The sequence below is a fragment of the Oratosquilla oratoria genome, chromosome 12 (genome assembly GCF_046742065.1).
Source record: "Oratosquilla oratoria isolate Oo_2021 chromosome 12, ASM4674206v1, whole genome shotgun sequence".
NCBI classification, from domain to species: Eukaryota; Metazoa; Arthropoda; class Malacostraca; order Stomatopoda; family Squillidae; genus Oratosquilla; species Oratosquilla oratoria.
This window is the reverse complement of record NC_134788.1, coordinates 52,271,054-52,343,142: the sequence shown is the minus strand read 5'-3', so window position 1 is coordinate 52,343,142 and position 72,089 is coordinate 52,271,054. Positions and strand designations below refer to the sequence as shown.

At 37.7% G+C, this 72,089-nt stretch overlaps 2 protein-coding genes across 2 annotated transcripts; both read right to left on the bottom strand.

Moving 5' to 3' along the window:
- Positions 1-13,116: 13,116 nt before the first annotated feature.
- LOC143031751 (uncharacterized) lies at positions 13,117-29,266 on the bottom strand. The gene is made up of 2 exons (XM_076195986.1): positions 29,135-29,266; positions 13,117-15,062 (listed from the first exon to the last, which is right to left on the bottom strand). Exon 2 carries the CDS (start codon positions 14,867-14,869, stop codon positions 13,118-13,120), a length of 1,752 nt encoding a protein of 583 aa, XP_076052101.1. The 5' UTR covers positions 14,870-15,062; positions 29,135-29,266; the 3' UTR covers position 13,117.
- A 9,405-nt stretch (positions 29,267-38,671) lies between these two features.
- Positions 38,672-57,526, bottom strand: LOC143031750 (uncharacterized). The gene is made up of 2 exons (XM_076195985.1): positions 57,426-57,526; positions 38,672-43,051 (listed from the first exon to the last, which is right to left on the bottom strand). The coding sequence occupies exon 2, from the start codon at positions 42,849-42,851 to the stop codon at positions 41,193-41,195; it is 1,659 nt and encodes a 552-aa protein (XP_076052100.1). The 5' UTR covers positions 42,852-43,051; positions 57,426-57,526; the 3' UTR covers positions 38,672-41,192.
- Between the last annotated feature and the right edge of the window lie 14,563 nt (positions 57,527-72,089).

Genomic DNA, 72,089 nt, shown 5'->3' with positions numbered 1-72,089 from the left:
CTTTGGTTCAAAATGTCGATCCGGATATTGGAACTTGTCGTTCACTGGCTTTCAATTGCACTAAGCTTTGCTTGGTCAGCTAATATTAATGGAAGTAGTTCTGAAAACAGTGGCCGTGTGTGGCTAAGGCATATGCTAGGTGACAACAAGTACTTCACCGTTCTCAAAGTTTCAGCATTATTAGGAATGCGAACAAGGAGCTCTCACTAAAAAATGGTGGCATCTCTGTTGAACACTGTCGCCAAAAATATGCCAAATTATGCCAAAATTACTTCCTGAATGCAGAAATAATCACTACTCTATTAGTCTTCATGAATGCAAAAATAATAACTACCAGTCTTCTCATTAGTAGCCCAAAAATAGCCCAATTGACTTCAAAAGTAGCCCAAAATGTCGCAAGTCGCAAAACTTAAATCCAAGTCGCGCCAAGCTTTCAAAAATAGCCCAATTTACGACTTGTAACGCCATCTGGCAACCGTGACTGAACATACATATGCGCATTACTTTTTATATGATTTGATCAATTTAGTTTTGTAAATACAGTCACTATCCGAGTTACGACGTATGCGAGTTATGACCACCCATACTTACGACCACGTCTAGCAGATGCCTATTATGAGTGGATGATACTGTTATGCAAGGGAGGGATGGAGGATGGGAGTGCTTATGTGTGAATGATATTTTGACACAGCCTGAAGGGATTTTTTTTTTTTTTTTCTTTTTTTTTTTTGTATGTGGGAACGGAAAGGGAGGATCACCAATTAAGTGAAGCAGTCTTGCTGTGGATATACTGTGTCTTACTACATTGCTTCTGACCCCCGGGGCAGTTGGCGGGATGCTGGGATGACCAATTATCCATGAAAAGCTGAGAGGGTGGTGGAGTGGAATGGAATGGGTGGGAATAGTCACGTGCCTTTGACTTAGCTACCTCCCTTACAAAGGGGGTAAAATCTCTTGGAATATAATTATATTGAACATTTCTATCTCCATTCTATATTCATACTTATATTTTATTGATAAGTATTTTATTTCTATTTCATATTCATATTGCTATTTCTAAGATGAGGCTGTGATGGCTGACGTGAAAGAGCAACTGCAGGAGACGGAGGGATGGAGCACAGAACTACAAATGATCTAAAAATGAATAAAAACAAAGTCGAAGTGATGTATGTAGGGTGCAAAAAGGACAAAATATCAGAGTAGAAGGACAGACACTTAAACAAGTTGAAATTTTCAAATGTCTAGGAGTATACTCCAATGATGGGTGACATATAGCTTGAAGAATAATGTCAAAGATCATTCCCAATATCAAGCGTTATTCAACATTTTCCAACATTAATGGAGTATACAAGGTGCAAAAGGTGAAATAACAACAACATTACAAAGAGAACAAGAAATTTTCATTGCAACAACATTGCAGTACACAATCTACAAAGGAAACATTATTGTCACATTCCACAACTGAATTATGACAAAGGTGCTTCATTGTTAAAATATTCTCCCTCAAACTAGCCACAACACAATTATTATAAAGGTGATTAATTATTATCATAACACATTTATTCATACAGATACACACATACACACACACACACACACACACACACACACACACACACACACACACACACAAAGTGGCCTATACTAACATTGACGGACTAATTTCAGGTCTGAACGAACTCAATGATTACCTGCTAGAAGAAAAACCAGACATCATAATGGGAATTGTAGAGACTATACTAAGAGGCGAAATACCATCCATCGATATTAGACAAGGGCTTTATAATAACTGAATAAAAAACAGGGACAAGAAACAGGGAGGAGGAATCATGTTCTTGGCCAAGAAAGACTTAAACGTGACAAAAATTGCGGAGGGAAAAAGTTAATGTTGAACTGATCATGATAAAAGTCGAAGGCAAGAATATGAAAAGTAGAAATTTTGTGGTGACCTATGTGCCCCCAAAAACGAACGCTTGGAAAGAGAACGAACATACGAAAATGCTAGAAGATACAAGGAAATCACTAAACGAGATACTAATGGGTAGGGGTAATCTGGTAATTATGGGGGACTTCAATTGCAAAGAAATTTGTTGGGATAACATGACAGTGCGAGGAGACGATGTATCCTCAATCGGTGTTGGAGGTTACATTAGACAGAACTTAAGGCGGGGAACACCAAACTCTATGCAACACCTTTTTCATTGATTAAACAAATTCACTTCTTCACAATTTCTTCTATATTTTACACAATGTCAATCACTTCTTCAATTATGATAAATACTTAATAACTCGAACACTATCATTTTGTTTGTGTCTATCTGTCGAGATATTAGTTCCAAGCTATCTGAATATCACTCTGTTTGTAAACCACAGTGCACTATTTTAATGTCTCGGTACGTGTCATCGGACCGACGCTCTCGGAGCTCTGCGCTTGTTTTTAAACACCGGAAACGATTGGGTCGACACTTTTCGAGTTGCCATGCTCGTATAACCTTTAGGGTTTATGTGAGCGACACCACAATCGTTTCTTAACGTTTCTATCCTGGGTTCACAAATCATCATTAAATATAATTCTTAGTATATATATATATCCAGGGGGTAGCTGTTAATATACGTCTTTTTGTGTGTTATGTCTGTGTGGTTACTGGGATGCTCGTGTGCGTTCGCACGTCTGTTGCTTGGCAGTGCCGGTCGCACGGGCACGAAGTGCTGAGTCGGTAACCGCCCAGTCAGCAAGATTGAGAGGATGCGCTTGGCGACGGACAGTCGGGCGGACAAGTGAGCGAGTGAGTGAGTGAGTGGGGTGAGTGAGTGAGTGATATTACTCATCATGTATATGGTGGCGTATACAACGACTTGTGGGGCAATGTACTTCTAGACATGACCCAATGGGGTCAGTGAAAACACCAGGTACAGAAGCAATGAAGATCCATCGAAACTAGATTTAATATTTACAACAGAACCTGAAATTGTGGACCAAATCCATTACAAGACACCAATTGGAAAGAGTGACCATATACTCATCGAAACTATACTGTAGGAAGAAATAGGCATGGAGAGAAATGAAAAGCATAGGAAAGGAAGATTGATGTACAACAAAATAGACTTTGCAAAACTAAAGACATTCTTCCGGAATGCAAACTGGGAAAAATTCTATATGGAAGAGACAACAGTAGAAGAGAAATGGAATATATTGATGGAAAATTACAATGAAGGGGTCAACAGGCATGTACCAAGACAAAAGCGAGAATGAGAGAGTACATTAAATGTTGGTTCAACAAAAGATGCAGTGAGGCAGAAGACAGAAAGGACAAAGCTTGGAAAAGGTGGAGAAAGATAAAAAAAAAAAAAAAAAACTAGCAAATGGCAAATTTATATAAACTATAGAAATGAGTATGTTAATGTGAGAAGAGAGGAGAAAAGGAACCATGAAAAGGATATTATAGATAAATGCAAAGATCAACCCAAACTATTCTATCGATATGTGAATGGTAAACTTGAAAACAAACAGGAAATGGTGAAACTACGCCAAGGAAATATAGATTACACAGAAGAATTAGAAATGGCCGAAGTCATGAAGAATCACTTTAAATCCGTCTTCACCAGAGAGAAAGTACAAAATTGGGACGAAGATAATAACAAGCAATCTCCCCACATGAGTGAGTTTATAACAACACAAAAAGAAATATCAGAACACCTATCAAAACTTGACGTCAGAAAATCCCATGGCCCGGATGGCATTGCAAATTGGATTCTAAAGGAATGCAAAGAAGAACTAACGGACAAAATACACAACATAATAAATAGCTCACTCAAAGAAGGAAAGATACCTAATGACTGGAAAAATGCTAACATTGTACCAATATATAAAGGAGGAAACAAGGAAGAACCCACCAACTATAGGCCAGTATCACTAACAAGCAATATAGCCAAAATTTGTGAGAAAATCATCAAGAATAGATGGGTAAAACATCTGGAAGACAACAACATAATAAACCCAAGACAATTTGGGTTCAGACAAGGAAGATCATGCACCACAAACTTAATATGCTTCTACTCAAGACTAATAGACATAGTGCAAGAAAGAAATGGATGGGCTGATTGTGCCTTCCTAGACTTGCAAAAAGCTTTTGACAAAGTACCACACAGAAAATTACTATAAAAAAAAAAAAAAAAAAAAAAATGGAACCCATAGGAGGAATACAAGGGGACCTACTAAAATGGATGGAGGACTTCCTGACGGATAGAAAGATGAGAGTAGTGCTCAGAGAAAAATATTCAGATTGGAAAGAGGTGATCAGTGGAGTACCGCAAGGATCTGTATTGGCACCAATAATGTTTGCTATTTATGTGAATGACATGGACGAGGATGTGAATTGTTACATGAGCTTCTTTGCAGACGACGCCAAACTGTTAAGGAAAGTAGAAACTGATAAGGACTGTGAAGCACTGCAGGAAGACCTGAATAAGTTATGGATATGGAGTAAAAAAAAAATGGGAAGTGGACTTTAATACTAAGAAGTGTGGCATAATGGAGTTTGGAAAAAGCAAAAACAGAATATCAGGAAAATATACAATTGGAGCCAAGGAAGTAAAGAAGGTAGGATCCGAAAAAGATTTGGGGGTAATTATCACAAACGACTTGTCCTATGATAAACAGATTAACAAAATTGTCGGGGAGGCTTACAACTTGCTAAGATCAATAATAGTGGTACTTGCAAACTTGAACGAAGATATGATAAAAAAAGTATTGGTTACATTGATAAGGCCTAGACTAGAGTATGCGGCGACATTGTGGTCACCCAGCACCAAAGAGAATATAAAGAAAATAGAGAGAATTCAGAGAGCAGCAACTAAAATGGCACCTACACTTGCAAAGCTATCACATGAGGAGAGATTGGTTAAACTGGAGTTACCGATGCTGGAGCAAAGAAGAGCGAGAGGTGACCTACTGACCATCTACAGAATCATGAAAGGCACAGAAATACTTGATAGAGAGGACTTACTTAACTGGGACAACAGAAACACAAGAGGACATGGGAAAAAAAAAAAAGCTACAGAAGAGAACTGAAGAAAAACAGTTTTCCACGTAGAGTATTGGAGAATTGGAACAAACTGGATAATGAAATAGTATGCGCAAAAACCATTCATGAGTTTAAAAGCAAACTAGACACTGCGAGATACAAAGGGGGGACACCATGAGCATAGCTCCCCTTCCCGCAAAATACAACTAGGTAAACACACACACACACACACACACGCACACACACACACACACACACATACTCGGTGTGTGGTGTGTGAGTGGTCTCAGACCTACCCAGAGATCTGCTAATAATGAGCTCTGAGCTCACTGCCGTAGGGTGGTATCTGGCTGTCTCGAAAAGAGGCTGCAGCAGATCCGAGGTGAATACACACACACACACACACACCGAAACAGACTGCGAATCACTTCAGAGAGACCTGAACAAGGTTTGGAAATGGAGTCAGAAGTAGGAAATAGATTTCAACATTAAGAAATGTAACATAATGGAGTTTGGAAAAAGTAAAATGATAATAATAATAGATAAAAAAAAGAATATGAAGACAATATATAATTGGAACTAAGGGAGTAAAGAAAGTGGGATCTGAAAAAGGCCTGGGAGTAATCATCTCAAACGACTTGTCCTCTGATAAACAAATAAACCAAATTGTTGGAGAATCCTATTATTTGCTAAGATCAATAAAAGTGGCGTTTACCTATCTGGACGAGGAAATTATTAAAAAGAAATATTAGTCACACTAATAAGGCCTAGACTGGAGTATCCCGCAACATTATAGTCAAAAAAGAATATAAAGAAAATTTAAAGAACCCGGAGAGTAACCACGAAAATGGCCCCAGCACATTCAAACTTGTCATATGAAGAGAGACTGACTAAATTTAAGTTGACGACTTTGGAATAAAGAAGAGAGAGAGGCGACCTCCTGACCATCCATAGAATCATGAAAGGCACGGAAATACTTGATAGAGAGGACTTACCAAATTGGGACAAAAGAAACACAAGAGGACATGGAAAGAAACTCAAAAAGGATAGTTATAGAAGAGATCAATGGAAGTTGAAAATAGTGACATGAAAAGTTGAAAATTTGTGATATATGTGCCCCCGAAAACACATTCTTGGAAAGAGAGTGACCATTCCAAAATGTTGGAAGATATAAGGCATACATTAAATGAAATACTGAAAGAAGGAAATTTAGTAATTATGGGTGACTTTAACTCTATAGATATATGTTGGGAGGAGATGACAGTGAAGGGTGGAGAGGACCTTTGGGGAAACATACTACTGGACATAACAACTGAATACACAATGACTCAGTGGGTAAAAGAGAATATTAGATATAGAAATAACGGAGAACCATCGAGTCTAGATTTAATATTTACGTCAGAGAATGAAATTGTGGATAAAATGGAATACAAGACACCAATTGGGAAGAGTGACCACATACTACTTGAGCTCGAACTAAACGAGGAAATGTATTTGGGAAGAAACAAGAAACACAGAAAAGGAAGACTGATGTATAACAAAACTGATTTTGGGAAGCTCAGAAAAATCTATTATCCCTTTTTCCAGCATCCTGGGGCCTACCTCACTCCAAAGCGATACAAGATAGTACCTCAACTTCTACTCCATCAACTTCAACCAGCTCCCACAACGACAGCCCCATTGTCACGCTCAACGTAGCCCACGCCCCAGAATCCACCAGCACCCCTTCTTCAATATACTTGGCTCCCATCCTTCTAACTCCGGTCACTGTGGAACCCTCTCCAGCTACCACAGATACACTACTAGAGCACACCCTCAACGACCAGTCCCCATCATCACACCAGCCCAAACTTCCACTGTACCTGATACCACCTTATCTCAGGATCCGGAGCCGGTACCAGTCATCGTTGAGACTACGCAAATTGCCACTGACGCTCAAGGTTCTCAGACAGTACTACTTGATCTTGGAACCACTGGCTCGGTCCCCTCGGAAGCCGAGTCCCAACGTTAAACAATTATTGACAACCCAACTATGATCGCCGACCCAGCCCTCATCCAACGAGCAGCACAGAGCACTGTCGCTCTGCCCATTTTTACTGGACGCCTCACTAAAGGCAGTAAGAACTGTAGCTCACAAGTCCTCGTTGACTACGGAGCTCAACGCACATTCGTTCACCCCTCCGTTGTAGACCAACTTGATCTCAGGCCAAAAGGAACCGTGCTTTTCCGCATCGATTCCTTTAACAAAACTGAACTACCTCAGGAGTTCGACATCGTTGAATTCAATTTACGCTTGGATGCTGAGAAACATCTCATTGAGGCGGTAGTGCACCCCTCAGTGGGTAAAGTCATCTCTATGCCCAGTTACCAACGTACAGTCCAGGTCCTCAAATCCCAAGATATACCTGTCGCCAATGAAGCACCTTCAGACCTAGCTTCTAATGTCAATATTATATTAGGTAGCGATCACCTGCCATTTGTCTTTAAACGCGTTACACTCTTTCTGGGTGTCGAACTTTTCGTCACCCCCGCTAGTTATGTAGTATGGGGCAAAATACCTCTCTGGAGTCAGGACCACACCCTCAACCTCCTATTGAAACCGTTGCACTTAACAGCACCCGTATAAGAACCTGTTCTCATTGATCCTCAGGTACACGAAGTCCTCAACCGAACCAAAGAGGTTAAACAGTTAGTATAGGACTATGATCCCCATCTCATACGCGTCAATACCATGGGCAATCCAGCAGATCTCGACTCCAAGGGTTCTAACGTTGCAGGCCTTATTGGCAAACATAACCTCGGGTTTAAGGATCCAGAATGGGTTCCCTATCCTCACCAATCAGTTCTCCCAGCTTCGAAGCTGAAGAGGATATCTTTCCCTGCCCCTTTGGTCTATAACTGTGTCACAACTTTGCGTTGTGACACACAGGCTATTACTTCTCATCTTCTTTCGTCTGTTTTCAGCCCTTTCGGTTATCAATTTCCTTCGCTCAATGGAATCGCTAACACCGCCTGCTTCCCATTTTTTTTTTTTCGTCTCTTTTCAGCCCCTTCGGCTATTACTTTCCCTCGCCCCATGGAATCGCTGGAAGTCTTAAGGCCTCTAGCAACCACTTCTTGATAATTTCCCTCCTCTTTCCTCCAGCAACGGTTGTGCAAATTTTGCAGTTAGTTACAGTGCCTTAACGAGTTTAAGTACTTCCTATTTACTCAAAGGAATTTCCTCCCCTTCTTCCAATATGTCTCTTCGTATGCTTATGATCTAAGACATCACAGATGTTACAATGTTAAGATTGAAATATCTCAACCTCTCAGTTTTACTGGTTCACCATATTGTATTTGTATTTTGCTACATACATATACCAAAGGCTTTTTCCCCCTTACACAGGGGGGGTAGCCAAAAAGAAAAAGGCATAGAAACCACTCCCACCCATTCCATCCCCTACATACTCCACTCCCCTCCACCCTCCCTCTCATCTTGGCACCTCCTGGATGACGGGTCATCCCTGCATCCTGTCCACTGCCCTGGGTCAGAAGCAGTGTCGCAAGACACAGCACATCCACAGCAAGGCCGCTTCATTAATTTGGTGACCCCCCCCGCCCCTCTCCGTCCCCTCAAGCTGTGAAGGAGAAGACGGGGAGAAATCATTTCGAGCTGCGTCAAAATGTCTCTCATACATACTTCATCCCCTACCCACTTCCCCTCATGCATCACAGCATCATCCATACACAACCCTTCTCCATTCACCCCTATCTTCTGTCCTCTCCCGTCCTTCCTCAACAGACATTCCTCTCTTTTGTAATGCCCCTTTTACCCCATCCATCCATCTCATCCTAGGACGCCCCCTCATATTCACTCCTTCCACACCTCTTTTACTAATCTTTCTTCACTCATTTTTTCATGTGTCTAAACCATCTTAACATTCTTTCATCAATCCTATCTCCCAACTCCTTTTCCACACCTGTTCTCCTCCTCAACTCCTCATTTCTCACTTTTTCTAGCCTAGTAACCCTTATCATATTTCTCAGACATTTCATCTCAAACATATTCAAACTCCTCTCTTCCTCTCTTATGTTTCATGTTTCTGCCCCGTACAGTGCTGTCGGTACAATCACTCCTTCATATAACCTCCTCTTAGCATCCATTCCAGAATGTCGTAGTCATGTTCATCACGCAGTCAAGATAGAGCGACTTCAAAACTGCCGAGTCCCTACACCGAGATGCCAACATCCGTCCACTCAACCAACACAAAATTTACATGACACCTAGAAAGACTGCACACCAAAAAAAAAAAAAAAAAAAAAAACACCTGATACGACACATCACACCAAGACCACACCGTACAGACTACTTGTCAGCTACGCCTCTCCTTCGGCCGGTGTACACGAAAAATTGTGTATAGCCGCGTGTATTTACAACGTATCATTTTACCAGCTTTGACTTATCGTGACCAGACCTGCCGCGACGTGCTGTTTTCTAAGTACCACAGACACGAGTCCGTCTGTACCCAGCGGCAAGGGTGAAGATAGAAAATTTTCAGTAGACGTGCTATGGCTGGCTGGGTTCAGTCCTCGCTGGTTATACTTTTACTTTATTTGTATACATGTTCATGTGCATATTTTATATTCACACCTCAACAATATATATATTACCTCTCCTCTCGCCACAAAATGGGTCTGCTACTCCAGAAAGTCTGTTTTGTTGGATGGCACCAGGATATGACTCACCCCTTTTATATCCAGTTGAATGTACACTAGGGATATGACTTTATTCTGATTTAAAAGCCTGTAGCGGCAAACAATGAACTTTTGCCTAAATCTTACAAAAATGCCTTTCTTTTTGTCAAATTGTGAAGAAAAAAAATCCCTCACCTAAAAAGATTTTGTATTGGGCTGAAGAATCAAAAGAAAATTCTGCTGTTTACAAAAGTATTTATTTGCAAATGAATATAACCTAAAGTAAAATTTGAAAAAAAATTAAGTTTGTGAGTTACTGTTTATGAACTTGCTGTTGAGATATTTGTCAATTCTGCAAGTGCTGTGAAGCTCTTCCATCAGTGTCACAGCTCGCTTGGCCACCATATTTGAGTGAGGTACATCAAGCATTGATCGTTCCTTTATCTAGTACATGGAAAAACATTTCAAAGCTTTAGGGCACTTCAGTTTAAATATAGCAGCATGCAGCTCACTGTGTCTTCTAAATAATGTTGATTTGAGAACCATGCCTTTGCCCATGTAGGTGCGATGAAGTCACAAGTAGCTTTCAGTTGATCTCTCCATTTTGGAAGGGGAAAAAAAAAGCAATCAATCCAAATACTGCCCATGAATTCCACCTGGCACTATGAAGGGAGGGCAGCTTCAGCCATTTCATACGAGACCATTTTCCCTCCATGTGGTAGTACTTATTATGTTTCACAGAGCTGTGTGACCATGATTTTGTCAAGAAAAAAGGAATCCATCATGTGCCATAGAACCAAGTCAAGAATATGATGTGGGCATCCAATAAACTGAGGCTGCTCTAGTCCCTTTGGTTCAAACTGTCTCTGAACTCTAAAAACAATGTCACTTTGGTGGCCTGTATTGACTGCTGTGTCAGAAATAATCATTTTGGCACTCCTCCATGCATTGTATTCATCTAACAGGGCTTGCAGTGGGATAAAGATGTCCTCAGCTGATCCACTTTCACATGTCAAAATGCCGAGGTGAAGAGTTCTTTCAGAATTCTTTACACAGACCACTTGATATTCTTTACTGTTAATTCTCTTCCCATCAAAATAATTTCCTTCAGCTGGTTCTTCACTCTTTCTGCATCCTTGATCACTTGATGCCAAATTCCGTTTGTGATGTTGTGGGGATATCTGTTCCTTTATCAGCCAAGTTTTGAAGAACATTTGATGCTCACCTTGTTGACAAGGACACGTGATAGCAACATGGCATCAGATTTTGTTCTGTGATACTTCCGTTTCTTGAGAGAAAACTCTTCTGCAACATCAGAACCAGTGCAGTTATTTTCTTCTTCACTACAGTACTTCTACTCAACTTTTGCACTTGAGTTGTTGACAGTTCTTGCTGCATTGCATTTAACCCAAGGCAGTTGACAGAATGCAGGGATGACCCATCATCCATGAGGAGATGAGATGGGATGGGTGGAGAGGGTGATGGAGGGGAGTGAAATGGGTAGGAATAGGTATGTGCCTCTTAGTTACCTCACTTATAAGAAGGAAAAATATCTTGGGATATAGATATTTATCTGATTAGTAGTATGAAATGAAGTAAAAAAAAAAATAATAATAACACTAATGACTAATTACCTTTATTTAAACTTTCTAACTCTGCAAATATCTATAGACATAATAATAAATAAAAAAAAAACACTAATTCTTAGGTTTAGTTCTAGCTTCTCTTTTTTTTCTCTCTTCTGTCTTCGGCATTCACCCACTCTTTATACAAACTAAATTGATTGAATTTCCATAAAATTGGTAGCTTTTCACTCTCATAAGTATATCCAAATGACATCCCCATAACTGGTTTCTAAGTTTGTTTCTATTTGATTCATTACACTAAAACCTCACCAACAGTCTGCACTGGATGCAAGGAAGGTTCCTCCAATATCAATTAACTTTGTCAAGTCATAGACCTGAACATTCTGAAGAGCAAATACCATTATTTGTGTAAAATTTTATATAATTTTGGATTTAACTTTTTTCTGCACAGAATATTTGAAATCATTAAACTGACTAATCAATCATTTCTGTATCAGCCAGGAAATTATTATATTCAAGACAAAGGGCATTAACATGTTCACTACCAAATGATTAATAATGTGAAATAGAAGAGATATCAAACACTGACCATTCTTGTACCTCATCCTAAACCTGTCCTGTAAACGGGCATAGCAGTTTTCATTATTTCATTCAGCTATTCACTAGCAGCTAACATTTTGTTTTTGTATCACACCATTTACTTCCTTTACCTTTCAATTAAAGTCAAGTAGAAAGTTGGGATGGGCCTTTCCAACTCCCTTTTACCTTATCATAATTTTTAAATTCTAATCTTTGCTTTGGCTTTCCTTAAGTGTTGTGCATATTTTAATCTATACCTATGCAAAGCTCTTTTAGTAGCCATTTTTTGTTCACATATTCTCTGCTTATGCTGTTATTCTTGAATAGTAGGTCTCAATAGGAAACTACTGATTTTTTTTTTTACCAAATAGAAATTGATACATAAAAAAAATAGTGTCAAGTATTCAGAGTTATCAGGCCATTAAGAGTATTTAATTTCAGGGGTTGAGATTGATAACATGCTTCTTGATTTAATTTACTTGACTGAGCAAGTATTTGTGATGAATAACCACCAAACACTGTACAAATAATCTTAAATCTACAATAAAATATTTCTTTTGAATTCATTATTATAAAATGAATTTTACTAGAACAATTCAATTTCATCGCCTTGTGTGTGTGCACATTTTTCCTTTAAGTGCTAAATGTAAAACATGTGCAGACACATATGCACAAAACTTAGAGGGGATCCTTTTCACTGCACAGGTCACACTGGAATGGCTTTTGCAACAGTGTTAGTAATCACGCTTCAAACTGGTCACATATTGGCTTATATCCTATGTGGGTCCTTACATGCCTTGTAAGAGCACTCTTTTTTCAGAAACCAGAATTGCACAGGTCACACTGAAAAGGCTTCTCTCCTGTGTGGGTCCTCATATGTTTTGTAAGAGAACGCTTTTCAGAGAAAGCAGAATCACATAGGTCACACTGAAAAGGCTTCTCGCCAGTGTGGGTCATTATATGCCTTGTAAGAGTACTCTTATGTGAGAAAGCAGAATCACACAGGTCACACTGAAAAGGCTTCTCTCCTGTGTGGGTCCTCATATGTTGTGTGAGAGAACACTTTCCTAAGAAAACAGAATCACACAGGTCACACTGGAAATGCTTTTCTCCTGTGTGGGTCCTTATATGCCTTGTAAGAGCAGTCTTATGTGAGAAACCAGAGTCACACAGGTCACACTGAAAAGGCTTCTCTCCTGTATGGGTCACCATATGCTGTGTGATAGAACCCTTTCTTGAGAAAGCAGAATCTCAAAGGTCACATTGGAAAGGCTTCTCTCCTGTGTGGGTCCCCATATGCTGTGTAAGATAACTCTTTTGTGTGAAAACAGAATCACACAGATCACACTGGAAAGGCTTCTCTCCTGTGTGGGTCCTTATATGTTTTGTGAGAGAACCCTTTTCTGAGAAAGCAGAATCACACAGGTCACATTGAAAAGGCTTTTCTCCTGTGTGGGTCCTCATATGTTGTGTGAGAGAACCCTTTTGTGAGAAAGCAGAACCACAAAGGTCACACTGGAAAGGCTTCTCTCCTGTGTGGGTCCTTATATGTTTTGTGAGATAACACTTTTGTGAAAAAGTAGAACTGCATAGGTCACACTGGAAAGGCTTCTCTCCTGTATGGGTCCTCATATGCTGTGTGAGAGAACCCTTTTGTGAGAAAGCAGAATCACAAAAATCACACTGGAAAGGCTTCTCTCCTGTGTGGGTCCTCATATGCTGTGTAAGAGAACTCTTTTGTGAGAAAGTAGAATCACATATATCACACTGGAAAGGCTTCTCTCCTGTGTGGGTCCTCATATGTTGTGTGAGATGACCCCTTTCTGAGAAAGCAGAATCACAGAGGTCACACTGGAAAGGCTTCTCTCCTGTGTGGGTCCTCATATGTTTTGTGAAAGAACCCATTAGTGAGAAAGCAGAATTGCAAAGATCACATTGGAATGGCTTTTCTCCTGTGTGGGTCCTCATATGGTTTGTGAGAGTACCCTTTACTGAGAAAGCAGAATCACAAAGGTCACATTGGAAAGGCTTCTCTCCTGTGTGGGTCCTCAAATGTTTTATAAGAGAACCATTGTCTGAGAAAGCAGAATCACACAGGTCACACTGGAAAGGCTTCTCTCCTGTATGGGTCCTCATATGCTGTGTGAGATGACACTTTCGTGAGAAAGCAGAATCACAAAGGTTACACTGGAAAGGCTTCTCTCCTGTGTGGGTCCTCATATGCTTTGTGAGAGAACCCTTGAATGAGAAAGCAGAATCACAAAAGTCACACTGGAAAGGCTTCTCTCCTGTGTGGGTCCTCATATGCTTTGTGAGAGAACTCTTTTGTGAGAAAGCAGAATCACAAAATTCACACTGGAAAGGCTTCTCTCCTGTGTGGGTCCTCATATGCTGTGTGAGAGAACCCTTTTGTGAGAAAGAAGAATCACAAAGGTCACATTGAAAATCCTTCTCTCCTGTGTGGGTCACCATATGGTGTCTAAGGGCAACCTTTCGTAAGAAAGCAGAATCACAAAGGTCACATTGGAAAGGCTTCTCTCCTGCGTGTGTCCTCATATGTTGTGCGAGATAACTCTTTTGTGAGAAAGCAGAATGACACAGGTCACATTGGAAAGGCTTCTCTCCTGTGTGGGTCCTCATATGCCATGTGAGAGAACGTTTTTTTAAAAAAGCAGAATCGCAGAGGTCACACTGGAAAGGCTTCTCTCTTGTGTGGGTCCTCATATGGTTTATGAGACCATCCTTTTGTGAGAAAGCAGAATCACATAGGTCACACTGAAAAGGCTTCTCTCCTGTGTGGATCCTCATATGTGATGTAAGATTACCCTTTCGTGAAAAAGTAGAATTGCACAGGTCACAGTGGAAAGACTTCTGTCCTGTATGGGTTCTTATATGGCTTACGAGACAATCCTTTTGTGAGAAAGCAGAATCACACTGGTCACACTGGAAAGGCTTTCTCCTGTGTTGGTCACCACATGATCTTTGAGGTGACTTTTGTGCCATTGTAGATCACCCTTTTGTGAGAAAGCAGGATCTCACTGGAAAGGCTTCTCTGTAGTGTGTGTCATTACACAATATCTAAGATGACTCATGATAAAGCTGTGCTGCAGATGTTATACTGGATCCTTACCATCGTATGACATGTATGGAATCTATGGACAGTTCTTCCAAAGAAATGGTGATAGGTACTCTCATCCTGGAAAAAAAAAAATGTAATTTTATGATTGATATCTAACTCTGAAAATCTGTAATACACTGTAATAGGAAAGTGGATGTTTCATACACAAACTAATTCATACTACAGTCCTTTTGTATGTAGACTGACCCTTTATACTTGCCACCACCAAACATAAAATAGGTAGTAACATTAACAGAGATGGTGCTATCATATATTGCATTCTACTTTTTTATTAGAAATGTGCTGAAAATCATCCAAAGTCTACATGCATACTCACCCCACTATGACCAGAATGACTCAAATCTTGTTCTTGCTTTTTCCTCGTGTCATGAGATTTGGAAGTGGGGAATGGCCGAGCTGGCAACAGCAGTCATATTTTTATATAATTCCATAACATTCCACATTATTTTATACATGCATGCCCACACCCCAAAACTCAGAATACAAATCTCTTCCTACATAGATGAGATAATTACATGCACACACCATAACACAGCCAAAGAAATACAACAAATTTACCTCGACACATTCAATACCTGTTTCACCACTCAAAATAACCCCAACCAAATCCACAGCCACACTTCTTGCTAACTGGATAGCAGAACACAAATACATAACATGCTTCTTTATCAACAACACACTCATACCACACATGCACACATGTAACCATTGCTAACCATCACCAACCACGCATGTGATCTACACTCATGCAATAGAGCACTCGCCCTGAGCAAGATTTGCATCTTGCTGACTTCACATATTTCCCTATTGCAAAGCACTAAGGCAAAAAATGTCATCACACGAAGATGCCTAATGTCACCAGAGAAACCCATTGAACCCACTTTCTTATACATACCCCAAAAGTGAGAAAATAACTTTTATTTATAAGACATAAGATATCACTAATCAATCTCTTATACCTTCGGGCCAATGCAACAATCAACGCAACTATATGCCATACTTCAAATAGCCTAACATTAATTGTTTGTTAAATACTGTAACACTTTCCTTCACTAATACATCTTAGGCTAAATATCACTTTCCCTAATACATCCTATGATGAATATAATTTCTCTAACTAATACATCCTATGATAAATACCACACTTGAAAGCTCCAGAATGGTAATTACCAAGGCTGAACAGTTCAGTACTTACAACTAATGAACTCAGGACAGCAAGCAAGGCTGTAGAGACAGGAGGGGAACGAGGTTGTACCCCGTAGGTCAGAGAGAGACAAGTGCTGTCCTTTTTATAGGTCACAAAAAGGGGTGTAGCTTCGCAAGTTGGAACTCATAGGATAGGGACAGGAGAGGGGATAAAAAAAAAGCTGGCTCTATAAGTTGGGACCTGCAAACCAGCTGGCTGAAGTATGCAATTTTCCTCACTCAGGTTCATGATAGTTCCCGCCCCCTTAGAGTCCAACGTAGAGGGAGGGAGCTGGACTGGATGTTTGTATGATATTGGGGGAGGAAAATACTCTGCTTCTCTTGACAAGGTATCAGCATGGATGTTTTCTTCTCCGTGTATATGGGCCATACAAAAGTTAAACGATTGGAGAGCTAAGGCCCAGTGGAGGATATGTTGATTGTTGAGTCAGGTTCTCTTGATAAATACCAAGGAAATGAGGTCAATGTAAACTATGGTCACAGCCATAGGAGCACTAAGATAGCACTCAAAGTAGGGGAAAAGGCTGAAAATATCACCAGGGCTTCTTTTTCTACTGTGGAGTAGGCTTGTTGGTGAGGGAGAAGCTTCGCAGAGTAGTAACAAATAGGATGAAAGGTTTTGTCATCTGCTTAAGTTTGTAGTAAAGCAGCTCCGATTCAGTCTGCAGCTGCATCCATTTGCAGTATAAAGGGACTTGAGAAGTCAGGGGTTTGAAGCACTGGCTCATTAATTAGGAATTCTTTGAGTGCTTTGAAAGATGTCTGGCATTCAGCGGCCAAGATGAACATCTCCTTTGAGCTGGCGAGAACAGTAAGAGGGGCAGCAATAGATGAGAAGTTCCTGCAGAAGTGGCGGTAATATTCTACCATTCTCAGGAAATGTTGAAAGGGTTTGTGGTTCTGGGGAACAGGAAATCTCAAGTGGCCTCCACATTGGCTTGTTTGGGTCAGCATTGTTCATTCCCCACGACATACCAAAGGTACAGTACTGTAGCATTCCTGAATGTGGATTTTGCCAAGTTGATGACGAACCCGTTCATTGCTAGGCAATCAAGGAAGGCACCTAACTTGCTCAGGTGGTTGGACCAGGTATCTGCTACAATAATGAAATCAAATATGCATGGGTGTTTGGTAGCCCAAATATGATTACATTAATGGCCCTTTGAAAGGTAGCAGGGGCATTACATAGCCCAAATGGAGAACATGGTAGCTATAAAGGTCAAATGGGGTGACAAAAGCGGATAATATTTGGGCTTTTGATGATAGCCCTTGAAGAGGATTTTAGTTAGATAGGTGGCCTTTCCTACATTATCAACTAATGTGTTGAAGAGGGGTAGCGAATAGCTATCCTTCACCATAATGTCATTGAGGCAATGGTAGTCTGTGCAGAGCCGCCACTCGCCATTTTCCTTAGGCATAAGCAGACAGGTTGAAGCCCATGGGAATGAACTGGGGATGGCTAGTCCCATCTCTAGTAGATACTGACCTCTGCTCTTAGAATCTGCAGTTTGTGAGGGGGTAATTTATATGGACTCATACAGTATTTGGAGAGGAGTTGCATGATGTCATCATGGTGTGATGGAGGGAGGTTAGAGAGTAATATCTCTGGATTTTCAAGTAAGGTGGAATTAGGAGTATTTGTTTGTGGATCTGATATGTTAAGGAGAAAATCAAGAGGGGTAACATTTGAAATTAAAGATACTGTTCTCAATAGCTCATCAGTAGGGTCCCTTCGGTGGTATAGTTTCATTAAATCTATATGAACTAATTTTGAGTCTTTACACCATCTTCTAATCTATGGAAGTGTTTTAAAGTAGAGTCAGATTGTTGAGCTTTGATGAGGTTAGAGGGTGGCATAATTTGTATAGATAAAAAATATCAGGTGCAGTTTTGTTTAAGGGAACTGATTTGGAATGAGTTACTGCACATAGGGGAAAATTTCAGGATGTATGTGATCTTCTACAATTGTAGGACTTTTGTCACAAGGGTTTTTGACTATATCTGAGGTACTACTAATGAACCTGCAAGGTCAAAACCTAAGATGAGCTCAATTCCAGTAATTGGCATTGACTTCTCTGAGGCCAACTTCATTATTTACAAGATTACATTTAAGGAATACTTTAGTTAGATTTGTGGATTGGACTGTGGACAGATCCACTATTTGGATTTCATCTCCTGTACTCTTTTCAACCAGTGTCTCTCAGAATAGTTATTGGGTAGAATAGACCTTTGGTTATAGCAATTTCACCAGAGGATTTGAAATCTTTAAAGAGATCCTCAGGAGATGTTGAAAGCTGAGTTACGATGTGTGATATGGGTTCAGGAGGACTTTGGGATTTTGTTCCACCACCTAGTTTTACCACAGTGTGAAATGTTACACTTTGGCTCAAGACATTTGGAAATGTGGTGTCCAGTATGCTTACTATACCCACACAAAACATTATTGGGTATTCCCACTAGTTTATCACCAGGAGTGCCAAGGAAACCTACTGATGACTGTACATTTTTTTTTTTTTTTTCATTGTGTACCTATTTTGTGTACTACTGCAAACTGATCAACCAGTTAGGCTGCCTCATTAAGATTTGAGACATCTTTATCACTTAAGTAAAGAATTATAAGAAATGGAATGCATCTCTTAAACTCTTCATATACCATAAGATCAATGAGTTGGTTATATGATTCTATCCCCTTGGAGGACAACCATTGCTTAAAAAGCTTTAGCTTTTCAGAAGCAAACTCAACATAAGTATCATAGCGAGATTTAACTATCTAATCTTTTGTCTGTAAGCTTCAGGAGTAATGTGATACACCTTTAACATACTTTATTTTATTAAAAGGTACAAGGAATATTCCTCAATAGTATTGAATACTCTAGCGGCTGTACCAGTTAGTTTAATTTTAATAAGCCATACCCATTCTTCTTCAGGCCATATCCTATGTTGGGCTAGTTGTTCAAATTGCCTAAAATAGTATTCGGAATCTGACTCATTGAAATTTGGTACTGTATTGATTTCAGTATGTAACTGGAATGGAACTTTGACATCTTTCATGGCTTATTAATTCTACTTTATGTATATAGTCAAGCTCTTTCTCCTCACTTTCTTGTCTCATTTCCTCTCTTTCTAATTCTATTTTCTCCCATTCTAATTTGATTTTTTCTAACTTTAGGTTAATCACAGATCTAACTTAATTTTTTGAATAGCACCAGAGGAGGGAGCAGGCTCCATTTCTTTCAATTGTGATGCAGTGGTGCTGTTCATGAATTACTTGTGGGGAAACTCCATCTTGTAAATGAAATGGGCAATTTAGGGTTTTGAATTGTTTAAAATTGATATTTCACTCCCTAGTGAATATTTACCAAATCTTGGACCTCACATATTAATGACAAAATTTCCATTCACTGCTTCGGTCAGAGTGAGAATATTAGATACGGTGGGTTTTACCCATGGTTGAAATAACCTGTATTATTTCAACGATAGTTTGAATATTTCTGGCACTCAGAAAAACCTTTCCTAAGTAGGATTTCTGCATATGGGTCTTCCTGACAGGAAATGAGATATATGTAACTCTTAGCTGTGTCTGAGATTATATATAGAAGGTCCAGAAATATTTTCAAACACGACTTGTACTGCCCTTAACCCATTAAACTCCGATGACAAGATGTCTTGTCATTTGGTCAAATAAAACAAAAAATCATAATAAAACAACAAAATGTTTGATGATCAAACAGCACCAGAAAAATATGACGTCATCAGTCCTCCTCCTCGAGGAGGACTGATGACGTCATATTTTTCTGGTGCTGTTTGATCATCAAACATTTTGTTGTTTTATTATGATTTTTTGTTTTATTTGACCAAATGACAAGACATCTTGTCATCGGAGTTTAATGGGTTAAAGGGGGTGCTTGAAGCTGAAATAGGTCAGTTACTAGTAAGTATTGAATTTTTGAATCATAGAGACTGGGGGAGCTACAGCAAGTAATTTTTTGTAGGTCACAGTTAAACAGTACTAATGAGGTAAAGTGTTTATGGCAGTCAAGGGTACTTTTTATAGTGACAATGTTATTTGCTCTTCGCCGGAATTTAATGGCTAAGGAACATCAATAGATGTCAGAAGGGTCTCTCCTCTTTTCTGTTGTTCGATACCTAACCAAGTTCGTCTTACCTAACACCAATAGTTCGCCTTACCTAATACCAATAGCTCATCTTATCTAATATCAACAGTCAAATATTTCTTTCCCATACAAAAGCACCAACTAGACTAAGTAATGCTGTGTGCATTAGCGAGAGGTATCAGAGTTGCTAGATCCATATGATTTGATTACTTGAAAAAAAATTAAGTAGAGTGACTTACCAGTCTCTGATCTATTTATTCATAATGTTCAATTTAATTAAATTGATCAAATTGAGATACCAGACAGTAGGCCCCCATATTACCTCATGTTTTGTGTTTTGAATAGAGAGATATAGGTGAGAGGATTTCAGATAATGGCCTGCTCATCACATGCCACTCTGAAACATTTTTTTTTTTTGCTAAGCTATGGGATGACAGACAAAAAAAAAAAAAAAAAGTCAATTTACTGGTTTTGGCGAGTTCTTTTTATGAATAAAAAGATCAATATAAGAGATGGATTTCTTCAGAGACTGGTAACAAACATGAGAAAATAATTTTTATTTATATGACAAAAGGTATCACTAATCAATCTCCTATACTGTACCTTTAGGCCAATGCAACAATCAACACAATACTCCATACTTCATGGGATTGGTCCATAGTGAAAATAAGAAAGTGGAATACAGAAGCCAGTGGCTTGACAGGCAATGAGTGGGCCTAGGGAGATGTGAATATAGATAAGATACAAGGGGGTTTGTAATAAGTTATGTGTAATGTTTGTAAGGTGATTAACCCATTCAACTCCGATGACAAGATGTCTTGTCATTTGGTCAAATAAAACAAAAAATCATAAAACACCAAAATGTTTGATCAAACACCAGAAAAATATGACGTCAATCCTCGCTTCGCTCGCAGCGAAGCGAGGACTGACGTCATATTTTTCTGGTGTTTGATCAAACATTTTGGTGTTTTATGATTTTTTGTTTTATTTGACCAAATGACAAGACATCTTGTCATCGGAGTTGAATGGGTTAAGGGAGATGAACTCATCACATATAGGGATGGTTCAAGAAGTGAAACCAAAAATATTTAGGTATGATAGACTATTAGTAGAGCATGAATTGGAAGTGTGCAAGTCTCTGTGTAATAACTTATTACATAATGAAAATGGGAGAGGCTTCTTAACATATTTGAGGAAGGACATACCCTACAATATTGGAGTATTGAAAGAATATTTTTCTGAATATACATGTGCTGAAATCCAAGGATATTCAGAAAAGATACTGTTGGTCTCAGTATATAGGAACCCAAGTAGCTGTGAAGAAAATAATCAACACTTGCAAAGAATGATGCAGGAAATTAGTGATCTAAATGTGAAATATAAGGTGATTGTGGGAGTTTGATATGCCTGGAATACATTAGAGAAACTATTCAATGAAACCAACACATAAAGTTGGTTTTGACTGCATAGAATAAGAGGTTTACTTTACACAGCATGTTTAGACAGGAGCAGGAAATGTTCTTGACTTAATATTTTCTAATGGTGAACTTTTAGTGAATGATATAGAGATATTTAGTCCACTGGGAAAGAGTGATCATGCATGCCTGAAATTTGAATGTCACTTGGAACCTCACATGAGGAAAAACATAGATAGTATACATTAAAAAATACTCATTCTAATAAGTTCTGAGAAAAACTGAGTAATGACTGGAAAAATTATTTACATTCTGATGAAATAGAGATGACCTAAGATAATCTAAAAAGAAATTGATGGAGCCAGTGAATGCATGTATACCCAGGAGATACTCAGAACGAGGACAAACTAGGATATACAGTACTAATGAATAGAAAATTAAGGACTGAAACAAAAAGAAAACAAAGATTGTGGGAAAGGTTGAAGAGGATGAAAACTGACAAGAGTGGCCAGGGAATATAAGGAGGTACAGGAAGAATACAGATGGGTTAATAACCAAGCAAGAAGTGCATCAAGGAAAGAAATAAAACGTAAAGAGAGAAAAGTTATGAGGAATGTTATTTTTTTATTCTTTAATATGTACAGTCCAAAACTAGAAATACATCCAGAATCCCTGCATTGTGTGTGAATGGGGGAAAAAATGAGAAAGACAGAGGGTGGCAAAGAAAAGGTAGAAGTGCTGGCTGATTTCTATAGCAGTGTTTTCATCAGAGAACCAGAAGGAAACATACCTGATACAAATAAAAGACATTCCCCGTATCTAAATGACATGAAAATAATTGAATGCTCCATTAAGAAGAAGAAGAAGAAAAAAAAAAAATATATATATATATATATATATATATATATATATATATATATATATATATATATATATATATATATATATATGAGGAATAAATCTCCTTGTACAGATGGTTTACATCCTTGGGTAATTAAGGAAGATGAAGAACAGTTGGTTGAATCATTAAAATTTTTATTCAAAATTTCACTACTCATAAGGTACCTTTGGAATGGAAAGTGGAGAACATTATTGTAATATTTAGAAATGGGGACAGGAGAGATCCCAGAAACTACAGACCAGTTAGTCTCACTAGTGCAATTTGTAAAGTAATAGACCCTATAGCAGTGGTTCCCAAACATTTTTTTGGCCGCAACCCAAATCCAGATCTGGTGAAGATGTGGCGACCCAAGCATCAAAAAGCAATTTCGAAAGTCTTCTTTTATTGAAAACACAATGAAATGAAAATACAATGGTACAAACATTTTTTTCTAACAAGGTCTCGCAACCCATTCTTGAACACTTCGCAACCCATAGCTTGGGTCGTGACCCATTGTTTGGGAATCGCTGCCCTATAGTAAGAGAGCATATAATTGAACACATGAAAAAACACAAAATGTTAAGCGTGAAACAGTTTGGATTCATATCTGGCAGGAGCAGTGTATTATAACTCATAAAAGTTCTGGATAAATGGATGGAAATACTGGATGAAGAATTTGCTGTTGATGTGACCTACTGTGATTTTATCAATGTTTTTGATTGAGTGCCTTATAGACTACTTATTTAGAAAGTAATATGTTATAACATTGGTTCTGACTATATTAGATGGATTGTGTCATTCCTGAGTAAAAGAATGAAAAGTGTAGTGATTAATGGAAAAACATCTGAATAGAAAGATATTATGAGTGGTGTGCCCCAGGATTCTGTCCTGGGACTCTCATTGTCTTTCATAAATGATCTAACAGATGCAATAGAAAATGACAGCAAGATATTTCTGTACTCTGATGATAAAAAATTATCTTGAAGAATAAAACACAAAGAGGGCTGTTTGAAATTGCATGAATATATTGAATTAATGAAGAAATTGTCAGAAAAGTGGCTGTTAAAATTTCACTCACTAAAATGTAAATACATGCATATAGTAAAACTGAAGTGGAACCTTTTATGTACACTTTGTATGATAACATAACAGAGGCATCTCTGAAAAGGACTTGGGTGTCATATTCAACTATGATATGATTTTCTTGAAGTATATGGCAGAGGAAATCAATAAAGCCAACCGACTCAGACTTATCACAATGTTCATGTAAATGGATGTACAGATGTTTATACCTCTTTTTATCATGCTTGATAGACCACTACTGGAATACACAAATCAGGTGTGGCACCCTTATAAGACATTGAAGCTTTAGAAAATGTATAACACAGAGCCACTAAATACCTTCAATAAAAGGTTTACCATATGAAGAAAGGTTACACAAGTTGAAGCTACCATCTCTTGAATATGGACACTCCCAAGGGGACATGATAGCAACTTTCAAGATTGTTAATATAATTAAAGATAAGGAATGTTGGGGAGATGTCAAGATATGGAGGAACATGGCTGGTACAAGAGGACATGATAAGAAAATTTTCAAGGAATAAGCACAATTGAACATCAAAAAATATTTGTTCTGTAACTGGTAAATGGATGGACTGGGCTAAAAAAAAATCTACAATAAACTCAGAAAATGTGAAATGTTTTGAGAAAAAGTTAAACAAAGAATGGGGAACTCATGTCCAGAAATATACCATAACTATAAAGAAAATCTAAGAAAAATTGACCCACAATAATAGTTGCCAACCAAATCAGGATAATAATGAAAGCTGGATGCACAGGCTGAATTGTTTTTTGGTCTACTTCCAGAAAACTTCTGTATCTATGAGCATGACTGCAAATGGTGGAATACGCTTGGTTGAATGGAATTATGTTTATAAATTCAAGCTAAAAAGAGGGACTTGTTAAATCAGGAGTCTACTGTAGTACAATTTGAAATACTTGATAAATTCCAGGCGAATTAGGAGAATAAATTAAATTTTCAGGAAAGTCTTCTTACTAGTGGGCACACCTGGTCAAAGTCAACTGAGGGGAGGACACAGAGGACACAAAACAGAGGCCTGACCTACCCAAGTTGGAAGTGATCTGGACATACAGACCACTGCTGCATGATGTCAGGGGTCACGTGATATGTTTATGCCCCCATACTGGAAGACAAACCACAAGCAAAAAGAGATTGTTGGAGAATTGTAGTTTATGCTGTGCTGTCATAAGCTGCTTAAACAGAGCAGGGCATGGTGAAAAGAAATCTTTCTACAGGATCCCCTGTTTTAAACAACCAGGGAGAAAAATGTAAGGAACTCAGTGTGCAGAGACATAGGGAATGGGTTGCAGCTAGGAGTGTGCCGATTAATCGGCATCGGTATCAGCAAGAATCGGCACTTTTTTTGGTGAATTGGCATTTTTTTTAGAATTGGATTCGGCATCGGCATCAGCAATATTTTGACGGTGCCGATGCCGATAATTTTAAAATAACAGCACAAGTCAGAGTAATTAGAGCAAATTATATTAATTTTTAATTTCATTTTTGTATTCCTTATATAAAATTAAACTAAAAATAATATATAAATACATACATACATACACCAAAGGCTTTTTCCCCCTTACAAGGGAGGTAGCAAAAAAACAAAGGCATAAAAACCACTCCCACCCATTTCATCCCTAATACACTCCACTCCCCTCCACCCTCTTCCCTCCCTCTTATCTTGGCATCTCCTGGATGATGGGTCATCCCTGCATCTTGTCCACTGCCCTGGGTCAGAAGCAGTGTTGCAAGACACAGCACATCCACAGCAAGGCCACTTCATTAAATCGGCGACCCCACCCCCCTCTCCATCCCCTCATGCAGAAAAGGAGATGGGGAGAAATCCCTTCAGGCTGCATCAAATTTTTCTCATACATATTCCCTCACCCCCCATCCCCCACCCATTCCATCTTATGGATCACAACATCATCCATACACAACCATTCTCCATTCACCCCTGTCTTCTATCCTCTCCTGTCCTTCCTCAACAGACATTCCCCTCTTCCCCAAAGTCCCTTATACCCCATCCATCCATCTCATCCTCGGATGCCGCCTCATGTTCTCTCCTTCCACATCTCTTTTACTATTTTCACTCATTCTCTCCATGTGTCCAAACCATCCCAATACTCTTTCATCAACCCTATCTCCCAACTCCCCTTCCACCCCCATACTCCTCCTCGCCTCCTCATTTCTCACTCTATCTAGCCTAGTAACCCCTATCATACTTCTCAGACACCTCATCTCAAACACATTCAAACTCCTTCTCTCTTCCTCATTTATGTTCCATGTTTCTTACCCCATACAGTGCTGTTGGCACAATCACGCCTTCATACAATCTCCTCTTATCATCCATTCCCAAATGCCCATTTCTTATTACACTTTTTAATCCACCAAGGTATTTACTCGTTTCTCTCAATTTACATTCTACCTCCACCTCCACTCCTCCCTTTCCTGCCTCATTCGCATCCAAGTATCTAAAACTATCCACTTCCTCCAGTCTCTCTCCCTTAATCAATACTCACTTCCAGTCTGCTGCCACTTTCACCCCTTGTACATCTCATCACCTTACTTTTACCCACATTTATCTTCAACTTCCTTCTTTCACACACTCTCCCAAATTCTGTCACTAAAATCCTCAATCCCTCTGATCCTGCTACAAGTGCAGTGTCATCTGCAAACAACAGCTGGCTTATCTCCCACTTTTCTCCATTTTCTTTAACCATCTCGCACCACCCCATCTGTGTATAAATTGAACAGCCAGGGTGACATAACACATCCCTGACAAAGTCCCACCTTTACCTCAAACCACTCACTCTCCCCATTTCTAATCCTGACAAACACTCTACTACTTTCGTAAAAACTTTTGACAGCTCCTAAAAGCTTTCCTCCTATCCCATATATCTGCAATACCTCCCACAGTGCCTTCTTGTCTACCCTGTCAAAGCCTTTTCCAAATCCATAAAACCCTAAAAAATAATCCTTACCTTTTCATACACACACACACACACACACACACACATATATATATATATATATATATATATATATATATATATATATATATATATATATATACACATACATATATATATATATATATATATATATACATTGTCCACTGCCTCTGACCCAGGGCAGTGGACAAGATGCAGGGATGACCCATCATCCAGGAGGTGCCAAGATAAGAGGGAGGGTAGAGGGTGGAGGGGAGTGGAGTGTATTTAGGGATGGAATGGGTGGGAATGTTTTTTGTGCCTTTTTCTGTTTTGGCTACCTCCCTTGTAAGGGGGAAGAAGCCTTTGGTATATGTATGCTTATGTGTATATATATGTATACATATATATATATATATATATATATATATATATATTGAAACAGCAAAGTTTATACAACAGAAATTAAGCGAGAGTAATATAGGAGTAAATTGTCTGGGCACCTATGGGCTCGGTCGATTTTGCCCGCTTTTACATGTGAAAAATGCATTTTGGCTTAATAGTTCTCTGTTATTCAAAATATACAATTTTTGTAAGAGGACTGTAGAGGCTTAAGAATTGCTAAATTAAAAACATTTGGCATCTTTATAAATAGTATCACATGTATTTTATTAGCATTTTTATTTTATTAAGGTTTGTTTTGTCTAATAAGATGTTGTTCATCAACAACATAATAAAAAGTATTATTTAGATTTTTTGTTTTATGCATTTATGTATTGTTTTTGTGATTATGTACTACTGGTTTATAGAATGAAACCACTAATTAATTATGCTTAGTGATGCTAGTTTAAAATATTTGTAAACAAGAGTTTTTGATGGAAATAAGATAATAAAAAGTAGATACATAATAAAATAGTTAAAAAGTAACCTAATTTGGCATGTATAAATCTACATAGATTATAAAGCAAGTAAAATTCATAGCTCAACTACTTTTTAATAAAACTGATATACCATAATTATATAAAGTGGAATTGGCATCAGCATTGGTATTGGCAACTAAGAGTGAATAGGACTCAGCATCGACAATTAATGGTAAATAGGAATCGGCACTGGCATCAGTAAAAAAAAAATGAAATCGGCACAACCCCTAGTTGCAGCCCTGAGAAGAGCTGGAAAGAAAGAACGGAATTGCATACAGTGGTTATCTCTGGGGAAATCTTAATATTTTAAGGGGCATTTTGCCAATTTTTATTTAACTCTCCATGATCCTGGTGACCCCAATGTATGGTAGATGCACCAGGAATGAACCCATTCAATGTGGTTGGAGTTTTGCAGGGTATTATACAATAGAAGGCATAATCCAAGATAAATTATGTAAACTTGTTTTACTTAGGGAGTATTTTTTTCTGTCTCTCACCAGTGCACAGATGGGGAGCTGCATATAAACTTCAGTCTCTCTTCATTACTAGGTTTTAGTTGGGTTAGGTCCTAGAAAATACTGTACAATGTAAATGCATACAAGGGGCCAGCAGGTCATCAAACAAGGTAGATTTTTACTTAAGGTATGCAACTACTCTAGATTACTGTAGAATTACAATTTAGAATCTGTGTTTAGGGATGCTACACATCTCTAAGACTTATATTCTTTGCAAATTCCAATTTTCTGGCAGGCATGAACTAGTATCCCTTAGGCATCTCCATTCCACCTCAAATGTATTATGGTTTGCATTTGAGGTTATTATAATTTGATATAAGTAATTTTGTATCAGAGTTTCACTAGAGAGATATTGGAAGAGCAAAAAAAGTTAAAATGTGTGCAATGGATGACAAAATAGTTACTAAATTTATCTAACTTAGGAGGGAGAGGAACTTGTTTATCAGTTCCCATGGAGAGCTATTGCCACTGTGCCTGTATTGTATTTACCTAATTCTAGGTAAATAGTGTATCCCTGGATGAAAGTAGAAGCAAAATTTCCCAAAATTTTTGTATCCAAATAGAGAAAAAAATGAATTTCTACTCGAGTAGGTTAGGTATGAGTTCGATGGTAATTATCTACTCTCATGGAATTACTCTAAACTTAAAAAAGGCATAAATCTAAACTTGTGTAATTAAATTAAACTGTCCATTTATGAAAAAAAAGTCATATTCTTTGACAAAGACTAAAAAATATTATATACAAAGCATCAAAGATTGTTGCCTATTCTGACCCGAGAATGCCATTTGGGGACCTGCAGTTTTTTGGGAATAGTACAACTCCACACGGACAATTTATAACTGGTGAATAATTGGGTTGAGATAAAGTCTCCTCCCAGTCAATGTCTGAATCACCAATTGGCCATTTGTGGCTGTTCGTACGGTAAAGTTCCACCTCTGGGAGCAAATATGCTTCTTAATATTTACAGCATTAAAATTTTAGTCTTACTCAAGACATGCCATTTTATTCTGGTTCACCTCACTTAAACAAATAATTCAATACAACAACAATAAAACTTTGTTACCTGATATTTTGAAATATATTTTTATCCTTGCGAATGGAAAACAGGAAATCATCAGCATCAGTAGATCTTTCTCGCTCATAGTTTATCCTTTATAGTGTCGTACAGTATTTTTAGGATTACGTCACTAGCAATAGTTAATTTACCACATGACCTGCGTCTAATTAGTATTTAAGTAATATTACATATGGAGAAGTATAACGGTAGATTTTTAGAAATTTGTAAATCATGATACATTAACGTAATATACTTTTTTCTTGTCGAAAATCAATAACAGAAAATTTTGCTAAAAAGAGATACACCAATCAACGAAGCCGCGACAAATGATGTTTGATGTGATGGGGAAACCAAAAAAAGTAGAGTATGATAAATTGTTCTAACCTAATCTGTATTTAATCATGTGATAACCGTAATGCTAGAGGTAATTATTAACAAGCTATATAAATCGTTAGTTCGTCCACATTTGGAATATGCTGTTTCCGTATGGTCACCGAATCTCATAAAGACATTCACAGACTGGAAAAACGTACAACGGCGAGCCCCAAAACTGATTCCAAATATAAAAAATAAATCATACGAAAATCGACTAAAACACATGAATCTGTTTCCCCTTAAAAAGCGTAGACTCAGAGGTGACTTGATACAGGTCTTTAAAATTCTAAAGGGAATTGACAACATCAAAAGTGACCAAATTTTTACATTGAATGAGAATCAGACAAGAAACAATGGTCTCAAACTGTCCGGAAATAGATTCAATTTGGAAGTAGGTAGAAACAACTTTGCCAACCGTGTAGTTAATGAATGGAATAAACTCCCTGCACAGGTAGTGCAATGTAGTTCAGTTCGAAGCTTTAAGAATCATTTAGATAAATACCTAAGTAAGATGCTGTAATGATTATAATTTATCTTATACTATTTGTTTTTGTTTTGTTATAATTTGTCTGTCTGATTTACATTTATTATTAGTTATATGTCAATTTATTATTATTTACTATTTACCTGTTTGTTTATTATTTAACTATACCTATGCATTTATTTATGTATTTTATTTGTTATTTACATTATTATAGTTTTTATTTATTATTTTACTATTAATATGATTTTTTTCGCATCCGACCTAGATATGGATCAAAAGGTCTTTTGTCGGCATGCTCCGCCTTTGTAATCCTTTGTAATCAAGGCTATGTCGTCCTATAGGGATGTTGACGGCCGGTTTTGACATCCGATCGGACTGCGGAGTGGAGAGGAGCTTCACAACTCCAAGAAAACTATGAAGCTCAGCTCAGTGAGAAACCAGAATGACAGAGGTTACACTGGAAATGTTTCTTTCCTGTGTGGGTCTTCTTATGATGTGAGAGATAAACATTTTGCAAGCAGAATCACACAAGGTACAATGGAAATGCTTCCTGTATGTATCCCCATATGCTGTGTGAGGAACTCTTTTTGGAAAAAGCAGAATCGAACAGGTCACACTGGAAAGGTTTTGCTCATATGATTTTTGAGGAAACACTTGTGTATGAAAGCTTGATCGCACAGGCCACACTGGAGTGGTTTCTCTCCAATGTGGGTCATAATATAAAATTTGATGTGATTCTTTTGTGAGAAAGCTGCCTTACACAGGTCACATTAGAAAGGGTTCTGTGTGGGTGATCATATGCTGTGTGAGAGGCTTTTTGTGAGAAAGCAGAATCACACAGGACACAATGGTAAGGCTTCTCTACTGTGTGGGTCATCACATGATTTTTTAGGTAATATTTTTGTGTAAAACTTTATTACACAGACCACAAAGTAATGGCTTTTCTCCAGTGTGGGTCCTCATATGCTTTGTGAGGGAACAATTTTGTGAGAAAGCAGAATAACACATGTCACATTAGAAAGGCTTCTCTCCTGTGTGGGTCCTCGTATACTGTGTGAGACCATTCTTTTGTGAGAGAGCAGAATCATACAGGACACACTGGAAAGGATTTTTCCTGTGTGGGTCACCACATGATCTTTAAGGTGACTTTTGTGTCATTTGAGATCACTCTTTTATGAGAAAACAAGAACCCGGACTTGGCTTCGCCAGGGGTGCTTGGCCTACGGCGTAGCTCGCTTCGCTCGCGAAGGAGTCTTCAAAATCTCCTAAAGGAGCCTTCAGTCTCCAAAAGGAGTCGTCAAAATCTCCCGACGTTGTCGTCAAATTCTCTCGCTCTTTCTCTCTCTCCTTCTCTTTCGCGTTAGGTCAATCATAAAGGCAATAAAATTTCGGAAGGTGGTCATAAAAACGCCAGGAAATGTTCAAAACTGATCAACTTTATTTTGTTATGTATATAGATTCTCTTGACAATATTTCGTAAAGATTCTCTTAGCAACATTTCGTAAAGATTCTCTTGGTAATATTTCGTAAAGATTCTCTTGTTAACATTTGGTAAAGATTCTCTTGGCAATATTTCGTAAATATTTTCTCATTAATATTTCGTAAAGATTCTTTTGTCAGAATTCCGTAATTCCGTTTTTATGTATATAGATTCTCTTGGCAATATTTCGTAAAGATTCTCTTAGCGTTATTTCGTAAAGATTCTCTTGGTAATATTTCGTAAAGATTCTCTGAGTCTGAGTCAGATGTGTCCCCGGGAGTTAGTATTTCCGGTGATGACTCATTTCCGGAGTAGGAGGTTGGAAGGTTTAGAGAGAAATATTTTTTTATGTATATAGACAGAATCACACAGGCCACACTGGAAAGGATTCTCTCCAGTGGGTCATCATATGACTTGTGGCATTTGAGATCACTCTTTTATGAGAGAACAGAATCACACAGGCCACACTGGAAAGGATTCTCTCCAGTGTGGGTCATCATGTGATATCTAAGATGACTTGTGATATAGCCATGCTGCAGATGTTGCACCAGATCCTCCTCATTTTATGAGACATGGAAATTATGGATAAATCTTTCAAGTAAATTATGATAGTTACCCTCGTCCTTGAAAAAAATGTAGTTATAAGATTGACATCCAACCCTTTGAAATTGTGTGAAATAATGTGATAGGTTTCCTAAATAGAGCCTTTGTCAGGGCCCTGTCACGTATCTCGATCATTCACGTGTTTTTCTTTGTAGTGATGATCGCAAGTTGTCGGCCAACGCGCAGTTTTCACGCCCCCCCCCCCACACTTTTTAGCGCCCAGCTGTGGACAAGTTGACACACACAGGTCAACATGGTCAGATTAGCAGCATCTTTTGTTAATCCCTTGCACTCAGGTCAAGTAGCCGTGAACGTTGAGCATCGGGGCGCATTTTGCCAAATTGTTTTGAGTATGTTTCTTTTTGTCTATGTACTTTTTTTATTTCGATGAAATGTAGCCAGCATTCCATCAACTGTTAGTTGTATCTCTCCCCACATGTTAATACGCTACGCCGTACAATTCTTTGTATTAAAAAAAAAATAATTGAATGTCTTTCGTATGGTGGTAACATTCTCAATCGCCGGCCGACTGGCTGGACATGTGTGCGCGCATGTCGATTTGCCATGTTATTATTATTTTGTAGTCCTTTTTACCTTCGTTGTGTTAGTATTAAGGTTTTTATTATTAGAAAATTATTGTGTGTTTTAAGGTTGTGTAAGTGGGTTAGGCTTCTATGCCGTTTTTCAAAATGGGATAGGGAAAAAACTTCCTGTTTGTCCTTTCAGCCTTAATGACATTCGGTGACCCCTCAGATCAATTGCCGACCCTTTAACCCATTCAACTCCGATGACAAGATGTCTTGTCATTTGGTCAAATAAAACAAAAAATCATAAAACACCAAAATGTTTGATCAACCAGAAAAATATGACGTCAGTCCTCGCTTCGCTCGCAGCGAAGCGAGGACTGACGTCATATTTTTCTGGTGTTTGATCAAACATTTTGGTGTTTTATGATTTTTTGTTTTATTTGACCAAATGACAAGACATCTTGTCATCGGAGTTGAATGGGTTAAAAGTGAGGGTCAAACCTTTCTCAGGGCTTCTTCTTTATCTCGACGAGTCAAGACCTGGCCGTTTCTGTCTCCTTGCAGAGACGTCCCCCCTCACCTAAGGTATGTAAGGCACCTAAGGTTTTAAACACGTAAGCGTTTTTTTATAGGAAGTACATCATAGGTTTGGTACGAGGTTTATGATCCCCTTTTGAGATTAGAATTTTAATCTGGTGTGTTGAGTTAGGCTTTTGCCAGATTTCTTAGTCCTGTGGTTTTTATTCCTTTTGGAGTTAGGTTTCTAGAATTGACGTGTGTAACGTAATATTAGATATTACGTCATATGTGTAATTATGTTATAGAATTGTGTTCCTTTGTATTACATAACTTTGTTCATATTTCTTGTCTATGTATGTATTGTAACAATGTTAAGCAGTAACGCCCGTCCACTATATGTAATCTTGTCTACGTGCGGAGAGAGGTGCGCACTCTTGTAGAACAAACAGACAAGCGATATCCTGAATAGTTCGGAGCGCACAGATTTGACAGTTACTAAATAAATAGATTGTTCAAGCGAGTCGAGGGTCCTAAAACTACCCATGTTGACGTGTGTTAACTTACCCTCCTCCCCCCCTTTCACTCTCTCGCACACTCACCCGGAAGTATTCCGCTTCCGGTCCAATGGTATATAAGCGGTTGAAATCGCTCACTCGTCGTCATTTTCCCACATATTGATCTCTTGATAAAAACTAGAAGGTTTAGATTCATGAGACGATTGGTGTGAAGTGATCACCCTTTTTGCCTACATTACGTGTCTGATATACATTGCATTACTTTACTTATATTTGTACTTATTACTTATTCTGATGCATGTTCCTGATCTCTTTGTACTTAGATAGTACCATATTGTATACTTATCTTGTGTTTCTTATTTGAACGATAATTTCCATATTCTTATAATCATGTAACGGTCCCATTGACCCTACTGCCCATTCTCTTTTGTGTTGATTGCCTGTAAATATTTTCCATATTAATAATTTCGTTTACTAGTTTTATCGCTAGTTTAATATTCCTTTCCTGGAATCTTCTTTGTTACCTTTACTTCTAGTCTTACGAATTATCTAGGCCCTGACCAGATAGTTCAGTCCTACAGTGGCTTCTAGAAGTGAGCTGGTTCTTAAGCACTTAGACGTTATACGTAACGTCTCTTCACATACCAGCCAGCCCGTAACACGTGTCTTCGGGCTTTTCTTTTCTTCTTTCTCGTGGGTGGCCTTTTTCTGCTCCTAGTCCCGTGGATTTTATCTATTATTATTATTATTTTTTTTTAAGTTGCGTCTTCGGGCTTTTGTTAATTCTGTATCCTCCACCTTTTTAATTTCCCATTACGTGTATCGTTTTTTTTTTTTTTTTTTTTTTTTTTTAATAGTTTGATAGGTCACATTTTTTGGGGTTTTGGAATTAGGAGTGTCAATCTGGCTTTTTCCTTTTCGTATCCGTGCGTGATCTTTTAATTACCTTTATTTTTCCCACCAGAGTTTTTTACACAAGTGTTTTTAAGGTTAAACTTGAATCCCTTTTTGTCTCACGTGAATTTTGTCTTCTGTTTTTAAGTGTATAAAAAGTAAATGACTGATGAAATGTAGAAGCTTGGGTTGTTTTGTGAATAAAAGTTTTAAACGAAACCCTCTTTTCCGAACCTGGATTGGATTGGTTAAAATAAATAAAAACTAAGTTTAAATCATAAATGTTCTCCTCCTCCTTGTCGCCATATTTGACAGTAGGCGACTTTTTCCCCCTAAACATTCTCTCCCCCAGTCTCAATCCTTGACAGCGTCTCACATGGGGGTGGGGGGGTTGGGGGGAGGTATATGCCCTGGGGTGGCAATTCTAGTCTGGACATGACGCCCACAAGGCTGACAAAATAATTATAACAATAAAAAAAAAGGTCAAAAGAGCCATGCATATTTTACCGTAATGTATGAATTTTGCGTAAGAATCAACAGAAAATTAAAATATTTCCCCCCTTATCCTTTCTGCAATAGGGACATTAAATACAAATTTCAAAATCCGTTTGATTATTCCGCAGAATAAGGGACGGTGGAGATGGAATGTGATGATGGGGGAGGGGGCTGGGCGTCACCAAGAACTTTGCCACGGGGCGGCACTTGGGCATGTAAGGGTTCTGCCCTTTGTAGATGCCATTATCTAACATAGAATAGAAACACTAACAGATATGGTGCTTTGCTTTAGCTTTTTCCACACGGGAATGGGGGAATGGCCCAGGTGGTCACAATGGTCACATTTTGATATAATTCCATAACATTCCACATTTGGGCTCACAAGACCTGAATCTAAACATGACCTACTCAGAGAAGGTTTTAATTCATCTCGCTCACCTGACTCAAATGAGTGATGCAAGTCACATCCATTGTTTAAGATACACTAGTAAGTGGTGTACCTGTGTTATTTTAGCAAAATGTAATAATTAAAAAAAATTCTAAGAAATTATAGGTACTATTCATTTTTTTCTTGCTACATTTAGTAAAATATGTTAGTCTTATAAGAAGAAACAACATGGATACACCTACTAAAAAAATTGCAACAATCATGACATTCTTAGGAAAGAGCTGCTATCAAAGATGGGAGCAGCAATAAGACAGTGTATATTGTGAAACTAGTGCTTAAACATTTTCAACCTACAGGTCATTTAGACAGGCATTATATCCGGTCATCTTTCAGGAAGCCTGTGACATCTCCCTGCCTATTAACACAAATTAATGTAAAGTTGGATCTTCAGTGAGCTTTGGTCTCATTTGGATGTTTCCCACATCACTGCTTCTCAAATGGATGCTTCCCATAGGAACATTTTATACAAGAACATAATAATAGTACAGATAGATGAATTACCATCAGCAATTGTATCCAGTACACTGGTTAGACAGTGGCTTGTGTCAAAGATTTGATTTGGCAACCATGTGTTTGTTTCACTGTAGTGAAACAATATGAATGGGTCAGAGTACCCACCATCATAATGACTAGTTTACCATTATCAGAATTTCCACTATATTTATGAAGTTGACATGATATACTTATCTAGTTGTATTTCACAGGAAGAGAGCTATGCTTGTAGTGACCTGCTTTTGTATTTTTCAGCATCCACTTTGATCTTAAATACTTGTATAGTTTTTGCACTCACTGCTTCCTCATTTAATTTGTTCCAGATATCTACCACTCTGTGTGGGAAGCCATTCTTTTTCAGGTGTCTTCTATAACTATCCTTTTTAAGTTTCTTTCCATGTCCTCTTTGTTTTTCTTTCATCCCACTTTAGTAAATCATCTCTATCAAGGACATCCATCCCTTTCATAATTCTGCACATGTATGTGAATAGATATGATATTGATATGACCAAACAGATAATCAGTGATCAATATTAACAGCGGTCAAGTAGGTGGTACGTGACACACATCTCATTCTATTCAATATCCCAGCCCCGTGCCCCTTCAATGGCAAAATAATGCTTCACACACCTAACCTCACTACTTACCACCAACCACCACTTGACTGCTATTAATATTGGTCACTGATTATTCATTTGGTCATGTCTATACAAACACATATAAACTTAATATAGAGGAAATTCTGAAAATGGTAAACCAGTCATTATAATGGTGTTTGTTCTGACCCTTTTATACTGTTCCACTACAATGTAAACACACAGTTGCCAGACCAACTCCGACATGACCTACTTTCCAACTAGTGTACCTCTTACAAGTGCTGGCAGTAGTACATACCAATAGGCCCTTCCTTCCTATAAGGGGGGGTAGCAGAATCAAAGTGTGTACACCCACACCCTTTCATTGGTCTTACATTTACTTAGTTGTGCCCCCCCCCCCCCCAATGGAAACCACATTGTTGTGATGGGGGCTTGCGTGTTCCTATAACCTTGCAAGTGAGGCTAGAGAGGGCTTCGGCCCCAGCTCTTCCTTACTTAGAAGGTGAGGCCCACCCATGCTAGCAATGTTGCCAGTGAAGGACCAGACAAAATGGTTTCCAGGGCTAGGTTGCCCATATAGGCCAACAGTGATGCTTACCACAGGGAATACCTTAAGAAGTTGTCCTGTGCTGGATGGTTGGGTGTCGGGACTAGGATGAGTTGTGGGGGGAAAGCTTAGCTCCTTAGTGAACAAACTTTCGAATCATGATGAGCCACTTTTCAAAATAAGTGGTTACCATGGGGACAAGGTGCCCCAGTGGTGAAAGTCAGTGCTCGTTCCCCTCAGTGTTCCAGTAGGCAGTTGCCCTTGGCCCCTGGAGCCAATTAAATCATAAAATATCTCTGTGGACACACTTAAAAAAAATCCTCTGGAGCCTAGTCTCAGTCTGCACGAGATGTAACGTTCCTCCAATATCCATCAACTTTGCCAAGTCACAGAACTGTTCATCCTTAAGACCACATGACCACCATTTGTGTAAAGTTTTATATAATTTTGATTTATTTTTGTGCAGAGAAAATTTGAAATAATGAAACTACAGGTAATAGTTTCTTTAGTATCAGCCAGAAAATCATGATGTTCAAGACAAAGGGCATTAACATGTTTATTGCCAAATGAGAAAATCATGTGAAATAGAGATATCGAACACTGATCATTCTTGTACCTCATCCTCAGATTCTGTCCTGTAAATGAGCATAGCAGTTTTCATTATTTCATCCCCTTAGCAGCTTGTTTTCACTTCACACCATTTCCTTCTTTAGAATTTGACAAGTCGCCTTGTTAGGTTTTCTTTTGTCTATCTTTCAGTTAAAGTCAATAGAAATAGGATGGGCCTTTCCAACAGCTCCTTTTCCTTTACCATAGTTTTTAACTTCCAATCAGTGCTTTGACTATGTTGTGCTTATCTTAACATTTCTAGTTATCCAAAGCTCTTTTAGTAGCCCTTTTTTTTGTCAGCATCTTCTTTCTCATGCCATTATTCTTTAATAGGTCTCAGTAGGAAATTCTACAGATTTTTGTCCACATAGAATTTGATACAGAGAAAAAAAAAATTGTATCAAGTATTCAGAATTATCAGGCCATTAGTATTTACTTTAAGGAGACAAAATTTATGTTTTATTACACTTGATTGAACAACTAATGATGAATAATGACCACAGTACAAATTATCTCATAACTATATGTGAAATTATGAAATTGAACACTTATATTTCAGAGGTCAATGATAGATTCTCAAAATCACATCTTTTATTTTGAATTCCTCATTCCATCATTGTTGTTCCCTTTGGTTAATAAAACTCAAAGTGCCTTTAGTTTCTTCTATTCACATTTTGTACAACCTTACAGTCACTGCCTGGAGGCTTTCTCTCACCCACACTGATGGTCCTCCAACCAGCCTGGACCATTAGCCACTTTTCAGACCATTGCTGTAATTGATCTAAATCTTCTTGAATACACATGCGTGGCTCAACACCAAACACAATCACTTATTTTTATTAATAAGATGTAAACCTCAGCCACAGCTAAGACAACGATGTAATGAACAACAAACATAATGTCAATCAAATCCAGCACCTATGTAATTAGTAATTCCAGGTCAGCAGTTTGACTTAGGTCAAACTGCTGACCTGGAATTACTAATTACATAGGTGCTGGATTTGATTGACATTATGTTTGTTGTTCATTACATCGTTGTCTTAGCTGTGGCTGAGGTTTACATCTTATTAATAAAAATAAGTGATTGTGTTTGGTGTTGAGCCACGCATGTGTATTCAAGAAGATTTAGATCAATTACAGCAATGGTCTGAAAAGTGGCTAATGAAATTTAACACAAGTAAATGCAAGGTAATGCACATAGGTAAAAATAACAGTAAGTACGATTACAAGTTATTTGGAAATTCGTTAACTAAAGTGGACAGTGAAAAAGATCTCGGCGTAATTATCAGTAACGACCTCATATCATCCAAGCAGTGTATTTCAGCCTCTGAGAAAGCAAATAAGATTCTAGGACTGATTGCACGATCTTTTGATTTCAAAAGTACATCACTCATTAACAAGCTATAAATCGTTAGTTCGTCCACATTTGGAAAATGCTGTTTCCGTATGGTCACCGAATCTCATTAAAGACATTGACAGACTGGAAAAAGTACAATGGCGAGCCACAAAACTGATTCCAAATATCAAAAATAAATCATACAAAAATCGACTAAAACATATGAATCTGTTTCCCCTAAAAAAGCGTAGACTCAAAGGTGAATTGATACAGGTCTTTAAAATTCTAAAGGGAATTGACATCAAAAGTGACAAAATTTTCACAATGAATGAGAATCAAACAAGAAACAATGGTCTCAAACTGTTCGGAAATAGATTCAATTTGGAAGTAGGTAGAAACAACTTTGCCAACCATGTAGTTAATGAATGGAATAAACTTCCTGCACAGGTAGTGCAGTGTAGTTCAGTTCGAAACTTTAAGGATCATTTAGATAAACTTAAGCAAGATGCTGTAATGATTATAATTTATTTTATATTATTTGTTTTTGTTTTGTTATCATTCGTCTCTTTGATTTTCATTTATTATTAGTTATATGTCAATTTATTACTATTTACTATTTACCTGTTTGTTTATTATTTAACTATACCTATGCATTTATGTATTTTGTTATTTACATTATTATAGTTTTTGTTTTATTATTATTATTTTTTGCATCCGACCTAGATATGGACCAAAAGGTCTCCTGTCGGCATGCTCCGCCTTTGTAAAGAATACAATGGTTATGTGGGTGATTGGTGATATCAGGCATCTGGCCTGATCATCTTTCTGGCACAAGGTTATAATAAGATAGGATTTTTTTTCCTGTGTGTGTACATGTGATGGGTGTGTGTCATGGAGATCTGTGTGTGGACATTTATGTGTATAGTCACATACATTATGAAATTATAATTCAATTTATTTAATTAAAACACTTCAATTTCATCTTGAAAACCTTGTGTGTGCACATTTATCCTTTGTGCACTAGTTGTACAGGTCTGCACACACAAGTGCAGCTCAGAGGGAACACTGTTCATTACACAGTTCACAATGGAATGGATTCTCACCAGTGTGTCACCATGTGCTGATTGAGACACCTCTTTTATATTTACCTACATCTATTATACAGGAAGGGAGCTATGCTTGTGGTGACCCATCTTTGTATCTTTCAGCATCAAGCTTTTTCTTAAAATCTTGAATAGTGTTTGCACACACAGTTTCCTATCTGGTTTATTCCAAGTATCCACCACTCTATGTGGAAAGTTATGTTTTTTTTTTCAGATCTCTTCTATAGTTATCCTTTTTGAGTTTCTTTTCATGTCCTCTTGTTTTTCTGTTGTCCCATTTTAATAAATCATCTCTATCATGATTCTATAGTCAGTAGATCTCCTCTTTCTCTTCTTTGTTCCAGAGTTGTGAGAAAGCTGAATTGTACAGGTTACACTAGAAAGACTATTCTACGTGGATCATCACGTGATATTTGAGATGATTCTTTTGTAATAAAACTGCATCACATTGATCATGCTGGAAAGGCTTCTCTCTTGTGCAAGTACTCATGTGTTGTGTGAGAATCTTTAGTGAGAAAGCAGAATTACACAGGTCTCACTGGAAAAGCTTCTCTCCTGTCTGGATCCTCATATGCTTTGTGAGGGATTTTGTTTGTTTTGTTTGTGAGGAAGCATAATCACACAGGACACACTGGAAAGGCTTCTCTCTTGTGCATATAATCATATGATCTATAAGGTGACACTTTTGTGTGAAAGTTTTATTTCCCAGACCACACTGGAAGGGCTTCTCTCCAGTGTGGGTTATCATATGGAATTTAAAGTGATTTTTTGTGAGAAAGCTGGATTGCACAAGTCACATTGGAAGGGCTTCTTTCCTGTGTGGGTCATCATATGCTGTGTGAGAATCCATTTGTGTGGGAGCAAAATCACAATTGTTACATTGGAAGGTTTCTTTCCTGTGTGGATAACATGACCTTTGAGCTCAATATTTTGTGACCAAGCTGTATTGCAGAGGCCACACTACAATAGCTTCTCTCCAGCGTGGGTCATCATATGAAATCTGAGGTGATTCTTGCATGAGCAAGCTGTATTGCACAGGTCTCACTTCAAAGGTTTCTCTCCTGTGTGGGTCCTCATATGCTGTGTGAGAGAACCTTTCTGTGAGAAAGCAGAATCACATATGTTACACTGGAAAGGCTTCTCTCCTGTGTGGGTCCTCATATGCTCTGTGAGAGAACCTTTTTGTGTGAAAGCAGAATCACATAGGTCACACTGGAAAGGCTTCTCTCCTGTGTGGGTCCTCATATGCTGTGTGAGAGAACCTTTCTGTGAGAAAGCAGAATCACATATGTCACACTCGAAAGGCTTCTCTCCTGTGTGGGTCCTCATATGCAGTGTGAGAGAACCCTTTCGTGAGAAAGCAGAATCACATAGGACACACTGGAAAGGCTTCTCTCCTGTGTGGGTCATCACATGCCGTGTGAGGAAACTTTTTTCTGAGAAAGCAGAATCACACAGGCCACACCGGAAAGGCTTCTCTCCTATGTGGGTCCTCATATGTTGTATGAGATGACACTTTTGTGAGAAAGCAGAATCACAAAGATCACACTGGACAAGCTTCTCTCCTTTGTGGGTCCTCATATGCTGTTTGAGAGAACCTTTCTGTGAGAAAGCAGAATCACATATGTCACACTGGAAAGGCTTCTCTCCTGTGTGGGTCCTCATATGCTCTGTGTGAGAACGTTTCTGTGAGAAAGCAGAATCACATATGTCACATTGGAACGGCTTCTCTCCTGTGTGGGTCCTCATATGTTGTGTGAGGGAACCTTTCTGTGAGAAAGCAGAATCACATAGGACACACTGGAAAGGCTTCTCTCCTGTGTGGGTCCTCATATGCAGTGAGAGAGAACCCTTTCGTGAGAAAGCAGAATCGCATAGGTCACACTGGAAAGGCTTCTCTCCTGTGTGGGTCCTCACATGCAGTGAGAGAGAACCCTTTTGTGAGAAAGCAGAATCACACAGGACACACTGGAAAGGCTTCTCTCCTGTGTGGGTCATCACATGCTGTGTGAGGTGACGCTTTTCTGAGAAAGCAGAATCACACAGGCCACACCGGAAAGGCTTCTCTCCTATGTGGGTCCTCATATGCCGTATGAGATGACATTTTTGTGAGAAAGCAGAATCACAAAGATCACACTGGAAAGGCTTCTCTTCTGTGTGGGTCCTCATATGCTCTGTGTGAGAACGTTTCTGTGAGAAAGCAGAATCACATATGTCACACTGGAACGGCTTCTCTCCTGTGTGGGTCCTCATATGCTGTGTGAGAGAACCTTTCTGTGGGAAAGCAGAATCACATATGTCACACTGGAAAGGCTTCTCTCCTGTGTGAATCATCATGTGACCTTTGAGCTGATTCTTTTGTGAGAAAGTTTTATTGCACAGGCCACACTGGAATGGCTTCTCTCCAGTGTGGGTCATCATATGAAATTTGAGGTGATTCTTTTGTGAGAAAGTTGCATTGCACTTGTCACATTGGAAAGGCTTTTCACCTGTGTGGGTCCTCATATGCTGTGTGAGAGAACCTTTTTGTGAGAAAGCAGAATCACACAGGTCACACTGAAAGGGCTTCTCTCTTGTATGGCTCTTCATATGATTTGTGAGACCATCCTTTTGTGAGAAAGCAGAATCACATAGGTTACCTTGGAAAGGCTTTTTCCTGTGTGGGTTACCAAATGATCTTTGAGGCGATTTTTGTGCCATTTGAGATAACCTTTAAGTGAGAAAGCTGAATCACACAGGTCACACTGGAAAGGTTTCTCTCTAGTAAGGGACATCACACGATATCTAAGATGACTCGTGATATAGCTCTGCTACATATGTTACACTGGATCCTTTTCATGGTATGACACAGGCAATCTGTGGATAGCTCTTCCAAAGAATTGGTGATAGTTACCCTTATCCTGGAAAAAAAAATGTAATCATAAGACTGACACCTCTGAAAATCTGTAATACACTGTAATAGGATAGTGGATGTTTCATAATCAAACCATTTCAAACTCAAGTCCCTTGGTACCTAAACAGACCCTTTGTACTTGCTATCACCGAACATAAAATAGATAGAAACACTAACAGATATGGTGCTATGACATATTGCATTCTATTTGATTAGAAATGTGCTGAAAATCATTCAAAATCTACATTCCCACTCACCCCACCATGATCAGGACTCAAATTTTGTTTTAGCTGTTTTCTCATGAGATTTGGAGGTAGAGAATGGCCCAGTTGGTCACAATAGTCATATTTTGATATAACTCAATAACATTACATGTTTGGGCTCATAAGAACTGAATCTAAACAGGACTTACTCTAGGAAGGTTTATTCACTTCATCTCACTCCTCTGACAAAAATAAGTTATGCAATTCATAATTTAAGATACACTGGTAAGTGGTGTACCTATGTTATTATTTAGCAAAACATAATAAACACAATTGGCCTAAGAAATTGTAGAGGTGATTTCCATATTCTTTTCTTGTCACATTTGGTAAATTACCTGTTTGTCTAATAGAAAAAATGCACTTTAATCCTAAGCCATCAAGGCCGACATGCAGAAATTGAAATGTGGTACTGTAAATCAACCAGGGGAAAAAAGTTGTTAGGATTACTAGAAGAAGCTCCAAAACCCCCGTTAATGCACGGTCTACCTAAAGTACATAAGGTAAATATCCCCATGAGGCCCATAACTTCAGGGATTGGTAGCGCTCCGCACAGACTAGCGAAATGTCTGGCAAAACCCCTTTCCAATGTCATCGGTTCCATCAGCGGGGCCCATTTAAGAAATTCTTCCGACCTGATCCAGAGACTTAAAGATCTAAATGTAAGTGATAAAAAGTTGGCAAGCTTCGATATAACAGCGTTATTCACAAATGTTTCTATTTTTGATGCCCTAGAAGCAGTGAAGAAAGTAACAACAGATATCGATGATGATATCCTTCCAGTCCCAAGATCTGATTATATAAAACTTATTTCCATGTGTGTCAAATTTGGATATTTTATGTTTAACAACATTGAATTTAAACAGATTAGAGGTCTCGCAATGGGGAGTCCATTATCTGCTGTCATGGCATGTTTATTCATTGAAGTATTAGAAATGGACAAATACATCAACATCATGGGAAGAGGTACCACTTGGTTAAGGTACGTGGATGACATAATCGTGGTGATGCCAAAAAGAACTAATATAGAAAATAAGTTGAGAAGACTCAACGCTGTGAATAAAGACATTCAATTCACAGTTGAACTAGAAAAAGAGTGTAATTTACCATTTTTAGATACATTGATACACAGAGGTTCTCAACAGGTAAGTTTCTCGGTGTACAGGAAACCCACCAATAGGGACGACTTTGTCCATTATTTTTCAGCACACAGCAGACGTGTTAAAACGGGTGTTCTAATAGGTTTCTTTCTCAGAGCTTTTCGTATCTGCAGTGAAGAATTCCTAGAGGATGAACTTACTTACATCAAGAATACCTTTAGGAAGCTGAAATACCCCGGAGGTTTGATCACCAGGACAACGAGGAAAGCCAAGAAGATCTACGATGGCTCAAACGTCCGGACCCCGGGAAAGGATAAGTCTCATTTTATTTCTGTCCCTAATTCTATAAACACCATAGCTATTGATGATTATTTGTTAAAAGGTGGAATAAATATAGCAAAAATATCTTCCAATAAAATAGGAAAAATATTTAAGAAACATAATAATATGCGCAATAATCTCAGTGTCATTTACCGTATTCCATGCAACGGTTGTCCATCATCTTATTTCGGTGAGTCAGGTCGAGGATTCAATAAACGCTTGAATGAGCACAAAAACGATCTCAGGGCTCATAGAACATCTAACTCCCTGGTTCGTCACCTGGACAAATGTGGACATCTACCTGATTGGAACAACGCAGAAATTCTACACGAGGGATTTGAGAAGAAAATGAGAAAAACTGTGGAAGCTGCACATATCGCCGCCAACAAGAACAACAACGACAGAGACGGATTTAAATGCCTCTCGAAAGCAGCAAGTGTCCTAATAATTAAATCGTTAGCCAAAGGGAAAACATGACGCTCATACCTTGGCGGGTTCCCTCTCACTACGAATATAAGAATTGTGATCCGTCTGTAATGCTGTAGTCCTCTGAAGAAGACCAAGTTGGTCGCAACGTTAGGGCAATAAACTCTATTCCTAACACATCTTCGTTTGCCCTTCCCCACCCACATTCTCTCTCATATATATATATATATATATATATGTATATACATATATATACATATATATATATATATATATATATATATATACATATACTGTATATACCAGATATACCTACTAAAACAATCTCAACTATTATGATGTATTATTTGAAAAGTAGAAATGCCTATGTGTCATATAATAGCCAGTCATTACTCATCAGAAATTTTAGGAACAGAGTACCTCAAAGCACAGCCCTATCCCCCACCTTCTTTAATCTATACATGCATGATATACCCACACCCCACACCTCAGAAATACAAATCTCTTCCTACACAATTGTCACACTGTAATCATAAGATTGACATTACAAAATTAGAACAAAAGAAGTTACATACATATACATATACCAAGGCTTTTTCCCCCTTACAAGGGAGGTAGCCAAAAAGGAAAAGGCATAAAATCATTCCCACCCATTCCATCCCCGAAAACACTCCACACCCCTCCCTCCCACCTTAGCACCTCCTAGATGACGGGTCATCCCTGCACCATGTCCACTGCCCTGGGTCAGAAGCAGTGTTGCAAGACACAACACATGCACAGCAAGGCCACTTCATTAAATCGGCGACCCCCCCCTCTCCGTCCCCCCATAAAAAGGAGAGGACGGGGAGACATCCCTTCGGGCTGCGTCAAAATTTTGCTCACACACACTACCTCACCCCCCCATCCCCCCCCATCCATTCCACCTCATGCATCACAACATCTTCCACATACAACCATTCTCCATTCACCCTTGTCTTCTGTCCTCTCCCATCCTTCCTCAACAGACATTCCCCTCTTTCCCAAAGCCCCCTTCACCCCATCCATCCATCTCATCCTAGGACGCCCCCTCATACTCACTCCCTCCACATCTGCCTTCCATACCTCCTTTACTAGTCTTTCTTCACTCATTCTTTCCATGTGTCCAAACCATCCTAATACTCTTTCATCAACCCTATCTCCCAGCTCCCTTTCCACCCCTGTTCTCCTCCTCACCTCCTCATTTCTCACTCTATCTAGCCTAGTAACCCCCATCATACTTCTCAGACACTTCATCTCAAACACATTCAAGCTCCTTCTCTCTTCCTCTCTTATGTTCCATGTTTCTGCTCCATACAGTGCTGTTGGCACAATCACTCCTTCATACAGTCTCCTCTTAGCATCCATTTCCAAATTTCTATTCCTCATTACACTTTTTAATCCACCAAGGCATTTACTCGCTTCTCTCAATCTACATTCTACCTCCACCTTTACTCCACCTTTTCCTGCCACATTTGTACCCAAATATCTAAAACTATCCACTTCCTCCAGTTGCTCTCCCATAATGCTCACTTCCAGATTACTGCCACTTTCACCCCTTGTACATCTCATCACCTTACTTTTACCCACATTTATCTTCAGCTTTCTTCTATCACACACTCTCCCAAACTCTGTCACCAACTTCCTCAATCCCTCCTCCGATCCTGCCACAAGCGCAGTGTCGTCCACAAACAACAGCTGGCTCACCTCCCACTTTTCTCCATTTTCTTTAACCATCTCCAATCCCTGACCCACTACCCTTGCATTTACCTCTCGCACTACCCCATCGATGTATAAGTTGAACAGCCAGGGATACATAACGCATCCTTGACGAAGTCCCACCCTTACCTCAAACCACTCACTCTCTCCATTTCTAATCCTGACACAAGCTCTACTACTCTCATAAAAACTCTTGACAGCTCCCAGAAGCTTTCATCCTATCCTATATATCTGCATAACCTCCCACAGTGCCTTTCTGTCTACCCTGTCGTAAGCCTTTTCCAGATCCATAAAGGCCCAAAAAACATCCTTCCCCTTTCCTATAGCTTTCTCACATATCTGTCTTACCACAAAGATCTGATCTACACAACCTCTACCTGTCCTAAATCCACACTGTTCCTCACCAATTACTCTGTTCCTCTCCTAATCCTCTCAATCAAGATCCTCCCATAAGCCTTCCCAACTACACTTAACAAGCTGATCCCTCTGAAACTACTACATTCACACTTGTCCCCCTTTCCCTTGTAAAGTGGAACTATACAAGCGCTCCTCCAGTCCTCCGGCACTCTACCTTCTCTCCAGCAAACATTAAATAACCTCACCAACCAGTCCACCATCACTATACCTCCTTTTTTAAGACATTCTGCATGGCATCCATCCAGACCAGGTGCCTTACCTGCTTTCATCATCTTAACTGCTGCCTTCACTTCATCCTTCCTTATTTCTCCTCCATTTTCCTCACTCATCACTCTCATTTTCTTAGCATTTCCCACTGCAGCTATCTTTCCCTCCCTATCCTCCTTCACATTTAGCAACTCCCTAAAATATTCTGCCCATCTTCCCCTTACTGCCTTCTCCTTCATTATCATCTCTCCATCTGCACCTTTTACCTTTTCTTCTCTACTTGATTCGCCTCCTCTTCCTCTCTTAATATCTTTCCAAAACATCTTTTTATTACTTTCAAATTTTCTGTCATACTCTTACCCCATTTTACATCTGCTCTCCTCTTTGCCTCCTTTACCTTTTTCTTTACTTCTCTTTTCTTTTCTTTGTACGTCTCATATGACTCCCTCGTCCTATTTTGTAACCAATCTGTGTAAGCTCGCTTCTTCTCTTCTACAACTTTCTTCATTTCCTCATCCCACCATTCACTACCCTTCCTTCTATTTCCTCCTGTCCTTCTTGTTCCACACACCATCTTTGTACACCTTGTGACCCCCTCTTTGAAAAATCCCTCATTCCTCCTCCACACCAAGTTCTACTCTATCCTTCACTCCCTCCCACTCCTCCCTCAGCTTCTTCTTGTACTCCTTCTCCTTTTCCTCTTCATTTAAAGAGTTCACTCTAGGCACCTCCCTACCTTTTGTCCCTTTCCTCTTCCTCTATCTGTCCTCCACTCTCAACTTACCCTCCGCCAAAAAATGATCTGATATTCCTCCACCCTCTCCCCTTAGCACATGTACATCCTTAACTCATCCTATCATAGTCCTATTTACCACTAAATAGTCCATTAAAGCTCTATCTACCACCCTTCCATCCACCACCCTCTCCCATGTGTACTTATGCTTGATTTCCTTCCTAAACACTGTATTTGCTATCATCAACTCTCTAGACACATTTCCACCATCAACTTTCCACTACGATTTTGCCTTGGAACTCCACATTTCCCAACCACTCCATCAATTGGATCCTTTCCTACCCTAGCATTAAGGTCTCCCAGTACTATTACATTTACACTTCTCCCTAAACCCTCTATGCACTCATTTAAATCTATCCAAAAGCCCTCCCTTTCTTCTACACTCTTCTCACTGCCAGGCCCATATGCACTTACAAAAACCCACATCTCCTTTCCCAGTTTCACCTTCATCCCCATTATCCTTGAGGAAACCTCCTTCCACTCCACTACACATTTACCTATCTCTTCACTTACTAGTATAGCCACTCCTTCCCTCCCTCGCCCTCTCTTCACTCCTGATAACCTCCCACTTACACTCCCAAACTTACAATTGCCCTTCCCTTTCAGCTTAGTTTCACTCAAAGCCAACACATCCATCTTTCTTCTCACAAACATACTACCTATCTCTTCCCTTTTACTCTCATCTGTACCACATCCACGCACATTAAAAGACCCAAACCTTAGGGTGCTGGTCCGAGAACTTCCAGACCCTCTTATGCCTTTGCCTTTACTTTTAGGAATGTGCCCTGTGGGGCTACAAGGAGAAGGATGCCTAATCCCAATCCCCGTCCCTTTCTTCTCGCCTCTTACAAAAATAAATTCAGAAAGAGACCTAGGAGTGATCATTTCAAATGACATGACACCAGACAAATATGTAAACAAAATAGTTGGAGAAACCTACAACTTAATATGATCAATGAAAGTGGCCTTTGACTCCATGGATGAGAAAATGGTGAAGAAGATCCTAGTTACACTGATAAGACCAAAATTAGAGTATGCAGCGTCACTATGGACACCCAGTACAAAAAAAACAAACATAAAGAAACTAGAAAGAATTCAAAGAGCACTAACAAAAATGGCACCAACACTCAGCATGTTGACATATGAACAAAGACTGGACAAACTAAACTTATTAACTCTGGAGCAAAGAAGAAAAAGAGGCAATTTGATAACCATCTATAGAATTATGAAAGGGATGGAAATCCTTGACAGGGATGATCTACTTAAATGGGACAGAAAAAATTCAAAGGGACTCAAGAAGAAACTTAAGAAGAACAGTTACAGAAAAGATCTGATAAAGAATAGCTTTCCACATGGAGTGATAGATACATGGAATAAATTGAAAAAGAAAACAGTAAGTGCTAACACTATACACAACTTTAAGAAAGAACTGGATGTGGAAAGATACAACTGTGGGTCCCTATGAGCATAGCTCTTCTCCCGCAAATTACAACTAGGTAAATACAAACAAGATAATTACATGCATACACCACAATGCATACAGCCAAAGAAATACAACAGCCATACCTACACATTCAACACCTGTTTCACCACAAATAAACTCAAAATAATCCTAACCAAATCCACAGCCACACTTCTCACCAGCTGGATAGCAGAACACAAATACATACCATGCCTCTTTATCAAAAACGCCCTCATACCACACACGCACACACCCAAGATTCTTAGAGTAACATTTGATACTTTTATGCCATTCAGGCAACACATCACATAGACAAAATACACACCTAGACTCAACACACTTAAATCACTTTCAAGTACAACATCTGGACAAAACAAACTACCATTACACTATATAAACAATATGTACACATAGTGATGAATGATGTAAGCCCCACTTAGGCCTATAATCTCATCAAGACACATGCCAACACTCTACAGACTATGCAGAATAAAACTCTAAAGACAATTACAGGCTGCACATATACATCACCTCTAGACCATCTACACCATAAAACAAAAGTCCTCAAAGTCAAGGATCACCTTGACACAAGAGGCACACAAACACTTGCCACAGCCTCCACAAACACAACCCACTCACTACATTGCATAACAGATCACCCATACATGCTAAGAAACATCAAGACAATACATTGCTGCATGCCAGACCCCATGATATCCATCCCTCTGCTGAAAGATCAGAGGCTACCTGGCCAGACTGCTGTGTGGCCAACTTCCAGCCCTACTAAGCAGCACTTCACCCCATACTACAACACATCACAGAAGATTGTATTGTACACAATCATGCATGCCAGCAACACAATATATATTGTCAATTATTTATGGGAAATACCTGTTCCAGTCACGACGATCGTCAGAGAAGGGACTGTTCGGCCAGATGGTCTAGGGTATAACAACAACAACTGTGTATCACAATGTATCTAGGTAGTAGGAGGAAAGAAAACATGCCTACTCAGCACATACATCTCATGAAGAAGCACTTGCTGAAGAGGAGCCTTCAGAAGAGCTGTAAATGTTCTGCTTTGCTGTGCAGTACATTACATCATTGTCACCACCTCCATCATCTACTTCATAGTACTGCACAAATAATCTATCACAATTAGTATAAATCAAGTTACATATCTTTCCCCATCTGGGATATTGGCTGCATGGTGTTGTGGCAAAATAGCATGCAGTTGATACTTTAGGGTCTATATGGGATGTCCCTAGGGACCAGAGCCACACATCATTTTGTCTATGATAGAGGAGGACTCTGTTCATAGAGAAATTATGACATTTTGATTATACTGCTACTATCCCTCTGTTATGCTATCCCCCCAACCTCCTGTTGTCCTGTACCATTTCTCTGAATATTCATTTCCTTGTTTTGCCTACCCTGTGCTGCCACCAAGTATTCCCACTTGAATCGTAAGAGGCGAGATAAATGGGATGGGGATTAGGAATAGGCATCCTTCTCCTTGTAGCCCCACAGGGCACATTCCTAAAAAAAGTAAAGGCATAAAAGGGTCTAGGGGTTTTCCAACCAGCACCCTAAGGTTTGGGTCTTTTAATGTGCGTGGATGTAGTACAGATGAGAGTAAAAGGGAAAAGATAGGTAGTATCTTTGTGAGAAAAAAGATGGATGTGTTGGTTTTGAGTGAAACTAAGTTGTGAGGGAGGGGCAAGTGTGAGTTTGGGAGTGTAGTTGGGAGGTTCTCAGGAGTGAAGAGAGGGCGAGGGAGAGAAGGGGTGGCTATCCTAGTAAGTGAAGAGATAGGTAAACAAGTAGTGGAGTGGAAGGAGGTTTGTTCAAGGTTAATGTGGATGAAGGTAAAACTAGGTAAGGAGATGTGGGTTTTTGTAAGTGTATATGGGCCTGGCAGTGAGAAGAGTGTAGAAGAAAGGGAGGCTTTTTGGATAGATTTAAATGAGTGCACAGAGGAATTAGGGAGAAAGGTTAATGTAGTAGCATTGGGAGACCTTAATGTTAGGGTACGAAATGAACCAATAGATGGAGTGGTTGGGAAATGTGGAGTTCCAGGAAAGAATCACAGTGGAGAGTTGATGGTGGAGATGTGTCTAGAGAGTTGATGATAGCAAATACATTGTTTCGGAAGAAAGTCAAGCATTAGTACACATGGGAGAGGGTGGTGGATGGAAGGGTGGTAGATAGAGCATTAATGGACTAGAGGTATATAGTAGTACAATAGAAAGAGTTAAGGATGTACATGTTCTAAGGAGAGAGAGTGGGGGAATATCAGATCATTTTTTGGTGGAAGGTAAGTTGAGAGTGGAGGATAGATGGAGAAAGAGGAAAAGGACAAAAGGTAGGGAGGTGCTTAGAGTGAAATCTTTAAATGAAAATGAAAAGGAGAAGGAGTACAAGAAGAAGCTGAAGGAGGAGTGGGAGGGAGTGAAGGATAGAGTAGAGCTAGGAGTGGAGGAGGAATGGGGATGGTTCAAGGAGGGAGTCACAAAGTGTGCAAAGATGGTGTGTGGAACAAGAAGGATGGGAGGAAATAGAAGGAAGGGTAGTGAGTGGTGGGATGAGGAAACAAAGAAGGTTGTAGAAGAGAAGAAGCGAGCTTTTGCAGATTAGTTAAAAATAGGACGAGGGAGTCATATGAGAGGTACAAAGAAAAGAGAAGTAAAGCATAAGATAAAGCAGGCAAAGAGGAGAGCAGATGTGAAATGAGATAAGAGTATGACCGAAAATTTTGGAAGTAATAAAAAGAGGATTTGGAAAGGAATTAAGAGAGGAAGAGGAGGCAAATCAAGTAGAGAAGAAAAGGTAAAAGGTGCAGATGGAGAGATGATAATGGAAGAGAAGGCAGTAAGAGGAAGATGGGCAGAGTATTTTAGGGAGTTGCTAAATGTGAAGGAGGATAGGGAGGGAAAGGTAGTTGCAATGGGAAGTGCTAAGAAAATGACCGTGATGAGTGAGGAAAATGGAGGAGAAATAAAGAAGGATGAAGTGAAAGCAGTTGTTAAGATGATGAGAGCAGGTAAGGCACCTGGTCTGGATGGATGTCATGCAGAATGTCTGAAAAAAGGAGGTACAGTGATGGTGGACTGGCTGGTGAGGTTACTTAATATTTGCTTAGGAGAGGGTAGAGTGCCGGAGGACTGGAGGAGTGCCTGTATAGTTCCACTTTACAAGGGAAAAGGGGACAAGTGTGAGTGTAGTAGTTTCAGAGGGATTAGCTTCTTAACCACTTCACTCCGGGGCACATCGCACGTCTGGCACAATTAGCTGCCCGACATGCGATGTTGCGTCATAATAATCACATTATAAAAAATAAAGTCAGTGCTCAATCATTCCTTCTCTTTCACCCGTGAATTTTGATAACCATAGAAAATAAGATGAAACCAGTTTAGAGAGAATGGAGGTTACGTAGGTACAACTACAATGAATATAATCAAGACGCCGACGTCGGCATCATCGCGTACCCACTTGCTCCTCATGATGCCTACGTAGGCGTCACCGTATGGAAGTGGTTAAGTGTAGTTGGGAAGGCTTATGGGGCAGCCTGTATGTATGTAGCAATGGTCATTATGCCCTCATACATATTTTGCACTGCATCATACAATAGAGGGCATAGTCTAAGATAAACTATGTAAACTTGCTTTACTTCAGAATACTTTTCTGTCTTCAACTAGTATACAGGCTAGGTTTTAGTTGGGTTAGGTCCTAGAATGTTTTGTACGAGGTATATGCATACAAGGGGACAGCAGCTAATTAAGCAAGGTAGATTTTTACTAAAGGTATGCAACCACTCTAGATTACTACAGAATTACAATTTAGAATCTGTGTTTAGGGATGCTACACATCTCTAAGACTTCTTTGCAAATTCTAATTTATTGGCAAGTATGAACTGGAATCCCTCAGGCATCCATTCCATCTCAAATGTATTTTGGTTTGCATCTGAGGTTATTATATATATATATATATATATATATATATATATATATATATATATATATATATGCATAAGTAACCACTAGGAAAAGTAGACAAACGAAGCAGAGCGCTGTCGTATAATTACATCTTCAGTGCAGATACACAGATGTAATTATACGAAAGCGCTCTGCTTCGTTAGTTTACTTTTCCTAGTGGTTACTTACGCATTTGTGAACACGCGCTCCTAGTGTTTTTATTGCATATATATATATACATACATATATATATATATATATATATATATATATATTTTTTTTTTTATCAAAGACATTTGAAGAGCAAAAAAGTAAAAAAGCTAAAATGCATGCAATGGATAACAAAATAGTCACTAACTTATCAAATGTAGGAGGGACAGGCACTTGTTTATCAGTTCCCAAGGAGAGCCATTGCCATTATGCCTGTACTGTATTTACCTAATTCTAGGTAAATAGTGTATCCCTGTATGAAAGGAGTAGCAAGAAAAATGCTTGCAAGCAGAGGAAATGAGCTATATTTTTACAAGAGTAGAGGGTATACGAGTTCAATTAGTAATTAGCTACTGTCATGGAATTACTCTGAACTATGCTTAATGCATCACCTGGAACTATGCTTGATATATCACCAGAAAAAGGACCCTCATACAAGTAAATGAAATTGTCCACTAATGGGTAGAAAAAATTAATAAACTCATACTCTGTGAAATAGGCTAAAAAATATTATAAACAAAGCATCAAAGACTTTTGCCTGTTCAGACATCAGGATGTGCAGTTCTTTGGGAATAGTGCATCTACATACTGCTAAAGTAAGTGTATAATCAAATTGGTAAATAATTAGTTTGAGACAGTCTCCTCCCAGTCAATGTCTGGATCACCAACTGGTACACCTAGACTTAATGCACTTAAGCCAATCACTGGAACAACATTTGGACAAAACAAAGAAACTAATACAACAATATACAAACAATGCATACTCTCAGTGATGAATTATGTGAGTCCTGCATGGGCTCCTAATCTCAGTGAGACACCACAACACCCTTCAAATCATACAAAACAAAGCCCTAAAGACAATTACAGGCTGCACAAATACAACACCTACAGACCATTTACACCATGAAACAAAAGTCCTCAAAGTCAAGGACCACCTCGACATGAGCGGCACACAAACACTTGCCGCAGCCACCACAAAAACATCACACCCGCTATCACTTTTATACTACGACTGTCCCTCCCACACACCAAGCAGAACACCCACACACACCAAGAAACATTAAAACAACACCCAAAGACCTGTATCACACACAGATACTCTCTTCTCTTCCTCCACAACCACCAAATACCAGCCTCTGGAAACATATTCATAATCATATCACTCACCGCTCCATTAACCCCTTCCATACGGTGCCGCACACGTAGGCGTCATGAGGAGCAAGTGGATTCGCGACGCTGCCATATCGGCGTCTTGATTATATTTATTGTAGTCGCCCCTGTGTTTTTACATTCTCCCAAATGTGCCCTGAATCCCATTCTCTGTGGTTTTCAAAATTCGCGGGTGAAAGAGAGAACGATCGATATAAGCGGCGACTATATTTTATGATGCGAATATTATTACGTTACGTCATACGGCTGGCATTGGCTGCTGCCCGCGAGATTTAAATCCCGTACTGAAGTGGTTAACACACTGAAAGACAACACATTACTGCATGCCAGACCCCCTGATATCCACCCTTCTGAATCCTCTCTCCCACGAAAGGACAGAGTCCACCTGGCCAGACTGCGGTGCGGCCACCACCCAGCACTTCTAAGCTACCAGAAGAGGCTGGATGACCGCATTGTGAACAGCTACCCAGGATGTAACACTTCACCCCATACCATACAACACATAATGGAAGACTGCATTATACATAATCATGCACACAAACAACACAACATACACTCTATAAAGGATTTGTGGGAAAACCCAGTTTCGGCTGTGGCATTCCTTGGGGAGACAGGACTGCTCGGACATACAGTCTAGGGAACGACAACAACAACAACAGCTGGCAGTTGGTGGCTCTCTGTACAGTAAACTTCTACCTCTGTCTACAAAATATGTCTCTTGATATTTAAAAATATGAGAATTTTTTAGACCTACAAGATAAAGCAATACAAAAATAATAATTTAATAAATTATAATACATCAACATAATATACATTATTCTTGGTGGGAATCAATAACAGAAAAAGTTGCTACAAGATATACATAAACAAACATAGCTGCTTTGGCTGCTTGAGATCCCATCTTTTGGTTGATGCGGGGGTCAAAGATATTAAAGTATGATAAATTCATCGATTCTAACCTAACTACCCTGCATTTATATATAGTACCTGTAACTTTAGAGATCATCAGAGTTGTCATCTTTGACCTCTGTATTTATCAAAACAAAGATGGTGTCAAAGGAGTCGACAGCTTCATTCACTTGTGCATAGCTTTTAGCAATGTTTTCTGTTTTTGATTTCTGCCGAGAAAAATATCTATTACATTGATGTATTATAATTTACAAATATCTAATTTTCTAATGCTATAATACACAGGCGTGCACTTTAAAAAAAAAAAAAAAAAAAAAAAAAAAAAAAAAAAAAAAAAAAAAAAAAAAAAAAAAAAAAAAAAAAAAAAAAAAAAAAAAAAAAAAAAAAATTGTCTTAGTCTTACTAGACTCATGCAATTTTATTCTGATTAATGTCCCTTAAACAGAGAATTCAATGTAATAACAATGAAGTTTTATTACCCAATATTTTGAAATATATTTATATTTTTATAATGACCTCTTACATATGAAAAACAGGAAATCATCATCATCAGTAGATCTTTCTTACTCACAATTTGTCCTCCAATATGGTGGCATATCTATTTATGATTAGATTACTCACAGCAGTCACAAGTCCTGCACCCGGTGTCTAAATATAATTACTTATGGGGAGGTAGGAGCACACCTAAATATCAAGTTTGTAAATAATAATACATCAACATAATATACATCTTGGCAGAAATCAATAACAGAAAAAACTGCCTAAAGCAATACACCAATGAAGTCACAACAAGTGTGAGATGCCATCCTTGTTTTTGATAGATGTAGAAGTCAAATTAAAATACGATATCATTGTCTAACCTAACCTACCCAATGATATACGTAAGAATTGCAGCTGTGAAGCCAGTGAAAATAATTATAATATACAAAACTGTTTGCCAGTTTCAACTTTCTAATAATTGCTACCAACATTAATATTAATTTGCAATGCTTCCATATATGGGGTTCCAAATACTCAAATGATTAGTTAGCCAAGGATAGAGGTAAGATCTGCTGATGCGAGACCTGATCTGATCTAACCTATCCCCTGTTCGCCCATCTTTTATTTTATTTTCCAATAGCTACCGACGTTACCATTACCTTGTTCGTCCATTTTTTCTTTTCCAATAGCTTCCGACGTTACCATTATTTGTTATACTTATATCTGGGTAGAATATAATCAGAATGATAAGAGTTAGCCGAACATATTAGTAATTGCAGCTGTAAAACTGACAAGCATCTTGATAAATACCCACAAGTTTACCCCTGCTCAGAATGCCAAATACACTGCCAAACGGGAATTGAAGTGGAGCAAATGCCAACACACTAAAATACCTTACCAATAAATCATTACACTTACGAATTCAAGAAGAAAGCACACTTGTTTGGACTGTACAAACTCAAAGCATAACAATGTTGAAAAAATTTGGCGGGGTTTTCCTCGGTAACTGTAAACAATATCGAACTATGTGTTTTTTCCATTATCTGTATTTCATGTATTTGATTTATTGCCAAATGAAATTATTATTATTATTATTATTATTATTATTATTATTATTATTATTATTATTATTATTATTATTATTATTATTATTATTATTATTATTATTATTATTATTATTATTATTATTATTATTATTACTATTATTATTATCATTATTATCATTATTATCATTATTATCATTATTATCATTATTATCATTATTATTATTATTATTATTATTATTATTATTATTATTATTATCATTATTATTATTATTATTATTATTATTATTATTATTATTATTATTATTATTATTATTATTATTATTATTATTATTATTATTATTATTATTACTATCATTATTATCATTATTATCATTATTATTATATCAATGTAATAGTACTGGGAGACCTTTAATGCTAGGGTAGGAAATGATCCAATTGATGGAGTGGTTGGGAAATGTGGAGTTCCAGGAAAGAATCACAGTGGAGAGTTGATTGTGGAAATGTGTCTAGAAAGAGAGTTGATGATAGCAAATACAGTGTTTCGGAAGAAAGTCAAGCGTATGTACACATGGGAGAGGGTGGTGGAGGGAAGGGTGGTAGATAGAGCGTTAATGGACTATGTAGTGGTAAATAGGTTTATGCTAGGAAGAGTTAAGGATGTACATGTGCTAAGGGGAGAGGGTGGGGGAATATCAGATCATTTTTTTGTTGGAAGGTAAGTTGAGAGTGGAGGATAGATGGAGGATGAGGAAAGGGACAAAAGGTAGGGAGGTACTTAGAGTGAACTCTTTAAATGAAAAGGAAAAGGAGAAGGAGTACAAGAAGAAGCTGAAGGAGGAGTGGGAGGGAGTGAAGGATAGAGTAGAACTAGGTGTGGAGGAGGAATGGGGATGGTTCAAGGAGGGAGCCACAAAGTGTGCAAAGATGGTCTGTGGAACAAGAAGGACAGGAGGAAATAAAAGAAAGGGTAGTGAATGGTGGGACGAGGAAACAAAGAAGGTTGTAGAAGAGAAGAAGCGAGCTTTCATAGATTGGTTACAAAATAGGACGAGGGAGTCATATGAGAGGTACAAAGAAAAGAGAAGTAAAGCATAAAATAAAGGAGGCAAAGAGGAGAGCAGATGTGAAATGGGGTAAGAGTATGACAGAAAAATTTGAAAGTAATAAAAAGATGTTTTGGAAAGAAATTAAGAGAGGAAGAGGAGGCGAATCAAATAGAGAAGAAAAGGTAAAAGGTGCAGATGGAGAGATGATAATGGAAGAGAAGGCAGTAAGGGTAAGAGGGGCAGAGTATTTTAGGGAGTTGCTAAATGTGAAGGAGGATACGGAGGGAAAGATAGCTGCAGTGGGTAATGCTAAGAAAATGAGAGTGATGAGTGAGGAAAATGGAGGAGAAATAAGGAAGGATGAAGTGAAAGCAGTTGTTAAGATGATGAAAGTTGGTAAGGCACCTGGTCTGGATGGATGCCATGCAGAATGTCTAAGAAAAGGAGGTACAGTGATAGTGGACTGGCTGGTGAGGTTATTTAATGTTTGCTGGAGAAAGGGTAGAGTGCCGGAGGACTGGAGTAGTGCCTGTATAGTTCCACTTTACAAGGAAAAAGGGGACAAGTGTGAATGTAGTAGTTTCAGAGGGATTAGCTTGTTAAGTGTAGTTGGGAAGGCTTATGGGAGGATGTTGATTGAGAGGATTAGGAGAGGAACAGAGAGAGTAATTGGTGAGGAACAGTGTGGATTTAGGACGTGTAGAGGTTGTGTGGATCTTATTTTTGTGGTAAGACAGATATGTGAGCAGCGGCAGCGCCAAGGGGGGACTCGGGGGGGGGGGGGCTTAAGCCTACCCAAAAAAGTGGTCAGCCCCCCATTAGCCCCCCCCAACTGAAATTAGCAAACTGAAAATGTAAAACACTCATTAAAATAATTTTATTAAGTGGAATTTATAATGGCCAGGTCTAAAAATTTGTCTGCCATCAGCGCTAGCCCTACCATTAACCCCCTCCCCATCTGAAATAAGGACAATATATGTGTATTATTGCGGCGTTATGCAAGTTCAACTGCTTTCATTATATATGACCCACACCTCAAATCACCTGTAACCCGTTGTAGAAATGTCACACATTACAGATAGCATATCTGTAATGTGTGACATATATATGCATAGCCTATCTGAGATAGACTATGCAACGAATCACGAATCAAGGCGTGGCCAGGCGACAATAGTATTCCCAAAGTATATAGACCAGGGGTTCTCAAAGTGGTCGATCGGAACACCCAAGGGGTCAATGAATAGCCAAGGCCAAGGGGTCGAAAGAGGGTCGATGAATAATCGGGGTCGGTGAATGTTTACTGCTGGAGTAGAAGAGACCAATTAAAAATAATTTCAAACTACAAAATTACACTGTATCAATGATTATGCTAATAAACATTTTTAGCTAATACCAATCATTGCTTTAATACCGATAATATAAAAATACTTTATAATAGGTTACAATATATTATTGTAGTGGAATATATATATATATACATACATACATATATATATATATATATATATATATATATATATATATATATATACATATATATATATATATTTAATACTCACACACACACACATATATATATGTATATATATATATATATATATATATATATATATATATATGAGTGTGTGTGTGTGTAAATATATATATATATATATATATATATATATATATATATATATATATATGTATGTATATATATATATATATATATACATATATATATATATATATCACACACACACACACATATATATATATACATATATATATACATATATATATATATATATATATATATATATATATATATAAATTCGACGCACCCAAGTTATATCACATTTGACCTCTGTCACACTCCAAACTTCATCATAGTTCTTAACTCTTCTTAAACTTTTCTTCGCATTCATTCTTATCCTCTACCCACGTTGATTTTTTCTGTCATATTTGAGATGGTGCCAATATGAATGGATCGTATTTATATGGAAAACCAGATATAACTGATATTAATGACTAATGAGACTGAGTAATTTCTTAAAGACGCAATAGATGATGAAATCAATTCAAACTAATTAAATAAAATCAATTGAAGTTTCAATTTTACAGCCTTCGTTGTCCGTGCAAGTTTGGTATGTAGTGTTCATAAGCAAGATGCATATTTTAGGCGAAATTGCGTTCTTGGCAACTATAAACTTCAATCAGTTTGATTGGAAACACTTTGAGGAATTTCGTGGTTGTTATTCATGCAGTTTCAGTTTGGTTGGTTGTGGGTTTGTTTGTGATTTTGTACATGCTGAGGTTTTTCAACTTGCTGTTTCAATCTTGTAAATCGTTTTCCCCACATGGAGATGATTTCACTTCACGTATCTGTTTTTATATTGTGGTGCTGCTATTAATATATGGACATTTTTATGCATAATTATGCAAAAAACTGTATATGTACTTTCCACTGTTCTCGTTTCGTTGTGAAACACATGCTTTTTCTTAATTTCACAGTTCCACTAATAACTATACAGGCTCTTGTTTCTTAAGGATGTTTTCTATTCGTTTAGTGGTTGTTGCTCGCAGCATATTAGCGCAGGGGGACCCGCTCAGTTTCGTGTCCAATATTACCAATATTGGATTTTAAACGAATCCAGCGACCCTATCAAGAAGACACTGTTACTCTACTATAAATGTTGTTATTTGATGATAGTGATATTGAGAACGCCAATAATGTTTATGTGAATTTTGTGATAAAAGACAAAGAGGAAAGATAGAAATGTTAAAGACGAAATATTAATCTCTTCTTAGAGAATTAGAATCAATGTAAAAATTAATAAGCTTAACATATTTTTGTAACAAAAGTCATCAAAAGGATGGAATATTTATACAAATATTTAACCTAAGCTAACCTAACCGAACCTAATTCAGTTAAAACCTAACCTAAAGTGAACCTGACCTACCTAATGTATTTCCCAATGGTGACAATTGACGAATGAGTCACGAAGTCTATAAGTGGTTCGAATCAGCCATTGCTAGCGAGGGCTGAATGAACCACGAAAATGAACACAATTTCTGATTGTTAGTGTGTTATGTATAGGGCCTATAGTACTTAAAGAAAAATTCGTCCCACCCCCCTAATTTCCCACAAGAGGCAACAAGTTAATGACGACGATCAAGAACCATGTACTTCTAGTTCTACTGAAAATCCGGAGTTGGAAGAGAAGGTGGATGATGACAGTACCCAGAAAAAGACAAGACGTCCTCCAGGGCCAAACAACATCAGCCTGTTGCCAGATAGTGGGCCTACCTGTCCTGATTTGAAGAAATATCCTTCACACATGCAAGGTGGTCAGACAAGATCATTCAATAAACGATGGCACCAACAATATTCTTGGCTTGAATATTCCGTGGTCAAAGATGCAGCTTACTGTTTTGCGTGTCGTCATTTTACAACTTCCCATCTTAGTCGAGCTGAACAATCATTCACCCACAACGGATTCAAGAATTGGAGGAAGGCAACCATGTCTCTGAAAGCTCATGATACTTCAGCTTATCATAAATTTGCGATGCAAGCTTTGGGAGAATTCAAATTGCAGAAAGTTACATGGGCAACAATTTATCAAGCCATTGATGCCGGGCATTACTTAATTACTTAATGTGCTAACCAAGTATGATCATACAGTTGCAAAAAAAAATTAACGGTCCAGGGAATGCAAAATATACTCACCACGATATACAGAATGAATTATTTGAAATAATGGCAGGTATGATCAGAAAGGAGATAAGTGATGAGGTGAAACAAGCAGTGCACTTTGCCATCATGGTGGACGAAACGAAGGATATAGCGAAGAAGGAGTAGATCTCTATTGCTGTGAGAGTATCTCCATGATCAGGAACTTCATGAAGAATTCTTAGATTTTCACACCAGCTGAAGGCCTTGATGCAGAATCGTTACTCCAGAAGATAAAAGAAACTTTAGCCAAATGTAAAATTGACCACAATACCTGTGTCGGTCAGTGCTATGATGGAGTGGCAGTTATGTCGGGTTGCACCAATGGGGTCCAAGAAAGATTCAGAAGAGATGTTTCACAGGCTGTATACATCCACTGCTATGCTCATAGGCTAAACATCGTTTTAGTTGACTGTGTAAACAATATAAGGCCAATCTCTGAGTTTTTCGTCACCATCAAATCACTGTACAATTTTTTCTCCTCGTCGGTGGTGTATCAGGAATTTCTAAAATTCCAAAAGGAGCTGAACCCAGAAAGACCACATATAGAACTCAAACGGTTATCGGACACCAGATGGGCATGCCAACACTCAGCCTGCCAAGCTGTTAAGAGGACCTTGTCTGGCATCGTTGCAACCCTAAAACATTTAATGGAAGGGGGAAATGTGGACAGGGCCAGTGGAGCAAGGTCACTCACTGCCCTTCTGATCACTATTTTGTGACGAATCTGGTGTTCATGGAGAGTTTGCTGCATATGACGAAAACCTTGTCAGATCAACTCCAGTCCTCCGATCTCCAGCTTGCCTCAGTAGTTGATTTGGTTAAAGCAGTGATATCTAGTCTCACAGAGATGAGAAACGAAGAGAGCTAGGAGCAACTACGAAATCATGCTGAAGAATTGTGCCAGACTGTAGGGATTCGCAGACAACTTGCACGTCAGAGGCAAAGGGCAGCCCCACGATACTTGGATGAGTTTGTCATAACATCCGGCATAGGACAAGATGATGATTCGAATGACTCCGATGTTACCAAGAGACGGATTTACTACTCCGTGATAGACAAGTTTCTCAGTGAGTTGAGAAGAAGGTTTTCCGGCGATGCATGTCAGGTACTTATTGGAGGTATCTGCCCTCAACCCCAATCATCCAACCTTTTTGAACAAGGAAAAGCTATCATGAATGGCTGCAAATTACGGGGTGGAGGACAAAGATCTATCCGTAGAACTGCACCAACTAAGGGGGTTGATTGCCAGAAAGCAGGAGCAGGGAATGGAAGTGGACACACCTATGCAACTTGCCATCATGCTCCAACCGTACAAAGATGCATTCATAGATTTGTATAAGCTAGTGCGTATTAATGTTACTCTTCCAGTTAACTCAGCATCGTGTGAAAGAAGCTTTTCGTGCCTAAAGCAACTGAAAACCTACTTGTGTAACAGTAGCGGTGACAAACGTGCCAGTAATCTTGGAGTATTAAACATCAATTTCCAAAGAGCAAGATGTTAGACAGGGATATGATTATCGATGCATTTGCTGCCAACCATAGGAATAGGCGTATCATTTTAAAGTAGGTGGAACAATGTATTTCCTGAGATATATCATCGTGAGTGTCTCTTCTTTTTTTAACTTTATCGGTTTGTGGTTGAAATCCATGAAATGTCAAAACATCAAGGATTTACTGGTTTTTTCATATGAAGGACACTGAATGAAGAAAACATGTATTTCTATCTGTTTTTAAAAATATTCTTAAGGAACAACTTGCAATTAAGTTTAGCAAGAGGATTACATTTTTGTTATCGAAATATGTAAATAGTTTCTAGGGAAGTGCTTATGTTTCAAAAGTGTTTGTTCAGCTATATATGAACTTCATTTTCATTCATATAAATCTTTTACAAACCGTAAAACCTTTTTGTTTTTGTTTTTATTTCATTTTTTGTTTATTCGACACTTGAAGAAATATAGCCTACTTCAAGTAATGTTTCATGAAGCAATTTACACAGACGTATATGCTACATGGGTGATTAGATGCCAGGGCCCACAATACTATATAAGAAGCTTTCGAATTTCCACATTGGCAAGGAATTTCCTATGGCATGTACTGCATGATGAACTGGTCACGGTAAAAATATACACTTGATCTCCTTCCTTACCCAATTACACAATTTGATGACTGACAGACAATAATACCCTATTCATAGACATTTAATCCAGCTCAAGAAACCCTAGTCACAGCATGCAGAGCATGTAGAGGGGGTTTTGATTACAATCCTGCCCAAAGTAGCGTGTAATTTTTTGCAACCTAAGTGGAATAGCAGCTTGGTGAAGTGATAAAAATAGACCTCCAGCAGTGGGTTTGGAAACTTGATATACCTCACTCGAACAATAGATAAGTGAGGTTAGAAAATCAACTTTTTTACCGGGATCAAAACAGCATGGTATGCTTCCCATGTTCAGATGTTCGTGAATGATCATCATCTGAGTTTATTTTCTGAGACACCCCCCTCCCCCTCGTCAACATGTTGAGTCCCTCCTCAGCCCCCAACAAAAAATCCTAGCAGAGCTCCCGTCAGGACGGTGCCCCTGGACCCCACCAAGGACCCTAGGCCGGCCCCTTTGACACCATGGCGGACCTTGGACTACGCCTTTCGGATTGCCGCTAACGCGGAGATTATAGTACTATAAGCCACCCTAAAAATTCCTGGCGCCGCTGCTGCAAATTGTAGTGTGGATTTCAAAGATTGCATTTCCTAGGTTTAACCTTAGTATTCTAAACGCCTAACTGCTGTTTGGTGAAATCTCAAGGAGCATGAGGTCCAATTAAAGATCTATTTAACTATTGCCCATCATTACGTACAAACGGTTACACAATAATAATATCAAACAATAGAAAGCGATAGAAACACACAGAGATCAAGGATACATTAGAAATGTATGTATATATATGTATATATATATATATATATATATATATATATATATATATATATATATATGTATATATATATATATATATATTACGTTAACACAATGTGTTATACTGGTCATTCAACAGAAACGATGTTAAAACATGTAGGAACCACAAAAAAGTGCTACTTCGCTATGCGATCTACAGTCAATTAATGTGCAGTATAGCAGCGGAATAGGAGTAAAGAAATCAACGACGGAGTAGCAATTGCTTTCAGATGTAGGCTTGAAGCAAAAAATAGTACCGAACTTTGAGGATTCAATCCCAACCGTACATATAGAAACAGAGGCCCCTTTAAGTATAAGAAAAAGGAAACTAAAACACATATGCCCATATTTCCCAATTTACATTTGACAGATTCCTTGAAGATGTCTCAAACAGACGAAAACGGTCGGTCACCATTTATCTAATTTTCCAGTCGACAATGGTACTAACAGAAACGAGGAATCATTACTGAAATGCAACATTCTTTTTGCACCACTATTATACATTTTATTTGTTAATATAATGAACGTTTAGCATAGGGGCTGAAGTGTTTACAAATATTTAAGCTTCATATCACCTCACAAGGATTCTGAAATATTTACTAAAGTGTCTCCTTATACAATGAACAAAGGTACTTGGTATGTTTATAAGATATCGGAGGTAATAGTATCTACTACCATTGTCTTTAAATAATATTATAAAATTTAAAAAATCACAAACTTGTAAGCATATCATTTGTATCAAACATATTCTATATATATTTTTTCGAAACGGTAATATTCGAGATACCTAGAGATTGAAAAATGTTTTCTCAGAATGTTTCGCTCAGTGTTAATATGAACACAATTGTCAAAAATGATCTTTTCTATGTCTTTAAAGAATTTTTCTTTGCACGTGTTTAAGGTTTTCTCAGAATGTTTCGTTCAGTGTTAATATGAACACTTTTCAGAATTCATCGTCTTTTCTATATTTCTAAATAGTTTTTCTCTAGGTCTTCTCAGAATGTTTCGCTCAGTGATAATATAAAAAAAAATTCATCGACTATTCTACATCTAAAAAAAATATCTACATGTATTTAAGGATTTTCTCAGAATGTTTCGCTCAGTGATATTATGAACAGTATTGCCAAGATTGGATTTTCTCAATGTTTCGTTCAGTTAATATGAACTCAATTTTCAGAATGTTTCGCTCAGTGTTAAAATGAACATAATTGTCCAAATTTATCGTATTTTCTATACGAGTATTTTTCATATTTTCTCTACAAGTGTTTAAGGGTTTCCTCAGAATGTTTCGCTCAGTGTTAATGTGAACACAATTGTCAAAAATCAGCTTTTCTATGTCCTTAAAGCATTTTTCTCTGCACGTGTTTAAGGTTATTCTCAGAATGTTTCGTTCAGTGTTAATATGAACACTTTTCAGAATTCATCGTCTTTTCTATATTTCTAAAAGGTTTTTCTCTAGGTTTTCTCAGAATGTTTCGCTCAGTGTTAATATGAAAATTTTCAAAATTCATCGTCTTTTCTATATTTAAAAAATTCTCTACACGTGTTTAAGGATTTTCTCAGAATGTTTCGCTCAGTGTTATTATGAACACAATTGTCAAAATTCATCGTATTTTCTATATTCTAAAACATTTTTCTCTCCACGTGTTTAAGGATTTTCTCAGAATGTTTCGTTCAGTGTTAATATAAACACAATTATCAGAATGTTTAGTTTAGTATTAAAATGAACATAATTGTCAAAATTTATCGTATTTTCCATACGAGTATTTTTCATATTTTCTCTACAAGTGTTTAAGGATATTCTCAGAATGTTTCGCTCAGTGTTTATATGAACACAATTGTCAAAAATCATCTTTTCTATATCTTTAAAGCACTTTTCTCTGCACGTGTTTAAGGGTTTTCTCAGAATGTTTCGTTCAGTGTTAATATGAACACTTTTCAGAATTCATCGTCTTTTCTATATTGCTAAAGGGTTTTTCGCTAGGTTTTCTCAGAATGTTTCGCTCAATGTTGATATAAAAATTTAAAAATTTATCGACTTTTCTATATTTAAAAAAATTCTCTACGCGTGTTTAAGGATTTTCTCAGAATGTTTTGCTCAGTGTTAATATGAACAGAATTGCCAAAATTTATTGTATTTTTACATTGAAAAATCTCTCCACGTGTTTAAGGATTTTCTCAGAATATTTCGTTCCGCTAATATGAAATCAATTGTCAGAATGTTTCGCTCTGTGTTAAAATGAACATAATTGTCAAAATTTATCGTATTTTCTATACAAGTATTTTTCATATTTTTACTACAAGTGGTTAAGGATTTTCTTAGAATGTTTAGCTCAGTGTTACTATGAACATAATTGTCAAAAAACATCTTTTCTATATCTTTAAAGCATTGTTCTCTCCGCGTGTTTAAGGGTTTTCTCAGTGTTTTTCGTTCAGTGCTAATATGACACTTTTCAAAATTCATCGTCTTTTCTATATTTTTAAAAAGTTTTTCCCTAGGTTTTCTCAGAATGTTTCGGTTAGTGTTAATATGAAAATTTTCAAAATTGATCGTCTTTTCTATATTAAAAAAATCTCTACACGTGTTTAAGGATTTTCTCAGAATGTTTCACTTAGTGTTAACATGAACACAATTGTCAAAATCCATCGTATTTTCTATATTTTAAGACATTTTTCTCCACGTGTTTAAGGATTTTCTCAGAATGTTTCGTTCAGTGTTAATATGAACACAATTATCAGAATGTTTCGTCTAGTATTAAAATGAACATAATTGTCAAAAATTTTCGTATTTTCTATACAAGTATTTTTCATATTTTCTCTACAAGTGTTTAAGGATATTCTCAGTGTTTCGCTCGCTGTTAATATGAACACAATTGTCAAAAATCATCTTTTCTATATCTTTAAAGCATTTTTCTCTGCACGTGTTTAAGGTTTTCTCGTAATTATTCGTTCAGTGTTAATATGAACACTTTTCAGAATTCATCGTCTTTTCTATATTTCTAAAAAGTTTTTCTCTAGGTTTTCTCAGAATGTTTCGCTCAGTGATAATATGAAAAAAAATCAAAATTCTTTGACTTTTCTATATCTAAAAAAATTCTCTACGTGTGTTTAAGGATTTTCTCAGAATGTTTCGCTCAGTGTTAACATGGACAGAATTGCCAAAAATTATTGTATTTTTTGTATTTAAAAACATTTTTCTCTCCACGTGTTTAAGGATTTTCTCAGAATGTTTCCTTCAGTTAATATGAACCCAATTGTCAGAATGTTTCGCTCAGTGTTAAAATGAACATAATTGTCCAAATTTGTTGTATTTTCTTTACGAGTATTTTTCATATTTTCTCCACAAGTGTTTAAGGGTTTAAGCATTTTTCTCTGTACGTGTTTATGGGTTTTCTCAGAATGTTTCGTTCAGTGTTAATATGAACACTTTCCAGAATTCATCGTCTTATCTATATTTCTAAAAAAAAATTCTCTGGGTTTTCTCAGAATGTTTCGCTCAGTGTTAATATGAACACAATTGTCAACATTCATCGTATTTTCAATATCAAAAAAATTCTCTCCACGTGTTTAAGGATTTTCTCAATGTTTCGTTCAGTGTTAATATGAGCACAATCTTCTCAATGTTGCGCTCAGTGTTAATATGAACACAATTGTCAAAATTCATCGTATTTTCAATATAAAAAAATTCTCTCCGCGTTTAAGGATTTTCTCAATGTTTCGTTCAGTGTTAATATGAACAAAATTATCAGAATGTTTCGTTTAGTATTAAAATGAACATAATTGTCAAGATTTATCGTATTTTCTATACGAGTATTTTTCATATTTTCTCTACAAGTGTTTAAGGATATTCTCGGAATGTTTCGGTCAGTGTTAATATGAACACAATAGTCAAAAATCATCTTTTCTATATCTATAAAACATTTTTCTCTGCACGTGTTTAATGTTTTCTCAGAATGTTTCGTTTAGTGTTAATACGAACACTTCAGAATTCATCGTCTTTTCTATATCTCTAAAGGGTTTTTCTCTAGGTTTTCTCAGAATGTTTCGCTCAGTGATAATATGAAAAAAATCAAATTTCATCGACTTTTCTATTAAAAAAAATTCTCTACATGTGTTTAAGGATTTTCTCAGAATGTTTCGCTCAGTGTTAACATGAACAGAATTGCCCAAATTTATTGTATTTTTTATATTTTAAAAAAAATTCTCTCCACGTATTTAAGGATTTTCTCAGAATGTTTCGTTCAGTTAATATGAACTCAATTGTCAGAATGTTTCGCTCAGTGTTAAAATGAAAATAATTCAAAAATCATCTTTTCTATATCTTTGAAGCATTTTTCTCTGTTAATATAAACACAATTGTCAAAAATAATCTTCCTATATATTTAAAGCTTTTTTCTCTCCACGTGTTTAAGGGTTTTCTCAAAATGTTTCGTTCAGTGTTAATATGAACACTTTTAAAAATTCATCGTCTTTTCTAAATTTTAAAAAAGTTTTTCTCTAGATTTTCTCTGAATGTTTCGCTCAGTGTTGATATGAAAATGTTCAAAATTCATCTTTTCTATATTTAGAAAAATTCTACACGTATTTAAGGATTTTCTCAGAATGTTTCGCTCAGTGTTAATATGCACACAATTGTCAAAATTCATCGTATTTTCTATATTTTTAAAACATTTTTCTCTCCACGTGTTTAAGGATTTTCCCAGAATGTTTCGTTCAGTGGTAATATGAACACAATTATTAGAATGTTTCGTTTAGTATTAAAATGAATATAATTGTCAAAATTTATCGTATTTTCTATACGAGTATTTTTCATATTTTCTCAACAAGTGTCTCAGAATGTTTCGCTCATTGTCAATATGAACAAAATTGTCAAATTGTTTCTCTCCACTGGTTTTCTCAGAATGTTTCGTTCACTTCAAAATTCATCGTCTTTTCTATAGTTCTAAAAGGTTTTTCTTTAGGTTTTATCAGAATGTTTCGCTCAGTATCAATATAAGGATTTTCTCAGAACGTTTCGCTCAGTGTGGATCTAAACACAATTGTCAAAATTCATCGTATTTTCTATATTTTCAAAACATTTTTCTCACTACGTGTTTAAGAATTTTCTCAGAATGTGTCGTTCAGTGTTAATATGAACACAATTGTCAAAATTCATCGTGTTTTCTATATTTGAAAAGGTTTCTCTCTACATGTATACAAGGATTTTCTCAGAATGTTTCGCTCAGTTTTAATAAGAACACAATTGTCAAAATTCATCGTCTTTTCTATATTCTAAAAAAAAAAAAAAAATCTCTCCACGTGTTTAAGGGCTTTCTCAGAATTTTTCGTTCAGTGCCACGTGCTGAATTGAAAATTTCACTCGATGATACTGACATCTTGATTTCCCTTTCACGTCTTCATTAGGCCGACTTCCATCTTCAAACTAGGTAAAAACACCGTCGATTTTCATCTACACACAGGGCAAAAATACCGTCGATTTCCATCTTCACAATAGGCAAAAATATCGTCGATTTCCATCTACACACTAGGCAAAAATAACGTTAATTTCCATGTTCACACTAGGCAAAACTGCCGTCGATTTCCATCTTCACAGTAGGCAAAAATACCGTCGATTTCCATCTACACACTAGGCAAAAATAACGTTGATTTCCCTCTTCACATTAGGCAATACTGCCTACGATATCCTCTTTCATACTAGGCAAAAATGACGTCGATTTACATATACACACTAAGCAAAATTACCGTTGATTTTCATGTACACAGTAGGCAAAACTGTCGTCGATTTCCATCTTCACACTAGGCAAAAATTCCGTTGATTTTCATGTACACACTAGGCAAAACTAGTCAATTTCCATATTCACACTAGGCAAAAATGCCGTCGATTTCCTCCTGCATACTAAGCAAAAATAACGTTGATTTCCATATTCACACTAGACAAAACTACCGTTGATTTCCATCTTCACACTAGGCAAAAATACCGTCGATTTCCTCCTTCACACTAGGCAAAAATTACGTCGATTTCCATCTTCACACTTGGCAAAAATGCCGTCGATTTTGGTTCTCTATGTCGATGTCTTACATTTGGCAGAAAAATCGTATATTTCTTGTTCTGTTCGCGAAAACGGGACAGAAATACCGTCAAATTTTCCTCACGTGGACTTCCTTCACACATGACAAATACTGTATACAGTAGATATTTTTCCCCCAAAACCCGTTAATTCCATTGAGAATATAAACAGAAAAAACATAAAAATACAAATAGAATTAATAAAGAAAAAATAAAGGAATAAATAAAAATTAAATCACACAAAACGCAATATGTAAATAAGTAAATAAATAGATAAATAGATCAATAAAATTATTAAACAAAATAAAAAATTTATCCCTACACTGCCGTATTCTTGCGCATTGTTACATGATTTTTTTTAGCTTGGGGTAAAAGCATAATCATTACTTCATTTAGTTTTTGTCTTGCCAAAACGATGCTTACTATCTAATTGATATAGTAAAACATTGCCATGCTTATGCATACTGTTGTTTTGGAGAAATGGAGAAATGATGCGAAATATTGGAATGATTTGAGTGAAAATGGGCTATTGGCAACTCGACGGCAGTGCTGGAATATGATTGGCTAAATTATGTCGTCATACTGAATTTAGATCTTGACTAATTTCGAGGGGAATATGCAGTTGAAAAACGAACATACCCCTTTTGAATAATATATATATGTATATATATATATATATATATATATATATATATATATATATATGTATGTATATATATAAATGTATATATATCTATCTATATATATATATATATATATA

Coding starts and splice junctions, on each gene's coding strand:
- LOC143031751 (XM_076195986.1), bottom strand. CDS start 14,869: ATGGCACAAAAGTCACCTCAAAGATCATGTGGTGACCAACACAGGAGA.
- LOC143031750 (XM_076195985.1), bottom strand. CDS start 42,851: ATGGCACAAAAATCGCCTCAAAGATCATTTGGTAACCCACACAGGAAA.